The sequence below is a fragment of the Malania oleifera genome, chromosome 3 (assembly GCF_029873635.1).
Source record: "Malania oleifera isolate guangnan ecotype guangnan chromosome 3, ASM2987363v1, whole genome shotgun sequence".
Classification (NCBI taxonomy): domain Eukaryota; kingdom Viridiplantae; phylum Streptophyta; class Magnoliopsida; order Santalales; family Ximeniaceae; genus Malania; species Malania oleifera.
The window spans coordinates 41,917,794-41,989,882 of record NC_080419.1 but is presented as its reverse complement, the minus strand read 5'-3'; the positions used below and the strand labels follow the sequence as shown (position 1 = coordinate 41,989,882).

Sequence of the window (72,089 nt, the reverse complement as noted above, 5' to 3'; positions counted from 1 at the left end):
GTAACGTGCACCGGATAGACTTAGACTCAATTAAGAAAATCCCAGACTGGTTCAGATCCAGTTAGGAGAACTAGGTACACCATCCTATAAGGTGTGTAAAGGTTGGGGTCAACCCTATGAATGTGACCTTGGGTGTTCCTTGTCCAGTAAGGAGAGGAGGGTGTAATCGATGTCACTCCACCCGTTAAACAAGCAGTTAGTGAATCCTCTTACTTGTGAGTTTAAGATGGGGATGTAGGCAGTATTGACCAAACCCTGATAACAAATTTTGTGTCAACCCTTTATTTTATTACACTTTAAATTCTACACATGTATGTTATTATTTATTTCCTTGATTGCTTTTATATACATGTTTTAAATGATTGAGAAATATTGAGACTGATATATCTACTCAGTTGAATCGTATTGGGTCTTGCATTTGCTTAGATAGACCCTAGGTCACGAAATACTGTTTGTGGATTTGAATTTGACCAAGGAAATTTTTAATACCCAATTCACCCCCCCCCCTCTTAGGAATACACCAATTCCAACACCCTTATTCAAGAAACGATGATCTTCACCACTTGCATTGTCTGATGTGAATACTCCTGGATTGTCTCCCCAAAACTTGGCATGTTATCTGCCCTAGTCTACTTGCGACCAAGCTATTCAACTTGACCTATTCATATTAAGAATGTTGATTTTACCAATAATTTATTAAATTTTCCTAACAATGGCACTCCCTTAAGGACTGCACTTTTAATGTTTAAATTATTTTAAAGTTAAATAAATAAGTATGCAATCAGATAACACAATCTCATTAGGAATACAGATGAAATGCTCAAACTTGTTTATTTACCTAATTTTTGTGCTTATTTAACTAGAAGTGGCTTTACCCGTACTCTGATGTCGTGTAACCTTGATGTTATGTAAGAGAATCAAATCAATGGGCAAACAACTCTACTTTTTTTTTTTTTTTTGGTTTGTCTATTTTTTTCACCCCAGACCAATTTTTTTTTTTTACCCCATACTTGCTTTCTTTATGGGAAAAAGTAGAATCGATATTGACCATATGTTGCACCTACTTCTTCATTTTTCCATTTTAAATTTGATGTCAACTTCCAATGATACTTTCTTAATTTGTGTTCCATAGCCCATTTCAATCTTTCCATCTTGAATTACAATAAATGTCTTATCGGGTATTATCATCAGTATTACAATCTCATGGTGGACTTTAAGACACTGGACAAAACGTAGGCAAATGATATAGGTTTCTAGAAGAACATGGAAACTAAGGCTCAAAATCCCTTCCCCAAAATGACATTTATGCTCCTAGTGTTGCAAAAGGTTTACCGAACTTATTCTCTAAACAAGCTGTCAACGCACCTTATTAGGATCAGATCATAACATAGTTTAAACTCTAACAAGTTTGACAATTCATTTGAGGTATTGTCACATACCAATTAGGTAAGGACTTTCCTTTTGGATCGTAATGTTGGCTGGGGTTATTGGTTAAAGAAGAAAAAGATTTAACAAGACTCAAAGTCATGAATTTTGTCTGCGTAGCATTAGCTAAAGATCACCTAAGAAGTATGCCCCTAATCATTTTTTTTTCTTTTTTTGTACTTCCCTTCTTTTACCATATCCTTTGCTTTTCCTTTTGTGAGGGGATCTTGGTTTCCCTTTTTTATTTAGGATTCACTTGGGGCTTTATGTTAATCTTCTTGAAATTGCCTCAGTGTGGGGGGTTGATCCTTTGATGGTGTATTCAGGAAATAAAATTTTCAAACTCAATAGTGCTAGCAAGGGATTTCTTTTTTAATCTTATTTTGGGTAGTAAACAGAAGATCTGCCATCCTTTTGGCAGTAAACATTGCCTCAAAATAATTGTCAGATAATAGGGAACTAAAACTCAGGTTTAATTTTTGGTAAATTGACTTTAAGAAAAAATTGGTTTAAAAATTAAAACTCAAATAGGTTACCAAATGGTAAGTTAATGCATTGTTTGGCTCTTTTTTAGTATACTAACCGGCCAAAGATGGTCACCCATCATTTAATCAGAACATAATCATTTTACTCATAAAACACTAGCCAAAATTTAAAATAAAAAGTCAAGGAACCTTTCTTATTAATCTCATAAAAAAGGCACATATGCACCAAGCGAAATATGATAGATTGTGATTGGTCCTCCCCATCTATATCTACTAACAACAATATTTCTCCTAATAAAACTCTTTATAATCTGATATCCATTTCCTATAGGGATCCTTATGTATTGTCAGCATCTTTTTCCATACTAGTTCATCTCCTTAAAACTATCGAGGATGCACTGTTGAAGTGGGGTTCCTACTAAGTACCAGTCATAAGGGGTTTTTTTTTTTTTTCCTCACTTTTTCACTTTTTTTTTTCAATTTTTTAATTTTTTTTTTGTTCTTTTTCGACTTTTTTTTTCCTACCCTATTGAATGGATTCTCAAAACCAATTATTGGCTTCGGCTCTTCCATACTAGTAAAATCATTTCCTATATCCCTACATGAAACACGAGCAAAAATAGACAAATTTCGACAAAAGGTGATAGGCAAAGGATGAAGTAATGAGATGAGAATGAAATGCATTTTATTTCATTTAAATTCAAAATAATCTGAACAAAAAGAATTTATGGGGTGTATTCCTCTCTTATTGACAAAAGCGAAGAAATTCATAAACAATTCTATGATTTCATTGATTTCATCACCACTGAGTACTCAACCACATGTCATTTATATAATCCACTTTTGTGTCGGATTGATCCACTACTTAAGTTGACAACCAATCAATCTTCCAACCCAGCATAGAATTCTATTAAATGAGTATCCTTTCCTATTTGGCATCTCATCTATAAGGATGACTTGTTATTGCTTGCACCTCCCCATCTTTATTTCCGTCCATTCCTTCTTTCACAACTCCCTACCTTAATACTTAAGTTGATCATCCTTCCCATTTTAAATGCACATTCAATTCTTTCTTCGTTGATTACCAGATCAATGAGGAACCAATACTAGCAGACATCTACACATAATTGCTAGTAATTAGTAAGAGTGCAACATTGAAGGGCAGCAATGCATAATATCACTGATTGAGAGAGAATAGGCGGGCGTCAATGCATTATTACCGATAATCATGAATGACACATTAGTGGGCATCAATCCACATTATGCTGGTGTTTGGAAAATAAATTAACATTGATGGGCATCAATGCATAATGTCATTGACTAAAAGAGAATTGGCAGGCATCAATGCACAATTGCCAATAATCCAAAGGATGAATGAAACACTAGCAGGCATCAACACACATTACGCTAGAGTTCAGAAAAGAACTCAACATTGAGAAGAATCAACACATAATGTTAGCGATTGAGAGAGAACTTTTAGGCATCAATGCACAATTGCTAATAATCCAAGGAATGAATGACACACTAGCGGGCATCAACGCACATTATGCTAGTGTTTGGAAAAGAATGGAAATGAATGAAGTAGAGGATTAGACACTGACCTTTTTGAAGAATAAACCTTTGTGGATCAAGTGGAAGACACACTCATTTCAGATCACACCCCAAAACCTCTTTCAAGAGAAGAGAAGTGTGGTTTTGAAATTCCTCGAACCCTTAAACCCAGGCCCGGCGCGTTATACTTGATCATATCCCTGATAAATCATGATCCATAACATACACAGCGGAAAATATTAACAAAATCTCCATATAACATAATACCAAAGTTTACTAATTCTAACTATAAATCATAATAAATTATCAATCACCTGCTTTTCCATAATTACATATATCTCCAAAACAATTCAGTATTTTCACAATCATTCCTTACTCAATAGCCTTAAAACATAAAGACATAAAACTTAAATATTTACATTCCCCAAAATTAACATAGAAATATACCATTTTCTTTTTCTATTTCCTAATAATGCTATGAAAACCTTGAGCCCTCAAAGCTCGATCTCGAGGAAATCCTGAAAAAAAGATAAATTCATATTCGGGTGAGACACATCTCAGTAAGTGAAGAAACCATATATTAAAACAGTATGTGGCCAACATGAGTCTATATATAACATATTATTTAACATTTGAAAATCGTTAACATAATTTTTGAAATCATTTCCTAAACCTAATCAATCACATGCAAATGTTTAACCCACGAGATTACCTGAGAATAGGGGTGATTACCCGCCCATACAAGTAACACCCCTCTGCTCTGATACCTAGGCAACCCAAAGGTCGCAACTAAAGCGTACCAGGGAACTCACCTTACTCAGTAAGCCCTCAAGTGATAAATTGATCTCGTACTCACGCATTCAATAATAGTTTACTGGCAAAGGCCCTAAGGATAAGGAATTCTACCCACCCATACAAGTAGGTTCCCTCTGCCCTAGTAGGTTATGTGGCTACTGCCACATCTGTAGCTACTAGTGCACTCGCCTTACTCAGCAAGCCCTCAGGCGAAAGGTACGCCTCTCCCAATCGTAACATGTTCTACGTACATACATACTTCTATTATCATAATACATCATTCTTTTCTATCATTATACATTCATGCATATTCATTCATGTTCATAACTTAAATTTGCATTTCGTTTCACTTTAAGTGACTTTTTCCCATTTACATCATTTACCTTTGTGATTTCATTTCATTGCATAACATTTCATTTCATTATTTCATACTACAGCTTGTCTTTAGTCATCATCAGTTAGTCTACGTAGAAACGTGCTAGATCTGTTAACACAGCTCCTTTTAGCTGTCATCAGTTAGTCTACACAGAAGTGTGCTGGATCTGCTAACATGACTGGCTTTCAGCTGACTTACATTTACATGGTTGTATTTAACATACACAGGCAACATTGTCCATATCATATTTTATTCTCACTATTTTACTTACTTAGCCTGCATCTCATACATTTAACATATATTTGCGCAGATTCTCATGCCACACAATTTAACAGTAAAATTTATACATTGCCTGTAAAATAAACCAACCAACATTTAATGTTTATATACTAAAAATACCTTTCATGTCTTACATAAATATTCTAAAAATATTTTTCCCCTTTCATTAGTTCATTTTTACATATATATATATATATATATATATATATATATATATATATATCTAATAAACAACCCTAAACTCGAAAAAATATAATTTAAACAGTTGGCATTTTACCCATACCAAAACATATACACGTACATATAACACAATTTATTTTTTCATTAAATTCATAAAAATTCTAATTTAATATACATTTTTCCCCTTACCTGGTTTTTTGAACTACGCCAACAGGGATTCTGAAAAATACCTGCGGCGCTCACCTGGATCCTGAAATTAAATTCCTAGTTCCAATAAATTATTACTAAATAAAATATTAATTTAATACTTCCTAGAGCCATAATTCCTAAATAAATAATAATATCCTTAAATTTAGCCAAATTCTCAAATCTCACTCTCGCTTTAGAGTAGGGCCTAGAAAATCCCTATTGAAAAATTACCTACGTCAAAATGACGATGACGATGACTAGGACCCCGTGGTGGTGTCCGTTCGTCGATTTAACCACATATTAACGGTGAAATTGAGAAAATGAGGAAAAATTACCTTTCCCCAAGAGCAGTGCCTAAGCCGTTCCTATGAAAAATCTGCTCCAGTAAAAATGTCGGCAGCGGAACCAAGATTCTAATGGCACCTTTCGTTTCCCGATCCGTCGCAAACTCGCTGAGAAATTGAGAGAAGGAGAGAGACAGAGACGAACACTAGAAAATATTTACAGGGGGGGGCGGGCGGGCGTGTCTGCTTCTTCTTCTTCCTTCTTCCTTCTTTCTTCTTGTCTCTCCTGTCAGATACTTAACTTTACATATATATATATATATATATATATATATATATATATATATATATATATATTATTTAAATTATTATTATTTTTAAATCCAATACAATAATATTTAATTTAACAACTAGTTATTTAATTATTTAATTTATCTTAATTTAATTTAATTTCTTTAATTTTTATTTTATTTTCTTTTCTTTTCTTTTCTTTTTCCCACGTCATTCCTTTTATTTATTTATTTGTAATTTTATTTATTATTTATTTTTTTCCCAAATTATTTTAATCCTTTTAAATTTCCGGGTCTTTACATTCTCCCCTCCTTAAAAAAAATTTCGTCCTCGAAATTTGTTACCCTATCTTTCATTCCTATAATTCCATGATTTACCATATCTCACGCCATAATCTCAATAACACAATTATATACTTTAAATCCAATATACATCCAAGTTCTCCATATAAGGACCAGTCTCACGGCTAAGAAATATCGCCGTCGATGGATTTACCGTGGTTTTCATAAACTTTCGAATGAATCAGAAAATCACAGAAGTCCGCCAAGGGATTTCCGCCTCCAAGCTATAAGATAAAATCCTATACTTCCCTACACCATACCTACTTCTCAACACCTAACCTAACTCATCCATTTAGCATCCTTGTCGTAACTATTTCTTATACTCTGGTATAAATCATCTCTAACTTAATACTCTAACATTTCCATATCCAGGCGATGTGAAATTAATCACACTTCCGGTTGGACCTTGCTTTGATACCAAAAATATAACGCCCCGAACCCTTAATCCTAGGTCCGGCGCGTTATACCTAATCATATCCCTGATAAATCATGATCCATAATATACACAACGGAAAATATAAACAAAATCTTCATATAACATAATATCAGACTTTACTAATTCTAACTATAATCCATAATAAATTATCAATCACCTGCTTTTCCATAATTACATATATCTCTAAAACAATTCAGTATTTTCACAATCATTCCTTACTCAATAGCCTTAAAACATAAAGGCATAAAACTTAAATATTTACATTCCCCAAAATTAACATAGAAATATACCATTTTCTTTTTCTATTTCCCAATAATGCTATAAAAACCTCGAGCTTTCAAAGCTTGATCTCGAGAAAATCCTGAAAAAAAAAAAAAAAAGATAAATTCATATTCGGGTGAGACACATCTCAGTAAGTGAAGAAACCATATATTAAAATAGTGTGTGGCCAACATGAGTCTATATATAACATATTATTTAACATTTGAAAATCGTTAACATAATTTTTGAAATCATTTCCTGAACCTAATCAATCACATGCAAATGTTTAACCCACGAGATTACCTGAGGATAAGGGTAATTACCCGCCCATACAAGTAGCACCCCTCTGCTCTGATACCTAGGCAACCCAAAGGTCGCAGCTAAAGCGTACCAAGGCACTCACCTTACTCAGTAAGCCCTCAAGTGATAAATTGATCTCGTATTCACGCATTCAACAATATTTTACCAGCAAAGGCCCTAAGGATAAGGAATTCTACCCGCCCATACAAGTAGGTTCCCTCTGCCCTAGTAGGTTATGTGGCTACTGCTACATCTGTAGTTACTAGTGCACTCGCCTTACTCAGCAAGCCCTCAGGCGAAAGGTACGCCTCGCCCAATCGTAACATGTTCTACGTACACACATACTTCTATTATCATAATACATAATTCTTTTCTATCATTATATATTCATGCACATTCATTCATGTTCATAACTTAACTTTGCATTTTGTTTCACTTTAAGTTACTCTTTCCCATTTACATCATTTACCTTTGTCATTTCATTTCATTGCCATTTCATCGTCATTTCATTGCATAACATTTCATTTCATTATTTCATACTACAGCTTGTCTTTAGTCATCATCAGTTAGTCTACGTAGAAACGTGCTAGATCTGTTAACACAGCTTCTTTTAGCTGTCATCAGTTAGTCTACACAGAAGTGTGCTAGATCTGCTAACATGACTGGCTTTCAGCTGACTTACATTTACATGGTTGTATTTAACATACACAGGCAACATTGTTCATATCATATTTTATTCTCACTATTTTACTTACTTAGTCTGCATCTTATACATTTAACATATATTTGCACAGATTCTCATGCCATACAATTTAATAGTAAAATTCATACATTGCATGTAAAATAAGTCAACCAACATTTAATGTTTATATACTAAAAATACCTTTCATGTCTTACATAAATATTCTGAAAATATTTTTCCACTTTTATCAGTTCATTTTCGCATATACATATCTAATAAACAACCCTAAACTCAAAAAAATATAATTTAAACAGTTGACATTTTACCTATACCAAAACATATACACGTACATATAACACAATTTATTTTTCCATTAAATTCATAAAAATTCTAATTTAATATACATTTTTCCCCTCACCTGGTTTCTTGAATTACGCCAACAGGGACTCCGAAAAATACTTGCAGCGCTCACCCGGATCCTGAAATTAAATTCCTAGTTCCAATAAATTATTCCTGAATAAAATATTAATTTAATACTTCCTAGGGCCATAATTCCTAAATAAATAATAATATCCTTAAGTTTAGCCAAATTCTCAAATCCTACTCTCACTTTAGAGTAGGGCCTAGAAAATCTCTATTGAAAAATTACTTACGTCAAAATGATGATGACGACGACTAGGACCCCGTGGTGGTGTCCATTCGTCGATTTAACCACATATTAACGGCGAAATTGAGAAAATGGGAAAAAATTACCTTTCCCTAGGAACGGTGTCTAAACCGTTCCTATGAAAAATCTACTCCAGTAGAATTGTCGGCAGCGGAATCGGGATTCTAATGACCTATTCTGTTTCCCGATCCGTCGCAAACTCGCCAAGAAATTAAGAGAAGGAGAGAGATGGAGACGAGCACCAGAAAATATTTACAGGGGGGCGTGTTTGCTTCTTCTTCTTCCTTCTTCTTTCTTCTTATCTCTCATGTCAGATTCTTAACTTTACACACACACACACACACACACACCCACACACACACACAAACACACACACACACACATATATATATATATATATATATATATATATATATTATTTTAATTATTATTATTTTTAAATCCAATACAATAATATTTAATTTAACAACTAGTTATTTAATTATTTAATTTATCTTAATTTAATTTAATTTCTTTAATTTTATTTTATTTTAATTTAATTTTTTTTTCTTTTTCCCACGTCATTCCTTTTATTCATTTATTTGTTATTTTATTTATTATTTATTTTTTTTCCCAAATCATTTTAATCCTTTTAAATTTTCGGGTCTTTACAGATTTCTCTTTTGTTTCTTTCCTTTAAACAAAAATCCCTTTTGACCCTTCAAAAAACTCTAAAACGCTCACCTTATCTCCACTTGGACGTGTCCTAAACTCTTTGACAAGTGGTCCTTTATGGACCTCTCATGGAATGGAGGGAAAATTCATTTTGAATTTGAATTTTTGAAAATTTTTAATTCAAAAGTAACTACAAAAAACTACCAACAACCCATTGTCATTATTAAAAGTTGATAGGTGGCATAAAAAGGCACATGACAACCCCAAAGTCCCCAGCCCAATCAGAGGAGAACAACTTAAAAATTTAAATATTGGTGAGACTGATCGACTACTCGTAAAGGTCGATCGACCACTTGTGGGTGGCGCCAACAACTAGAATTGGAGGGAAGGCCAGTTGACTGGCGACTAAGGGCAATCAACCGATCGACTGCCTAGTGAAAGATTTTTTTTTTTCTCTTTACTTTTCTTTTAAATTTGATGTCTTCATTTGGGTAAAAATTTATTTAGTCAAAAAATGACTATCAACACCTTCTATTATTAAAAGCAAAGTAAAACTCTATTAAAGCATTTTTAAAAGAACAATTTTTATTAACCCTTAAGAACCATGTAGATTCTAACTTTCGCCAAAACTTGTTCAAACCCCAAATTTTCATTGTAATTTATGATTTTGAATTTTTTGATAGTTAAAAGCAACATATATATATTTTTTCTTTTATAATGCCTAGATAAAATGAGATCAAAATTCTCATTTGATTTCACTATGCATCTTATTTAAAATTTTATTTTACTTTTTTATTATATTCTATTCTGCAAACTAAACTTGCTGTGAAAGTTGATATTTTTTTCCTGGCTGAAATAAATTAACCTTAATTTACATTTAAATCCTAAAGCCTTTGTGGCCGAGTCTTGCCGGTAGAGGACATTTCGACAGCAGTGCATGTTGTCATGAGCTAAGCTTGTTCAAGGCATTATGCTTGCCTGTGACCGCTTATCTCGTGTGCTTAGGATGGGTTTCCATCATGTAAATATTGGTGTAGGGTTATTTTCTGCTAGTAGAGTCTTTGTAAGCCAAATAAGGCAGTATGACTCCTCGGTCACTTTGATGTTTCCTAGTGCCAGGATAATAATTACATAAAAACCTCTTTAGGGGAGGGTGAGTGTTCATCAGTCATTGTAAAACTCACTAGCAATTATCAACGTGCTTGGCTTACTTGCCTCCCTCGCTAAGTACAACATGTCAACGGAGGATTTGTTAATGAATTACATTTGCTTCAATGTTACTGCTTGCTTGCCACGACTTTCATGAATTGATTATTGTTTCCACTGCTATCTGAATGAATGTTAATGAAAGTGCTTCGTGGGTGAATGTTGGTAAACGATAGGTTGGCTAGTTGAGCAAGAGTGCTTTAGCTAGCGTCGCACGACCCCTCACAACGGTGTGAAAATAGTCGGACCGTGACCTTTGGTATTAGAGCCCAAGTCGGTGACACTTGGTGAGAGCCCAAGGTTGAGTTGCTACGTGAATTCAATTGCCTTAATTGTTGGATTTGGGAAGCTTTGGTAAGTGACCATTGCACCGAACACTGTTGAGAGGATCAGCGTGCTGGAAGCACAGGTTGAGACAACAACCATCACTTTGGCCGCGGAGGTGGCCTAGATGAGAGAACTTGTTGATGAGGTGATGGGATCACAAAAACATCAAATAGATTTGCTAGGCGACTTGTCAGAGGACTTTCGCCACACAGTGGAAGCTTTGCAGGCCTGGATGGCAGATCTGGATGCAAAGATGAATGTGATGGTTCTTGCTATGGGGAACTTTAACACTCTGGGAGTTAGCAAGACCAAGGTGCCAGAACCCAGGACGTATGGGGGTGCCCGAGATGCCAGGGAGTTAGAGAACTTTTTATTTGATGTGGAGCAGTACTTTCGCATTGTGAGGATGACCTCAGAACAGGCAAAGGTGGATACTGCAACCATGTACTTGGTTGGTGATGCCAAACTGTGGTGGCATACCAAGTACAGAGAAATTGAAAATGGAAGCTGTGTAATTGATAGTTGGGTAGACTTAAAGAGAGAGCTCAAGGCCCAATTCTTTCCGGAAAATGTTGAGTATAATGCAAGGAGAAAACTGAGAGATCTCAAGCATACGGGGTCAATCAGCGAATATGTGAAACAATTTTCTGCTTTAATGTTGGATATTCGGGATATGTCGGAGAAGGATAAGTTGTTCTATTTTCTAGAGGGGATGAAACCGTGGGCAAGAACTGAACTTCATAGGCAAAGAGTTCAAGACTTGTCAACTGCACAAGCGGCTGCAGAACGTTTGACTGACTACGTTGGTGATGATACCGCTTCGTCCAAACGGTTTGGCAGAGAGGGAAATAGTAGAAAGTCTTTCAAGAATGGCAAACCCAAGAGTGGGGGAGCCAACTCTAAATCATCAACCTCAAAGGAAGTTTCATCGTCTCAAGGGTTCAACACACCTAAGGGAAAGGGTAAACTTGAGTGTTTCTTGTGTCGAGGTCCTCATAGAGTTTTTGAGTGCCCTCACAAAGCATCACTTAATGCTTTACAGGCTTCCATTGCAAAACAGGCAATGGAAGACGATGGGGAAGAGGATGATGCCCCAAGGGTGGGTTCAGTGCGGTTGGTGAACGCATTGGAAAAGCAGGCAAAAACACTGAAAGTTACACGAGCAAAAGGGTTAATGTTTGTGGACTTGAAGATAAATGGGAAGAGTACTCGCGCTATGGTGGATACGGGGGCTACTCATAATTTTGTTTCGCAATTGGAAGCATGGAGACTCAACTTATCCTTAGAGAAGGATACATGACGCATGAAAGCAGTTAACTCTGTAGTCCAGCCTACTTTGGGAGTAGCCAAGCAAGTGGCTATAAAGCTTGGACAGTGGGAAGGTCATGCGAATTTCACAGCGTTGCCATTGGATGACTATCCAGTCATTCTAGGAATGGAGTTCCTAATGGGGACGAGGGCAGCGCTGATGCCTTCGGCTGGTTCCCTGTGTCTGATGGGAGATCACTCGTGCATGGTGCAAGTTGTTACAACGAAAAGAGACAACGAGAAGTCCCTTTCAGCCATACAACTTAATGAGGGATTGGGTCAAGGTGAGCAGACACGTCTAGCCACGGTGGTGGTAGACAAAGAAGTAGGCCAAGAGCTGAAGCCTACAACCATCCAAGCGGTGTTGGATGAGCATAAGGAAGTGTTGCCGGATAAGCTGCCTCACAATTTGCCTTCACGACGGACTATGGAGCATGAGATCGAGTTGTTATCAGGAGTGAAACCACCTACTAAAAAGCCATGTCGGATTGCGCCTTGAGAGATAGTAAAGTTAGGGAAGCAACTTGATGAATTGGAAGCAGGATGTGTTCGCCTTTCCAAAACACCTTTTGGAGCATCGGTGTTGTTTTAGAGGAAACATGAAGAGCATCTACAGAAGGTGTTTGACAGGCTGAGGGGAAACAGTCTGGATGTGAAGAAGGAGAATTTCTCTTTCACTCGGTGGAGCAACAAATTCCTTGGTCAAGTGGTTGAACAAGGTCATATCCGGAGGGGTATGGAGAAGGTAAGGATGATTCAAGAACGGAAGATCCCCACAACAGTGAAGGAGTTGCGTTCCTTTCTTGGCCTTACTAGATACTACAGGAAGTTCATTGAGGGGTATTCGCGGAGAATGACTCCAATGACAGGACTACTGGAAAGGTATTATTCGCCGCACACGTGGGATGATGTGGTTGATTATACCAAAACTTGTCTCACTTGCCAACAAGACAAGGGGGAGCAGAAGAAGTATGGTACTTTCATGGCCGCACCAAAGTACTATTTGGTAGAGGAGACGACACAATTATTCCTTGTGACTATTGTGAAACGTTGGGGTGTTCCCCAAGTTATTATTTGTGACCAAGATTTAATGTTCATTGACAACTTCTTAACAGAGTTTTTCAGGATATTCAGGTCACACCTTAACATCTCTTCGAGTTATCATCGACAGACAGACGGACGGATGAAGAGATTCAGAGAGCTGCTAGATGAGTACTTGTGCCATTTTGTCAACGACAACCAGAAGAATGGCATGCAACTACTTGATATGGCTTCGTTCTGTGGTAATGCCCAAAGGCGCTCAACAACCAACAAGAGCCCTTTTGAACTTGTTACAGGCCAGCTGCCACTGTTACCTCACACAGTGGGCGAGCCGTACAGACAAAAGAGTCCTAGGGTGTACATCTTCACCAGTAAAGGGAGACAGAATGCAAAGTTTGCCCAAGCCTATCTGGAGAAAGCTTCTGAGCAAATGAAGAAGTGGGCAAATCAGGAGAGACGACCGCAGTTTCATGTCAACTGCCTCAAGCCGTTCAACGCCAACACCAATAACCCGAGCGGAAGTCAATTCAACAGAGCAGAGTTGAAGATAGTGCAACCTGACAGACATGATGTTGAAGAGATCCTTGCAGACAGAAAGTTCATATCCTCAAGGAAGAAGCGGCAGAAGTTCCTAGTGAAATGGAAGTGCCTTGATGACAAAGAAATCGGCTGGATTTCAGCGGAAGATATTCAACCATTCATGGACAAATCTGAAGTGTACCTACCGCCAAAAGTCTACGAGGACGTCGACCACATAAGTGGGGGAGAATGTCACGAGTTAAGCTTGTTTAGGGCATTATGCTTGCCTGTGACTACTTATCTCGTGTGCTTAGGATGGGTTTCCATCATGTAAATACTGGTGTAGGGTTATTTTCTGCTAGTAGAGTCTTTGTAAGTCAAATAAGGCAGTATGACTCCTCGGTCACTTTGATGTTTCCTAGTGCCAAGATGATAATTACATAAAAACTTCTTTAGGGGAGGGTGAGTGTTCATTAGTCATTGTAAAACTCACTAGCAATTATCAACGTGCTTAGCCTACTTGCCTCCCTCGCTAAGTACAACATGTCAACGGAGGATTTGTTAATGAATTACGTTTACTTCAATGTTACTGCTTGCTCGCCACGACTTTCATGAATTGATTATTGTTTCCGCTGCTATCTGAATGAATGTTAATGAAAGTGTTTCGTGGATGAATGTTGGTAAACGATAGGCTGGCTAGTTAAGCAAGAGTGCTTTAGCTAGCGCCGCATGGTCTTTCACAATGGTGTGAAAATAGTTGGACCTTGACACATGTCTAGGCAGCCGATGGAGAGAGATGGTCGGGCTCATAAATAGGAGAAATGTTGGGGTCATTGAAATTAGGTGAAAATTCCGAGGCAGAATCAAACTCAAAAGTCAAACCCGCCCTTTGGTGAGAGAGATGAGTTTGTTAAATAATAAATGGCTGTGCCCGCTATGCAGTGTTGGTCATAAGTTGAAATATACGACGCAGACGAGAGCTGAAAGCCATTACTCACCTTTTCTCGTTGCCGCTTGCAGAGAGAGGACTTCTTCCAGCGCCTTGCTTTTGCAGGCAGTTAGAGAGACGGATCGGAGAAGAATTTCTTGCGCCATATTCAAGTAACCTCTTCTTCTTCTTTAAAAATTTCATCTTCAAGATGACTCTTCTGTCTGAATTTGAAGCGAGATCTTTTTTTTCTTCAGATTTTAAATTTTAAATTACTAACAGGGGTTGATAATGAATCATTGATCGAGGACGGGAATAAATGTGGTTAGACGTGAACGCGAATTTGAGATTATAGATTTGAAATAGCATGAATTTCAAAATAAAATAATATTATATAATTTTGTATTAGCATTTGTCCAAATTTCACTCAATTTGTAATTTGAAATCTCAAATCGTATTCTCAAGTTGGAGTTTTTTAACTTCAATTTCCATTTTTATATAAACTTCGACAAAATAGAATATGTATTCAATTTTTTTTTAAAAATAAAAATAAAATAAAATTGATGCTCAAGTATAATCTATGTTCAAATTAAGTTCACCAATTAGGTTCTTCTTTGGGGAATAAAAAAATTTTGAGTGTTAAATCTAAATTTGTATAAATTTAGATAGAAATTACTCGTAAAATTATACTAAATTTAGATCAATTTAAATAAATTTATATTTTGAACCATACATTGGTGTTTTCAAAGGTTTTGAAAATTTTAATTATGGGGCTTTTATATAAATTTATAAATATATAGTAGCTCTAAATTTTTGGTCTGTAGAGGAGTTGGAGTGGATTTTATGCCATAATTTACCAATTAGAAAACTCGCTGGCCAACAAAAGCAGAATTAAATAGTTATTTTGTACTTATGTCAAAAAGATAGTTAATTAAATATGATAAATTTTCTTTTCAAGAAAATGCAATTGATCGAGTGTGGTTTTTTTATTTTTTATTTTATCATAAGGTAAATAGAATTGATCAAAATGAGTATTTACAAGTACACTGGGCATACCCTGCCCAGTTAGAGGGGCCGGAAAAACCCCATCAAATTCCTAGAGCAAAAAGTCAACAATCAAAGTTACAGATAACCTGGGCATACCCAGTTGCCAATGGCCATCTTAACCTCCAACTACATCATTCCAAGACTCATATGACATAACATTCAAAGTTCAGAATCAGTTAACAGAATGTAAGCCATATCTATCAAAAATCACTCTATAAATATGTTTTTATATCATCACAATGAGCTCCTCCGTGGAGATAATTTTACCTTCAAATCTTCTCCTGTTTCTGGAGGGCCACAGGAAGTACACAGTGATAGCAAGCCCCACTCTCTTTCCCACATATTTAATCCCTGTGCCCCTGACCTCCCTGTGAAGCCATTTCACTGCAGCCTTTAAGGAAGACATTGCCCTGTTTAGACCAAATCATTCTCTAATGTAATTCCAAACTAGAGATCACTTGAAGAAGATGTGATCAATCGACTCAGTCTCCCTCTACAAAATACACAATTTAGATCACCATCTACTCCAATGAGTCTGTCACAAGTAAGAAGTTTCCTTTTCATTCCCAACCATAGAGTGAAAGCATGTTTCGGGGTACTTCCACTTTTTCACACCTCTTTGAACCAAGGGACTACATTTCCTTTATCCCTCCAGAAATTATAGCACCTGGAAGTACTGGACTAATCAAAATCCCATTCTTTCATAAGATTCAGAGCTGCGTCAGTTAGGTTAGCACAACTGAATAGAATCTGATTCTTTATATCAATCAGCTTCTTAAATAGTGGGGAGTCTTCATTTTTTGCAAAAGCCTTCCAAAGACAAGTACCTTTTAAGTAAAATTGATTAACCCACTTAGACCACAGAGAATCTTTTTTAGCATGAATATTCCATAGGGCTCTAGTAAGGAGAGTTTTATTCCAAGCTTTTAGCTCCCTCACCCCTAAGCCACCTTCAGATTTAGGAAGACATACTTCCTTCCAAGCAACCAACGGTTTCTTCCTCCCTCTCCAAAGGAAAGCCCTACACAATTTTACCACATGATCCAAAACATTATTAGGAATTGGAAAAATAGACAACCAGAAGCGTTCCCCTCCTTGAATGGCAGAGTTAATTAACTCTAGTTTCCCTGTATATGACAAGGTGAACCCAGGCCACCCTTTGAACAAATTAGCAATTCTATTGACCAAGGGTGAGTAATGGCTTGAGTTAAGTCTAGATGCAGCAAGAGGGATTCCCAGATAACGAAAGGGGAATTCCCCAACATTAAAACCAGTAATCTATTTGATGCCATCCAGGTCAAACTCCTTACTACCTGCATGGAAAAGATTAGATACAGTTGGTCATCAGACCAGAACACTCAGAGAATCCTTTTAGAGAGTCCACAAGCAATTTCACAAAAGCGTAGTCCCCTTTTGAGAAGAGAATCAGATCATCAGCAAAGGCTAAGTGTGAGATTTTTAACACTTCACACCTGGGATGGTACTTGAAATCTGGGTTATCCTCCAAGGTCATCAGCGTCCTTGATAGAAACTCAAAACAGATTACAAGGCAACAAGAGAGAGAGAGGGTCACCCTTCCTCCCTTTAATAAAACCATGCATGCCACCATTTAAAGAGATTGAGTAGGAAGTGGTGGTGACACATTCCATAATCCAATTTACCATGGTAGTAGGGAAATTTTAAGTGTGTTAGCATATCTTTAAGGAACCCCCATGAGACTGAGTCATAAGCCTTTTTGAGATCTATCTTCAACATGCATCTTGGGGAAACCATTTTCTTGGCATATTTGCTCACAAGTTCTTGAACAATATGAATATTTTCCACCATACTCCTTTGTTCCACAAATGCTGCCTGAGCTGGATTAACAATTCCTTCCAACCCAGGTTTGATTCTTGCTGCAATGATCTTAGCTATGGTTTTGTAGAACACATTGCAACAAGCAATCGGCCTATAATCCCCCACTGAAGAAGCATGGTTGGACTTTAGAATCAAAGCTATTACTATGGGGTTAACCTACTTTAACAGCTTCCCAGAGTTAAAGAATTCCTTCACTGCTAGGGTGAATTCATTCCTCACTGTAGACCATGACTTTTTAAAAAAGCAAGCAGAAAATCCTTTAGGACCTGGGGACTTACCATCTCCACAGCTGAACAAGGCCTTCTTAATCTCCTTATCAGTAATAGGAGCCAACATAAAATAATGCTGGGAATCCTTTATCAAAGGGCCCTTTAAAACAATCTGTCTGTCAATCTCAGTACAGTCTTCTTCCCTTCTCAGCAACAGGTTATAAAATGCCAGGAATTCCTCTATAACCTGGGCCTGAGATGTTTTCTGTTCCCCATTAAATTTTGTTACAGCAGTGATATGATTTCTGTTAATGCGCCTCCTCATCAAACCATGAAAGAAGGAAGTACCTATATCACTCTCCTTTAGGTATCTGCATTTCGCAACCTAGGACAGAAACATTCTATTAGCTTCAGCAAGTCTTGAAGCCTCACATCTCTTGCCACTCAGTTCTAACTGCAAGTCTGCATCTGAGGGGGAGTCATGTAGTCTCTGTTGTAACTCCAAAACATCATTATTAGCCTTCTCTGCTCTAGCCGAGATGTGAGAGAAATGGGTAGCATTTAAGGATTTTAAAGGTCTCTTAAGGAGCTGTAATTTCCTCACCAGCTTGAACTGTTCACAGCCCTGAACCTGAACTTCCCAACCCAATTTAATAACATCCTGGAAATTGTGGTGTAGAGTCAACATATTGAAAAATTTGAAAGACCTCCTACCCAGGCAGACCTCCTCAAACAGAGATACATGACAAACTGAATAGTCAGACAGAATACCAGGAAATTGAAAGTCAACATTAGTTCTCAGGCCATCCAGGTGCCATTTCTGATTCACAAGCACTCTATCCAATTTACTCCAAACCTTGCCATTAGTCCATGTAAGAAAACACCTAGAGGATCTCAAGCCTGATAGCCCTGAGTTAAAGAGACATTCACCAATATCTCTGGTATCATAATTAGAAACAGGGAGGCCATTCTCCTTTTCAGTTGCTGACAAGACAAGTTGATGACACTTGCATAGAGGAAAATACAAGAAAGGAGGACACGGTCGAGTCCCGTACGAGAATAGGTGGACCAACACTTAGGGTTGGTCATAGAAGACATGTGGACTAGCTACCAATTAGGGGTGAGCATTCGGTGAGTATTGTTAATTCAGTTAATTAATTGAATTAACCGAAAATTTCGGTTAAAGAATCTTGTTAACCAAATTGAATTGAACCGAAATTTTATATTAGCTGAACTCAAAACCAACCAAATTGAATTTTGGTTAAATTGGTTAGCCGATTTTAACCGATTTAATATTTTAATATATATAATATAAATAATATATAATAATTATAAAATTATAATCTATACTATATATAATTTTAGTGTATATGTAATATATATAGTGTTTTAATATATATAATACATAATTATTAATTATTAATATATACTATTTAGTTAATTCAGTTAATTGAATATATCAAACTCAAAAATCGAATCGAAAAACAAAAACCGAAATCCAATGAAAATGAAAATCAAACCCCACTGACTAAATTTTTAATTGAACTGAACTGATTGAATTTACTCAATTGATTCCATTTTGACTAAATTATGTTCACCCCTATTACTAATGGTTAGTTAGCACCTTAATACTTTCATTTAAGACACTAGCAAAACCCCCAAAAGGATTTAGCTAAACCTTAGAATCTGCTTGGTATCATTTCTATTTTCTGTTTTTGTTTCTTTAGAGTGAAGAAACAGATTATAAAAACGTACCTAAAGGGTTGTCAGGTATGGCACTAAAGGGACATAATGTGGCATTGCTTTTCTCGCATAGGGCATGCAACCTTTGGGTTGTTTTTTTTTTTTTTTTTTTTTTTTTTTATCATCGTCTCCTTACTCGTGCTCTTGTTCAACTTCTCAGCTACCCTACCACTTCAAAGAGTAGTCACCGCTTGAACCTGCTCATGACACGATGAGGGGCCCGTGTCCGATTCACATTCTACCCCGTATGGGCCTTTAGGGTGCACTGGAGGCTGCTTTGGCAATTTACTCTTATCTCACCGACTCAATTAAAGAAGTGGCAAGTTGGCCCATGGAGGCTTCTAACTTAGCGATAAGCTAAGATTGAAAGTGGAGTAATTGCCTATCGACGTGGTTATTAGCCTCAATACCCTTAAGGGTTCTCAACACCATCTCCTGGAAAGATTTGTCATATTGGGGTTAAGGAGGAAACTGATGTCGAGAGGATAAAGTTTCAATGGTAGAAATAGGAAGATTTTGAGAATTTTGGTGTGGGTGAGAAGGTGGAGCATTAGGCTTTGTTGAGGTCTTTGGGCTTTAAATCACAGAGCTTGTGGCTTCCAACAGAAGTTAGGATGTTGTCTCCCCCCAGGGTTGTTCGTATTAGAGTATGGGTTGTTTGACAGCCTATCGTTCCAATTATGGGTAGAGTTAACTTCTTCCTGCACAAGCTCAAGTTGGGATAGCGCATATGAGCAATTGTAGCTAGAATGGAACGGGTCGAAACAAATTGCACACACTTTTGCATAGGCCTTTGACTGATGTTGCCATCTTAAGGACAAGCACTGATCTAACTTTTAGGATATGGTGTACAGAGTGGGTGCTAGGTCATGGTCTGCGGTCAACTCATTAAATCACTTAAGTTTGGAGGTGGATGGGTTGGGGGGTTTATAAGCAGCAGCTATGTGCTGCTAAGAATTTTCAACTAGGTTTTCAAAGAGAACCCAGTCCTCATTCTCATGCTTTGTAAGGAAAGTACCTCTGCATGATGCATCAACCATCGACCTATCTCTCTCAGCTAACCCTTCATAAAAGGTTTGGACTAATTGTCACCTCGGGACCTGATGATGTGGGCATTTACGGAGTAAGTCCCTAAATCGCTCACAAGTCTTGAAAAAAAGTTCCTCATCTATCTGTGTGAAATTTTTGATGACCCTCCGAAGCTTGTTAGTTTTCCCTATTAGGAAGTACTACTTTAGGAATTCATATGGCATGGTGGCCTAGTTGGATACCGAGTTCGGCTCTAAGGACGTCGGTCAATATTTGGCTTTATCCTTTAGAGAGAATGGAAAGAACCTAAGGCGGAGAGCATCATCACTAAAATTGGGTATACGGATGGTGGAACAAATTTCCAAGAACTCATCTAGATGCTGTTAAGGATTTTCTGTAGAATTTCCATGAAAGGTGGGTAGCATCGACATGATAGAAGTCTTTATCTCGAATTGCATCACCTGAACATCCGGGAACCAGATGCAAAATGGTGAAGTGTATGCATTAGGTACAAAGTAGTCCCTAAAAGACCGAAGGGGTTGCTCTCCCACCACAGGTAGGTGGGAAGCTTGGTGTTCTGGGATTTGATCAGCGGGAACTGGTGGGTTTTGTTCGGCCATAACTTTTGGCTCAGAACACTCAACAAACTCAAGACTTGAGGTTGGCTTCTTGAGAGACCTACGGGATTTCTCAATCTTAAGGTCTATAAGAATCAGGTCTGGGTCCAAAGAATGCAACCCAAACATACACAATTTAAGCACAAGAATTCAAGGCTTCAATATATAAAGAAAAAACAACAACAAGAAGAAAAGAAAAGGACAAGAGTTGCTGATCAGTTATGAGGAAATAGAGCTTAGAGATACTTTAGCATATGAGGAAATACCAGTGTTGATTCTAGATAGAAAAGAACAAGAGTTGCATACCAAGAAAATTCCATTAGTAAAAGCCCTATGGAGGAATCATGCGGTGGAGGAAGCATTGTGGGAACTAGAGGAGGAAATACGATAGAGATATCCACATCTGTTCGGTGGGGATTAGCGTTAGTCAGAGAAATGTAAAGTAATAGCTCAAGTAAGGTAAGTATTGTTTTGTTTTTGTTTTTACAGTGCAGGATAATGTATATATATAAATTGTGTTTTGGTTTATAGGATATAGTGGGTTTTGGGAGAATTTTGGTTGGTTTTTGTAATCTCCCAAAACCGTATGTGTAAACACGGTATTCTTCCACTATAAGTAAGGGTAATTAATAAATAAGTAGTGAATTTTTCTCAGATGATGGTGTGCATGTATAGTCAGTAATTTCGACGACTTAATTTTTAAAAGGAGAGGAGAATGTAGAGACATGAAAAATATTATAATAAAAGAAATTGGAAATAATGATTTTTTGGTTGGAGAAGGAGAAAACCGATGATAGTTTTCTGGAGAGGGAAGAAAAGTAGCGACGGTTTTGGACATTTTAACATGGGACAAATAAAAGGTAAACAGTAAGTTATGGGCTGATTAATAAGAAAATCAGCGATGGTTTTCTGAGAAGTATAGAAAACCGACGACAGTTTTTGTTAGTAGTGCTGAAGATATAAAAGAACCGAGAGCCTTTTGAAAATTAAAAACAAAATCTCTCTTCTCTCTCTCATGTAAACCCACGAACCTCCTTCCAAATTATCTTCAATTCCGGCCCCGTTAGGCTCCATTTTGACGATCGGGAACCATCACGATGTTCCTGAGAAAATTCTCTACAATCTTGGTGGAGCGGAATTTCAGTTTGGGGTTCCAGGGCACAATCCCAAAACTGAGGTAAGGGTGTTAAATATTAGTTTTACAGTTTATTTGGAGTATTTAGAGCCTAAGAAATACTGAATGATAAATATTCTGGTGATTGAGTTAATTAATTTGGGAAACATATAATTTCAAGGATTTGAGTTTTGAACGCTGCAAGGGCATAGATTTAGCGCTTTAGCAGACTTCTCAGGAATCAAGTAAGGGAATAGATTAAGTCAAATTTTTTAAAAAATTTAACGTTTATTATAATTCAGTATATGTTTTAGAAATGATATGTATGATATAATTAGTTTTGGTAAATACTGATGTTGAATTAAGTAAAGCATGATTTTATATTTAATAATATTTTATCAATAAGTATGTTTTCCAACAGATAATATTATATAGAATTACTCACTCGTGTAGCATAAGTATAAATGGAATGTATTAACAGTATATCAGAATATGTTTATATTTCATGGAACAAACATGATTTTACAGTGATTTTAGAAAAATGATAATCAATACAGATATTCAAATACTTTTCAGTACATTATGATATGATAGCCAGCGTAGATGCCGAGATATGATAGCTGGCACAGATGTCGTGATCAGTATTATTATGATGTTATGATTCAGAAATTATAAAATAACAGTTTTATTCATAAATATGTAAAAGTTAGATTCTATTTCAAGAATATGAAAATGTTATTTATGAACAAAAGTATATATATTATGTGAAATGTATTATATAGTATCAGAAATAGGATGGTTACTTATGTTAAGAACATGGTACCATAGCTAACTAGTTAGATAGGTGCAGTAGGTATACCAACTGAGTGCGGACCCCAGTGGTTTTGATAGTGAGTAGGTTAGGCGGACCAGATTGGGTATAGCCGACAGTGCTGCCACACTAGTAAGGAAGTGTGGGTCGGTGGCTGATTTGCCCAGAAGTGTGACGGTTGTTAATTTAGGTGTAATCCCAAGAGGGGGGTGAATTGGGTATTTTTAAAAACCTTTAATATTATTTACCACTTAATCCCTATTTCTATATCTAACAAATTAATTACAGGGTTTGAAACTGATTCATATTATTATCTCAATGAATTCTATTTTACCCAATCAATTATCAAGTGCATGTGTGGTTATTCAACATACACACATATAAAAAAAAGTAATGAAATGCGTTGCGAAAATTAAAAGGAGTAAAGGAAGAGAGAAGACAAATACAGTTTTTATAAGGTTCAGCCAACCTGGCCTACGTCCTTACCTTGAGTAACTCATTCAAGGATTCTACTAAATCCCTACTCCTTTAACCGGGACGGAGCTTCCCTTACATCCGCTCCTTACAAGAGGCACAACTTTCGCCTCACTCGGTTCACAATTCGAACCGTGATTATAATATAAAATTTCAAATTTGCAAAACAATTCAATATTACTTCTAACAAAGTTAGTAAGTACAATAGAAAACCTAACACATATCCATATGATAAAACTTGAAGCTCAGTATGTATGTAATTATATAATTATTATATGAATGATATGCTTTACCAAATTTCCCTTTTATCAAATCTCCCAAAATAATTATATAAGTAAATGCTTTGGAGAAATTAGGGTTCTAGTTCAACTTACTACATGCACGAATAACAAATGTGATCTTATTAAAAGATTTGTCTTGAATATTATGAAGATTTAGATCAATAAGTTTTCTTCTAAATATCCAAACACAATATGATATTTGTAGTATGCAAATATGATATGATATGATTTCCAAAGATAAAAAAATCTAATATAATATTTTTCAGAAAATATCCCTCAAGAATATATATAGTTATGAGCTTTATGGATATTTAATCAAGTGGTTTTGTAATATCGAAAATATCAAGTTTTTAAATGAATACACACTTGAATAAAAAATATTTAACCAATTGCAAAAACTTTTCTCAAGTAGTGGTCTTATCAAAACAATCTAATATGTATATAAATACACTCAAGATCAGTCTCTCAAATAATATGCAATAATAGATTTTGAGATGAAATTTTTTTTTAGAACAAGTATTAACAAACAAATCGATTTACCAAACCTCAATACCAAGTTGAAAGCACAACAATCACAAGAATGCCTTTTGAAGATCCATGTAGCCTTAGCCCAGATTTTAAGTATAAGCTTTGAAATCCCAATCAAGAATTCAACAATGTGTTCTCCCAAGTCGTACTAATCGTACAATATGCTCAATCGTATGCCAAAGGTTGTTTTTCTTTTTGGGAGTACTAGGGTTTAGATGTTGATTATATAGGTAACCTTGCCCTTAGAATAATTTCTAACCGTTGGATCAACTTGATGTAGAAATAACTTGCATGTTCTCTCATTAAAGATTAAATTTTTAATCTTCCTGTAGGTATAAACGACTGAGGTGAAGAGCTCAGGCGACTGAAGTTCCTTAGACCTTCGAAAAATTAACCTGGACACAGGGTCAGACGTCTGAAGTTTAGGTTTAGACTTTTGAAGTTGCGGGTTCAGACGACTGAAGTCAGGGTTCAGTCTTCTGGTATCCTTCTGCCTGTTTCTGTGTTTCTCCAATAATTCTTTAGACGATTGAACTTAATTTTCGATCTTCTGAAGAAATTCTTCAAACGACTGAGCTTAAATTTCGATTTTCTGAAGTTGAATCTTCAGATGACTGAGCGTACACTTCAATCTTCTGAAGTTGACACTTCAGTCTTCTGGTCAGGGAGTTTAGTCTTCATGAACAGAACATTTTCTGGATTTTTATTTTTAGTTTCAAAAATCTATTTTTGCTCCCTTTCTTTACTCTTTTATAAAATATTTTTCAGGGTTTTAAAAAATCTCTAAGCCCATAAATATCCCCTAAAGATGTTTATGAGATACATAAATCCTAAGGTCAGTTTAGGGTATATTTTTAACTTCAAATTAAATCATATGAAATATGTAAATACATTCAGTTCTAAATACTCATTCCCATGACGATCTTGAGTTTGCCGCTTGAATCTTCATTCTTCAACTCTTTTAGTTCTATGGATTGTGTCAAGATGTATATACTTTAATTTTTATGACTTCCATAACTTTCTAGCCTTCTGTGCATACTAAATATTGTTCTTGTTCACAATCTCAATGCACATATCAAATACCAAGTGATTAGTCATTATCAAAACAGGATTGGACTCATAGAGTTAACGGTGTAGTAGGATACCCACTGTATTACTGACTCGTTAGAAGTGTGACGGTGTAGTAGGATGGGCAGGTCAGGTTGGGTGGGCAATCATGCATAGTTATTTTATGTTGACTTAACCTGGTAGGCCAATCAGGTTAGGTTCAACCTTTGGGCTGCACAACCCAGATCATGAGGGGTGGAGTCATGATACATAGACATCTAGGGTATAATTTCAGATTTATATAGACAACACGTGATTTAAATGTTATGTAAATTTATTATGATTATGTTTGTAAGTACATATTTCTATGTATTATCAGATACAACTTAAGTTATACTACAATTAAATTATTTTCAGTATAAGTTTATAATATGACAAACTCATGTTACCACAAACTGATATTAGTTTATTTCCCTTACTGAGAGGTGTCTTACCCTAACATTACAAATATTTCAGGAAATCTCAACAGATGAGTGGAGCGAGTTCCATGATAGAGGAGTACGTAGGTACTGCCCAATTGTAAGGTAAGTAGTTGGGTCAGACTCATGATGGATTTTTGGGATATATATGTGTATATGTAGAAATAGGGTGACTCTAGTATTCTATATATGTAAAGTGTATTTTGGTTCCGCTACTTACGTGATATGTATTTATAAACAGGTAAATCCCCGGTACCTATGGGTCCGAGTTGACTTTGACAATATATCATGGTATCAGAGTATTTTTAGAGTAATAATATTTTATGTAAGGAGAAAAATGGTTCTAAAATTAGGGCATTACAATGTGCAAGTATGTAAAGGGTATAAATTAGTGTTAATCATGGCCTAATCAACAGTGTTCACTAATAGTTTTTGAATTTTTCTTTTTTGTGCTAAAAAGTGCCATGCAGAATTGCCTACCCCCTACCCCCAACTTAAAACTTCAGTGTCCTCATTGAAGTGTGAAAGAAAGAACACAAAGGATAGGGAGGAAAACATAGTATGGCAATGGGAATCAATCAGTGTACCTGCATGAACTATATAGAAACCAGAGATGGCAAGCACAAGCATAGATATACCAAGGCCCAAAAGACATGTCAAAAGCACCATGTGTTTTTCATTACTAACAAAGATAGTACACTGTGAATAGAAACATTACAAGCACAAGTACAGTCAAACAAAAACACAGTGTAGTATGAGAAAAGAAAAGAAAGGAAAAGAAAAGCAATCAAAAGTGTGCCGCAGAAGCACAGTACATATGTTGATTGCACAAAAAGAAGTCAAGATGACCAGTCCTAGACTTATCCTAAGCATCCTCAGTTGACCTGCTGACATTGTCATCCAAATCGCTGCCTCCTGACTCACTTGATGCATCAGATGGAGTACCCTCCTTAGATTGGCGAGCCTCGTCAGAGGGGGTACACATAGCACCCTAATGCTCCTCGAAAGCATTGTTAGACACAGCTAAGGACTCTGGTGAAGAGGGGACAAAGGATGGTACCCTAATAGGAGCCTGCAGGGTTGGCATAGATGCTAGAAGGCGGTCCACTGCTTCGGTGTTGGGGAAGATGTGACGAAGGATCGTGATGATCATCCAAACACCTTGCTCAAATTTTACCTACAACTCATCCATTGACTGAAGAACTATGGAACGGAGGAGCTCAAGATCCTAGCGCAAGCGGCTAAGGTCATCCCCTTCCTGAGGCACTGAAGGTGATGGCGACGGGGGTGGAGTAGTAGAATGTGGAGAACGACCTTGCTCTGAAGCAGCACTAGGTGCTGATTGAGGAGGCATGGTAGGAAGAAGCCAAGTTGCCCCCAAATTGCCGAAGGTGTGGAGTTGGTGAAAGATGTCCAAGTGACTAGGCAAAGGGATGTGTGATGTTTGGAAACCAAAAGATAGGACAAAAATTGTTGGGCTCCGTGGGAGAGAAGGGTTTTAAATGTGAGCTTCGATAGCATTGACCAGGTCGCACCAGATTAGCGCTGGTCGCATTTAGTTTCTCTCCAACAACTTTAGGAAAAATCGGCTCGATCGACCCCAAATCACGTAAAAGAAGTAATGATCTCGCAACAGGTCAATCTTCTCGGCATCTCGAAAGCTCAAAAGACTAACATGTGCTAGTTGCTTCTTAATCGTACCCCCAACTATCCTAAAAAAATCTTCCTGATACCTCTAACCCCTATTTACACTATGATGCAAAATCTAAGGACACAAAAGAAACAAAAAATACAAGGGTTGCCTCCCAGAAGTGCTAAGTTTACCGTCTTCAATGAGACATGATGAATGCTCGAGGTGGGTATACCGGGTCACAAAGAAAAACTTTTTCAACAAGTCCCTTGGTGAGTCCCTCAACATATGGCTTCCGTCGTTGACCATTGACCTTAAAGAGTGTGTTCGTCATGGGATCCTTAATTTCAACTGCGCCATAAGGAAACACGTAGTTCACAACATATGGGCCATTCTAGTGGGATCATAGCTTTCCCGGAAATAATTTTAACCTCAAATTGAAAAGCCATATTTTTTAGTGAGGTTTGAAAGATTTCACAATGATATGCTTATCATAAAAGGCTTTCATCCTATCTTTATAGATCGTGGCATTCTCATATGGGGTATTACAAATCTCCTCTAACTTATTCAATGGAGGTGGTGATGATTTCCTACAGAAACCATATCGAAGTTGAGCCTCTTGATAGCCCAATATGTGTGGTGCTCTAACTCAACTAGAAGATGACAAGCCTTACCATAAACTACTCGATATTAGGACATACCGATAGGGGTCTTGTAGGCTGTCCTATATGCCCATAGAGCATCATCTAGCCGGGATGACCAATCCTTTCTGTCAGGTCTCACAGTTTTCTCAAGGATGGTTTTTATCTCACTGTTTGAAACTTTGACATGCCCATTAGAGGTGGTATGGTGTGGCGACTTTGTGGGTAATGGAGTACTGTTGAACAAGGGCTGCGAAGTGGCGATAGAGGAAGTGAGATCCCCCATCACTAATGATAGCTTAGGCAAAACTAAAGTGACTAAAAAGAGCTTTAAGGAAATGAACGACTACCTAATGGTCATAGGTCTTAGTAGCTACTGCCTCGACCTACTTTGAAACGTAATCCACAGCCACCAATATATACATATTCCCATAAGAAGGGATAAAAAGACCCATAAAATCAATCCCCCGAACGTCAAAAGGTTCTACTACTAAGATTGGGCTTAAAGGCATCATGTCACGCCTAGAGATATTTCCAGTCTGCTGACATCGTGAACATGATTAACAAAACTCATGAGCGTCTCGGAAGAGTGTTGGCCAAAAGAAACCACTTTGAAGTACTTTGGCTGTAGTTTTATTCCCACCAAAGTGACCACCACATTCTAAAGTATGACAAAACTCCAGGATGATGCGGTATTCACTTTTAGGGACACAATGATGAATGATTGAGTCTGGGCCTATTTTAAACAAATCTGGGTCTTCCCAAATGTATTGGCGCACTTGGGAGAGGAACCTGTCTTTTTCCCATCGTGTCCAGTTATGAGGGATGACTCCTATGGCTAAGTAGTTTGCAATTATAGCAAACCATGGGAGTTGGAAAGACACCGCAAAAAGTTGCTCATCAAGAAAGGAATCTTTAATTGGATATGGGTTAGTATACTCTTCAATTAAGATGCGGGATAAATGACCTACTACATGGTTCTCTGTCCCCAACATGTCCTAGATTTCATAGTGAAACTTTTGTAGGAGTAGTATCCACCTAATCAACCTAGGTTTGGTCTTTTTCTTGGTAAGAAGGTACCGTAACGCAGCATGGTCGGAGTACACAATGACCTTAGACCCTAGGAGATAAGAGCGAAATTTGTCAAGGGTGAAAACTACTGCTAGAAGCTCTTTCTTGGTAGTGGTACTGTTCAATTGTGCTCCTTGAAGAGTCTTACTAGCATAGTAGATCACATGGGGCAACTTGTCCACTAATTGTCCCAACATAGCACCTACAGCATAGTTTGATGCGTCGCATATGATTTCAAATGAAAAAGCCCAATTGAGTGGTTGCATTATAGGGCCAAAGGAGAGCAACATCCAGAGAGTTTCAAATGCAACGAGACAATGTTCATCAAACTCAAAGGGTGCATCCTTGAGTAAAAAGTTGGTCAAGGGCTGGGAAATTTTGCTGAAATCTTTAATGAACCACCAGTAAAAACCAGTGTGCCCAAGGAATGACCGCACTTGGTTGAAAGAAGTAGGAGGAGGAAACTTGGAGATCAACTCTATCTTAACCTTATCTACTTCAATCCCCCTGGTGGAGACGATGTGCCCCAACACAATGCCTTCTTGAATCATAAAATGACTCTTTTCCCATCTCAATACCAAATTCGTCTCAACACATCTCTCAAGGACCTTGGACAAGTTTTCAAGGCATGCATCAAAGGAGGGTCCAAACACAGAGAAATCATCCATAAATACCTCAAGGAATTTTTCAACCATGTCAAAAAAGATGGCTAGCATGCACCTTTGAAATGTCACTGGCACATTGCATAGCCCAAAGGGCATTCTCCTATATGCAAAGGTTTCGAATGGGCAGGTGAATGTGGTCTTCCCCTGATCGTTGGGATGGATTGCGACCTGATTATACCCTGAATACCCATCTAAGAAGCAGTACAAATTTTGTCCTGCGAATCTATCCAATATTTGATTGATGAATAGCAATGGGAAGTGGTCTTTCCAGGTGAGGTTGTTGAGTTCCTGATAATCAATACACACCTACCACCCACTAGTGACACGCGTGGGTATACCTTCACCCTTTTCGTTTTCAACAATGGTGATCCCAGATTTCTTGGGAACCACTTGCGTAGGCCTCACAAATTTGCTATTTGAGATTGGAAATATGATCCCTACATCTAATAGTTTAACCACTTCCTTCAAAACCACTTCCTTCATATTGGGGTTAAGCCTTCGCTGCATCCCGCATATAGGTTTAGCATTCGGCTCAAGATGAATTCGATGCATGCAGACAGATGGATCTATACCCTTTAGGTCTACCACCGACCACCCTATGGCTTTCATATGTATTTTCAAAGCGTGAATGAGCCTAGATTCCTGCGAACTGTCCAAGCTAGATGATATAATAACAGGCAGGGTCTCTCGGGGGCCTAAGAAAACATATTTGAGAGAAGCTAGCAGAGGCTTCAACTCAAGTGCTAGTGGGACCTCAATAGAAGGACGTGCAAGAATGCTAGTGAGAGTCAGAAGATTTTCGAACCAAGCCTTCTAAGGCCTTTTTCTCAGGTTAAAGGCCGATTCAATAATAGTAGAGATGTGTGCACATGGATCCTCTAATCCTGAAGTAGATGGCTGATCAATTGGAGGTGTATTCTTAGAGGAAGCATTCAAAAGAGTCCATAGGGCTTCCTTACTAACATCACCATCAATCATGTCTATATCCTCGAAGGAAGTCTCATCAGGTGGTTGTTGAGGGTTGTGGAACACATTTAGCCAGAGCTGCATGTTGCTGAAGGATATGTCCATAACACCAGTCCTACACTGAATGTTTGCATTAGTCGTGACTAAAAATGGTCTACCCAGAAGAACCGGACACGATTGCTGTGTCAAATCAGTAGGTTCCATATCTAAAACAAGGAAATCAACAGGGTATACAAATCTACAAATCTATCGACCTTTACTAGGACATCTTCTATAATACCTCGGGGCCTTTTGATGGATTGGTCGGCAAAATGCAAGGCGACCGCAGTAGGCTGCAGTTCTCCTAAACCAAATTTCTTGTGGACCGAGTAGGGAAGTATGTTCACACTCGCTCCCAAATCCAAGAGAGCCCTAACAATGATGCACTTGTCGATTACACACGAGATGGTGGCAGCGCCGAGGTCCGTAAGTTTGGGGGGAATAGAACATAGAAGAGTTGAGTTCATATTCTCAGTCTTTTTGACTCCTTTGTTAAGATGCACATTAGATTTATGCTTTTGGGTGCATAGATCCTTAAGAAACTTAGCGTAAGCAGACACTTGCTTAATGAAATCTAAGAGAGGAAGATTGATCTTCGATTGCCTAAGGGTGTCCAATGTGGATTCCTCAATTTCTTCCTTTTTAAGTTAGGAACGTGCTTGAAGGGCTACCGGGTATGGCATTAGAGGGACATAATGTGGCTTTGCTTTTCCTGCATAAGGCATGGAATCTTCAGGGGTTTTTTTTTTTTTTATCATCATCTCCTTACTCTTTCTCTTGTTCAACTTCTCCACTACCCTACCACTTCGAAGAGTGGTCACCATCTGAGCCTACTCATGACACAATGAAGGGCCCGTGTCCGATTCACATTCTACCCCGTATAGGCCTTTAGGGTGCATTGGAGGTTGCTTTGGCAATTTACTCTTATCCCACCAACTCAAAGAAGTGGCTACTGGCCCGTGAAGGCTTCTAGCTTAGCGATAGGTTGAGATTGAAAGTGGAGAAATTGCCTATCGACGTGGTTATTAGCCTCAATGCCCTTAAGGGTTCTCAACACCATCTTCTAGAAAGATTTGTCATATTGGGGTTGAGGAGGAAAATGATGTCGAGAAGATAAAGTTTCAGGGGCGAAAATAGGAAGATTTTAAGAATTTGGGTATGGGTGAGGAGGTGGAGCATTGGGCTTTGTTGAGGTCTTTGGGCTTTAAATCCTGGAGCTTGTGGCCTCGAGCAGAAGTTAGGATGTTGTCTCCACCTAGGGTTGTACATATTAGAGTATAGGTCGTTTGACGGCCTATCATACCAATTATAGGTAGAGTTAACTTCTTCCTACACAAGCTTAGGTTGGGATAGCGCATGTGGGCAATTGTAGCTAGAATGGAAGGGATCATAACAAATTGCACACACTTCTGCACAGGCCTTTGGGTGCTGTTGTTGCCTTAAGGATGAGAACTGGTGTACAGAGTGGGTGCTAGTTCATGGTCTGTGGTCAACTCATAAACTCTCTTAAGTTTGGAGGTGGATAGGTTAGGGGGTCTACGAGCAGCAGTTGTGTGCTGTTGAGAATTCTTAACTAGGTTCTCAAAGAGAGCCCAGGCCTTATTCTCGTGCTTTGTGAGGAAAGTACCTCCACACGATACATCAACCATTGACTTATCTCTCTCAGCTAACCCTTCATAAAAGGTTTGGACTAATTGCCACTACGAGACCTGATGATGTTGGCATTTACGGAGTAAGTCCCTAAAGCGCTCCCAAGTCTTAAAAAAGAGTTCTCTATCCATTTGTATGAAACTTGGGATGGCTCTCTGAAGCTCATTTTTCTCCCAAATTAGGAAGTACTTCTTTAAGAATTCGTGCTACATGGTGACCCATTTGGTCATCGAGTTCAGCTCTATGGATGTCAGCCAATATTTGGCTTTATCCTTCAGAGAGAACAAAAAGAACCTAAGACAGAAGAGCATCATCACTATAATTTGGTATACGGATGGTGGAACAAATTTCCAAAAACTCATCTAGATGCTGAAAATGATTTTCTGTAGAATTCTCATGAAAGATGGGTAGCATCGAGATGATATAAGTCTTTATCTTGAATTGGCCGCTTGAATATTCGGGAATTGGATGCGAAACAATAAAGTGTATGCATTAGGTACAAAGTATTCCCTAAGAGGTCGAAGGGGTTGCTCTCCCACCATAGGTAGGGGAGAGCTTGGTGTTTCGGGATTTGATCAGTGGGAACTGGTGGGTTTTGTTCAGCCATAACTTTTGGTTTGGACCACTCAGCAAACTCAGGACTCGAGGTTGGCTTCCTAAGGGACCTACGGGATTTATCAATCTCAAGGTCTATGGGAATCAGGTCTGGGTCCAAAGAATGCAAACCAAACATACACAATTTAAGCACAGAGATTCAAGACTTCAATATATAAACAAAAAAGAAAAACAAAAAATAACAATATAGTAGATGAGAAATTGGCTAAAACAACCATACCCTAGTCCCTAGCAATGACGCCAAAATTTGGTAGGTTTGCCAAGGCTTGGGTCCTTAACTATAAAAAATAATATTTATACTACCTAACAATCCCAAGTTCAGTAGAAAGTGGGGGAGTCGAGTGTCGATCCATAGGGACTAAACCAAGCAGTTATAAACCTTTTCTCAATTATTCTATTATTGTCTCGTGTAAAAGAAAGTGAAAAAGATGGTATTTTTCAATGGGGGTTTTCTAACAACTACTGCAAAGCATATAAAATCTATGTTAACCCTACTCCTACAAAACAATGCTTAGACTCGAATTAAACTTAACACGCCATGCCTCAGACTACGCTCAACCAAATATACATAAGAGTACTAACCCAAAAATCTCTGGTCAAGTGGGAGAGGCTCATTTGAGGGCATAGGGTAGTAAAGGTGCGCCAATCTCCGGAGCACAATCAGGAACCAGAGTATACCCTGTCTCAACAATCACACGAGCACCCCCGCGGTTCTGTAGCCAACTATTTCTATCTGGTTAAGATTGTAGTAGTGCTTATCCTATCATGCAAAACTTCATCAACATCAAAGAAGTAAATCAAACGGATTTACATGCTTTCAATTTAAGACTATAGTATTGACAGACAAATCTGTTTGCAATAGGATACCATTTTTCCGAGCTGGAGGGTCAACCTTTTAAGATGCCTTTGTGACTTTGGCCAGAATAAATTGATCTTCATATTAGCCAAGTAGTATGTTCTCTTGACCTTAGACAGATTTCACTTGTTTTAGATGGAGCTAGACAAGTACTAAGTCTCCGACATTGAAGTGCAATGGTCTTCTTTTTTTATCTGCCTAATTTTTCATCCTTTTAATGGCTTTATCCAAGTAGGCTTAGGCAATATCTATATTTTGTCTCCATTCTTTGGTGAAGATATAAGATTTTGGACTCTCCAACTATGAAACTTATACATTCTATGGGGTAATAGTGGTTGCTCACTATAACAAGTTCAAAAGGAATTTTATGAGAAATTAAGCACTTTTGAGTGGTAAGAAAAAATTGAGCCATAATGAGTAGCTACATCTAATTCTTCTTATTGGTATTACAAAATAGCATAAATACTCCTCTAGCCCATTAAATCTCTTTTTTTGGGCCATCATCGATCTACAAATGATAACCTAGTGAGATGTCTAGTTATGCTATGATACTTCTCTTATGAATTTGTAGTCTAGTTCAACGAGGAACCCCTAATACACTGCAATATGCTTGAAAAACAATTGTGGAGTCTCTTCTCTTGAGCAATACTTTGGTGTTGGGATAAAGTGTTGTACTTCAAAAACTATCTACAAGCACAAGTATAGACTTCATGCCTTCAACTCTAGAAATTTTATTAGAAATCAAAGAGAAATTTCTCTATGGTCTCATTAGCTGTAAAAAAAAAAAAAAAAAAAAGGCTCTAACAGTCCTACAATCTGTCTTATCTTCATAGTAGGCGAGGCAAGTTCATGTATACAAACCACTTCTTCACGCATGTGTGGCCAATAATATTGTTGCTTTAACAATGCCAAAGTTTGTTTCCATCCTAGGTGTCTTTCATAAATGGTATTCTTGGGGTTACTAACTCCAAGCTAAAGAGCCAATTTCCATTTGTTCATAGCATACCAACCTCCATACAACATTAGCAAGTTTCACCCCCTTCCACCAACTTGATAATGGCTTGAGCCAATTGATTTCTCATAAGGTTCTCCTTGATTCACTCCCAGATTGTTGTGGAAACCTTACTTGTAGATAAGTGTGCTACCATTTGTATAGCCTCTATCTTAACCATATTACTTAGTTCATTTGCATCTCGATTTATCTACACTACCCTATGTTTGAAAAAAGAAATCTTTTAGGAATTCCTACCAATAATCCCACTTAGGGGATAACTCGGATTGTAAAAAAAAAAAAGTGACTAATGACAAAGTCATCCAACTTTGCAACTTTGAACCAAACAAGTAATGCCATTACACTCGAAAGCAATGGATAACTATTAACATTTCCTTTTCTTCTTTTTTTAAGTTGTGAAATTCTATGCAAATTAACTAATCTTCTCACTTTTATATATGACAAGATTTTCCTCTAGCAACAAGACAACATCCAAAGGAAAATCGAATGCATTAATTTGTACCTCAAAAGGCTTATGATTTTAGAAAGAATAAGGGCATGATCCTTTATCATTGTTTCTTCAATCCATCAAAGGCTCCTAGCACTCTTGCAACCAGTTATCCTTTGGTCCTTCTTCAATAAATATGTCAGTAGGGTAGTCCCCCTTAAGTAATCCTTAACAAATTTCTTGTAGCAATTAATAATATTAAAAAATGAATGTAGTTCTTTCACTGGTTTTAGGATCTTCTAGTCTCATTTAGCCCTTACCTTCTTCATTTCCACTTCATATGCTTCTACATAAAGAAGCATTTTTAATTCTTTACATACAGGCTATCTTTCTTTAGCGTACAAAATTCCCTTTGCAGATGCTTTTGGTGCTCTTTTAGCATAGATTTATAGATAACAATTTCACTAAGATATACGATGACAAACTTATCGAGGTAGTCACAAAACACTTGCTTTATAAAGATGCAAAAAGTTGCTAGTTCACCCAAAGGACACCACAAAGAACTCAAAAGGTCCATTGCGCATCAAGAAAGTAGTCTCTAATCCTTTTTCTATTTGCACTTTATAGTAGTCTGACCATAAGTCAAGTTTGGTGAAGTACTTGGCATGATTGAGTTAATCAAACAATATGCAATTAGAGGGATGGATACATTTTACACTTGGTTACTTTGTTGAGAACTCATTAACCCACTTATATTAGCAGCTCTTATTATGTTTATTTTAGATGAACAGTGATACTTTGTACGATGCTTTAAGGGATCATACAAAACCTTCTTCCAACAATTCATCAAGTTGTTTTTATAGCTCTGCTTACTTAGGTGGCACATTTGATATGTACCTTTAACATAGGTTTCACCGTAAGTAACAACACAATCTTATGCTCAACACATCATCTTGGCCATAAGTTGTTTGAGACTTTATCTAGCTTCAAAGTTTGGAATGCTTTTAACAATTTTGAATCGCAAAGCAGGCACCAACACTTGTCTTACTTCTTCATTCACTATACATGACGCAAAATAATTTGGTTTACCAACTCTCAAATTCCTTGAGTTGCATGGAAAAGAGGAACGTTGCATCTTCTCCATTCTTCACTACGACTTAATTTATACATGGGTGATCACCTACTAAATAAATGGATCCAAGAAAAGGCATTGGGATAGCTGAAGTGTCTCATAAGAATTCGATCCTAGCAAATTTAGCAAGAACATGCTTAGCCATTGGCAGTGTTGATTGGATCTACATAATTTGTTGCTTATATGTGGTCTGAATTATTTTTGAGTTTCAACCGAGGTCTCAATTCTTTGCCTTATAAGATGAAGTTGTTGGTAGCCCTAGAGTCAACCATGGTAAGGAGGTTTTTCCATTGATTTTTAGATCCATGAACATTAGGTCCTTTAGCTGAAGTTCTCTTCAACTCTTTCATCTACCTTTTTATTGCATTAAGTAACTGCATTGCATCCATCTTTCATATCATGAGCTGAGCTGGTTCAAGGCATTATGGTTGCCTATAATTGCTTGTCATGTGTGAATAGGATAAGTAACCATTATATAAATAGTAGCATAGATTTTGCTCTTTGAGTGGTATAAGGTCTTAGTAAAAAAAAAATAGGATAATGGCAACTTAGTTAATTTGATTTTTCCTAATGTTCAAGCTAGAATAGCAAAGAAATATCTTTAAAGGAAGGGTGAAAGTTCATCAATTATTGTAAAATTCACTAGTTTTTGTAAACAATTTTAGCCTTCTTGCCTCCCTGGCTAAACATGTATTGCTAATGGAGATGTGAAAATAAATTGTGTTGTTTTACAATTTACTGTATGACTCTTGTTTGCTTTCATGATTATTTATTGTTTTCACTTAATTTGTATTTGATGATTGTGAATTTGTTCATGTGGTAAAACCACAGTACACTTTGAGTTAATTGGTTAGTGTCTTATAATTATTGTCACATGGCCCTTCTCAAGGTGTGAAGTGTTCAACCTATAATAATTGGTATTAGAACTTAAGTAATTGCTTCGTGATTTGGTTTCCTTCGGATTGTGGGATTATATGAAACATTGGTCAAGGAACCATACCACATACTAATACCAAGAAAATTGATGCACAAAAGGCATAGGTTGTGATAGCCAACACTATGGATGTAGAGCTAGCCCTTTAGTACATGTTGATTTATTCGAGGGATACCATAAACAATAGTAAGGTTCCACTGAGAAGTTATTAGAGAAATTTTGTGGTACAATGGAAGCAGATACAAAACTAGATGGTGAACTTACAACCAAAATGAACCTGACGGTTTGTGCTATTTAGAAGTACAATCTGCAAGGGTAGATTATAGAGAAGAGTTCCAAAACCTATAACATATGAGGTTACCCATAATGCTAAAGAGTTAGACAATTTCTTATTTGACATGGATAGAGAATTTCTCATTTGACGTGGAGCAACACTTTCGTGAGGTGACGATCAACCCGAAGTAGGCAAAAGTATCCATGGCAGCAATATACCTAAGTGGTGATGCTAAATATTGGTGATGTATCAAGTATGATGAAATTCAGAATGGGTTGTGTAATTCATAGTTGGGTAGACTTAAAGAGAGAGAGTTTAAGACCAAATTATTTCCTTTAAATGTTGTTTTCAAACAATTTTCTATTTGATGTTGGATATCTAGGACATGTCAGATAAAGACAAGTTGTTTTATTTTCTTCAAGGATTGAAAACATAGGAAAATGTTGAACTTCATAAAAAAATAAATATATAAGTAAGGCTTTCCAACTAAATAAGTTGTCATAGAATGCTTGACTAACTATGTTGGAGAGAGTTCCACAATGTCCAAGGAAAGCATCATGTCAAGTGGAACAACTATAAGTTTTCCAAGAATGGCAAACAAAAAAATTGGGTGAGTCGAAAGGCATCAAATTCAAAATGAAGTTTTTTCATCTCATTCTTTCATAGCATCCAAATAAGAGTAAGTTGGAATGCTTCTTCTGCTGAAGCCCTTGCAGAGTTACTAATTGCTCAAACAAATCACTTAATGCCTTGGGACACAAGGACAAGATATGCATAAGAACGAAATCCCAAGGATAGGTGTAATGCACTTACTCAATATATTGGAAAGGAAAATAAAAGAATTATAAGTTACCTTGGCTAAAAGGTTAATATTTGTGGATCTATGGATCAATGGGAAAAGCATTGGTGTTATAGTGGATACTAGGGGTAACAATAACATTGTCTCAAAGGGGGAAGTGCATAAACCCAACTTAAAGATGGAAAATGACTCAAGACATATGAAATCAATTAATTTTGTAGCTCAACCTACGTTAGGAGTATTCATGCAATTGACTATGAAGCTTAGATAATGGGTGAGTTATGCAAATTTCGAAGTAATTTTGATGGATGATTTCCAAGTGATACTTGGAATGGAATTCTTAAGAAGGTCTAAGGTGGTATCAATTTTGTTTTCTAGTTCTCGTTGTCTAATAGGAGAAAATCACCCTTGCATGGTGCAAACTACTATAAATAAAAGGGGATATCAAGAAGTTCCTCTTAATCATGTAGCTTAATAAGGTATTGAAAGGGGTAGGTCGACATATCTTGCCTTATTGGGAGCGTATAAAGACATAGGACAAGGTTGGACGCCTACTACTATTCAAGATGTGTTGGAAGAGCACAAAGTTGTACTGTCGAATAAGCTACTACACAACTTGCCTCCATGGCAAAGTGTGGAGCATGAAATCAAGTTGTTACCAAGGGTGTGAAGCCTTATGCTAAAGGTCATACAAAATGGCACTTTAAAACTAGCGAAGTTGAGTAAACAACTTGATGTGTTACTTGAAATGGGTTATATAGGTCCTTCCAAACACCATTTTAAGCACCACTGTTGTTTCAAGGAAACATGATGGGAGCATACAAATGTGTATAGACTTTCATATGCTCAACAGAGTAGTATTATGCAATAAGCATCCCACCATTTATTATTGATTTATTTAATGAACAAAGTCATGCCAAGTATTTCACCAAACTTGACTTGTGATTAGGCTACTATTAAGTGAGCATGGCATATAGTGATAAGCCAAAGATTACTTACACAATAAGGTATAGGCGTATGAATTCTTAATGATTCCTTTTAGGATGACAAATGCGCCAACTATTTTTTGCATGCTCATAAAAGCATTGTTTAATGTCTACCTCAAAAATTTTGTTATGATGTACTTGGATGACATTGTACTTTACAATTACACTTTAAAGGTATATAAAGAGCATCTCAAAAGGTGTTCAATTGGTTGAAGAAGAATAATCTTTATGTCAAGAAAGAGAAGTTCTCTTTTGCTCAAATATGTATCAAATTCCTTGGTCATATGCTTGAACAATGTCATATTCAAATGTATATGGAGGTGAAAGTTATTTAAGATTGGAAAATACAGACAATAGTCAAGCAGATGTTTTCCTTTCTTATACTCGCCAACTACTATCACAAGTTTGTGGACTAGTACTCAAGGAGGACTTTCTCATTAATTGAATTACTAAAGGAGGATCATATATAGGTGGAACTGGACAAAGGAGTGTCAGGGAAACTTTGACAACTTGAAGGAATCCATGAAGTGGTGTGATTAATTACTAGCTCTATTGAACATTATAAAAGCCTTCAAATTATAAACATATCCTTCAGCCTATAACCTTGGTGGATTCTTGGTACAAATTGGACATTCTATTACATACAAGAATCGTAAGCTTAATGAAACTAAGCCTAAGCTTAGCAAAAACATATTCTAAGAGAAGGAGATGTTAATGAAAATTCATTGTCTACACATGTGGCGACATGACCTACTTGGGTCTATATTTGTGGTGAAAACAAATAACTCAGTTGTCAGTCATTTCTTTATACAACCAAATTTAACCACCAAGAATTATACTAAGACGTGAGAATTCATGGTGCAATTTGATTTCTCTCTAGAGCACAAGGTTGGGTGAATGAATCAAGTCATAGATTCACTAAGTAGGAAGGCTAAGATTGTGGTGCCTTACAACTAGTAACACACTTGGTGGTAAGTAATATTACCATAACAATATGGAAGCGCATTAGGAGAATTTTGTCAAAGGTCCAATTGCCTAAAACCTCATAAAGTAAGTGGAAGAGGGTAGAACGTGCCAATTTTAGTTAGAAGATGAATTACTGTTGAAACATGGTAACTGGCTATGTCTACCTTGAGTTGGTAGCTAAGGAATATTGTTAAGTGTCATGACACCATGTAAGTAGGTCACCTAGGATGACATTGAACTTTGGAATTATTGAAAAACAAAGATATTACTGGTCATACATGTGGGTTAAGGTGGTTAATTATACCTAGACCTATCTCACCTGCCAACAACACAAAGGTCTAGTAGAAAAAGACTGCAAGGTTGTTAGAGCCTTTTCAAGTACCAATGAAAGTGGGGAAGCATGTCTTATTTAACTTCATCCGTAACCTACCAAGAGTTGGTGTTGTAGGGTCTATACTTGTACTATAGACAAGTTTTCAAAGTACAATACTTTTATACCAACACTGAAGTACTACTCAGCAGAGGAAATAAGAAAAATTATTCTTCAAGCATATTGTGAAGTGTTAGGGTATTTGTCAAGACTTCATTAATAACTGAGACACCAAATTCATAGGGTACTTCTAGACATAACTTTTAACAATCCTCAATTTAGAGCTTGACATCTATTTGAGTTACTTCCCACAAACAAATAGACAAATAGAGATATTCAATAGACTACTAGTAGAGTACTTACGCCATTTCATCATTGCCAACCAAAAGAATTGGGTGCAATTACTTGAGATGACTTAATTTTGTTTCAAGACCCAAAAGATAGGGGTAGCAAAATGAGTGAAATCCCACGGGTGACATGTTACCCACCCATTGAAACTAGGTTTGGGCTAAAGAGGGGTGACTCATTTATAAATGAGTCAACCTAATCCCAACCCAATTAATTAATAGGTTAGCCAAGCTTGGGTTGGGCACTTGCCAAGTGAACCATTTATTTTTTTTTAACCATCATATGTATACTACATTCCTTACTTATAAATTATGATAGTTGATGCATGTATTATGTATCATCCATGTTTTAAAAGAACAGAAGTAAGATACAAGAATAGTTTTAAGACCTAGATCAGTAACCAACCTAGAAAATCTATCGGGACGATTGGATTGGTCAAATCAATGGGTTAAACTAGCAGTCAAACTGACAACTTCAACATATATATATATATATATATATATATATATATATATATATATATTGTTGATGCCCATTTTTTATTAGTTCTTATAATTTGATTTTTCACAAAAAAAAAAAAAAGTCATATTAATTTGTGTTGTTGTGCTAGTGAAGTCTAATGCTTCTTTTGCATCAATTTTAGCTTTATTTCATTGATTTAGTAAATTAAAGACAAATTTTACATGATTTATTGGTTATTCCTAATATATATATATATATATATATATATATATTTGGTGATGCCCATTTTTTATTAGGTGTTCTTATTATTTGATTTTTCGCAAAAAGTCATATTAACTCATGTTGTTGTGATTGTGAAGTCTAAGGGTTCTTTTACGTCAATTTTAGCTTTATTTCATTGATTTAGTAAATTTAAGACAAACTTTAGATGATTTATTGGTTAGTCCTATCCCATTTTAAGCATTCCATATTAGTAGGATAGGTTCCAAACACCCTAGACGAGGAGGGAATTCTCCTTACCTCCAAGGGCATTCTTGGAAATAGGAGAACATTTTACCACAAATTTAGCCCTTTTTATTATAAATAAGAGACTAAGGGTTCAACAAGTAAGGGGACATAGGTCTAATTTTTACATTGAGGAGAGGCCAAGAGAACAAGCTCAAAGGAGAAAAAATGAGAGGCTTTCGTTGAACACAAAGAGGAGGCTTCGAAACTCACACTTACGAATAGAGAGAAAGAGGGTTCTACAAACAAGAGAGGAGGTGAGATAGTATACATTCATGAGGGAGTGGGTGCTTCTCTTACTCCTCGAGGATCAATCTTGGGTTTCTTTTACACTTGGAAATCAAGCTTGGACACTTCTCTTGCTTTCTTGGAATCAATAGTGGTATTTTCTATTGTTTTATTGGAGTCCGGATTTTGTCCAATATTCTTCTTGGGAGTCAAAGGCTTAGGTTCTTGCTTTTATGTGAAATAAACCTTGCGCAAGGTATGTATTGGATCTTAGAATGAGTTTCTTGATTTTTTGTTGGAACTAGTTTGAAGAATAGGGTTTTTATGATACCATGAAGCACACTTTTTTAAGGCCATGCATGTATGAATAGATAACTTAGAGCATGTCTTTTACATGAGGTTGCATGGTAAATATTGTGTCATCCTTGCTTTGATGATATTTCATGGCTTATATTTATAACGCACAAATTTGAACTTTGAACGTATGTATTGGGAAGTTGGCTTGGAAGCTTTAATATTTGGGTGTTTTAAACCATGGTGATTGAAGAATATATACATGAAAATTGATTAAAACTTGGTTGCTTGAATTTTTAAATAAATAAAATTGATTTTTTTTCTTTTTCTTTCAAAAATATATTTTTTCAATGTTTTCTTAATTGATCTGCTCGTTGGAAAACAAAAGAAATAAGAGAGAGGGAGGGAGATGGGTTCTCTGTTTTTTTTTTTTTTTTTGTTCTCAAGGGTAGTAGAGAGCCTGGGTTAACTTTGAGAATGGTAACACAATGATTTGAGGGGGCGAAGGGGCAATGTTTAAAAGCATTAGTTGCCCATACACAACTCTTGATGTCCTAAATTAGATTTAGAGTTATTATTACTCTATTTATTTCCTTGTAAATTTTAGGTTGGTTTCTAATCCTTTATTGTGTTTTTCATTTTGCAATTTTTTTGCATGGTTCTTTATGATGGGATGGTAAGAGTCATTATTACTATGTTTATTTCCTTGTAAATGTTTAGATGGTTTTTAATTATTTTTTTTTTAATTTCCTTTATTTTTATTTTTTTGTTTTGCACATTTTTGCATGGGTCTTTATGATGAGATGGTAAGAACATCGCATATTTTCTGAACATAAATTTGTTGTTGTTGTTGTTTTCTATTTGAAAAATGATAGAAAAAAAAATCAAGTGCGTAGGACTTCTTAGGATTGTGATTTCATTTTAGGTGCTAGTTAGGTTTTTTCCTCACATTTCCTTCTTTGACATTTCTCTTTCTTTTGTAGCCAATGATCTAACCCTAACTTAGAAAACTATATTTGATTTCCAAAGTCGAGAACCTCCTTTTCATTTTAAAAACAATGACACTTCTTTCATAAGGTGGTCGGAGCCCATATTCAAAAATTTTTCAAATCATATCTAAAATTTCCTTTTTGAAATCCAACACAATTTTTTTTCCAAATCATCTTTAACTTTCCTTTTATGTCAAATTTTAAATTCAAATTTTTAAACTACATTCCTGCCTTCTCTTTTAGGGATTCTAAGGCCAAGATTTCATTCCCTTTAAAAAAAAAATCTTGCATTCTTAAAATCCCAAATGGTTTCCATTGTATTTGTATGTGTGGCTTTTATACTTAAGGCTCAAAAACGAAAGATGAAAAGCATATGGGCTGAATTCCTGAAGAGTGCAGCAGTGACTCGTCGACAAGTGTCTTGTTCTCGCCGACGAGTGCATAATAGGGACTCGTCGACAAGTGCCCTGTACTCGTTGACGAATAGATACTAAGAGGCTGAGAATCACAAAGTTTCTGAGATACCGAGAGTAGGAAATCAAAAATGTGAAGACTCGTCGATGAGTCATCTTACTAGTCGACGAGAGGCTTTCTCTGTCTCATCGACGAGTGTCTTGTTCTCGTCAACGAGTGCATCTGGGCTGTGAGAAAGAATTTGAATTTTGAATTGGAACGTTGGGGTGGTTGGGTATTTGGAGGGAAACCTACGAGGGGTTGTTATATAGGCCCTTCTGGACATGTTTTGTATACAAAGAGATCATTGTGTGAAATGTTTTGTGTACTTCCATATTTCTTAGTGAAATTCTTGTGCCGATTGTTAGGAATATACGATCAAATTCCGAAACCTGTGAGAAACAAATAGAGAAAGAATAACGCCAAAGAAAAATTCAATCACACGCACAAGACAATATTTACGTGGTTCGGCAATTTTGCCTACGTCCACGGAGTTGCAGGGATTTCAATATTATCAGGAAGAAATCACAGAGAGTGTGGCGATACAATTCTCTCGCTCTCATTCTCTCTCGCGGATACAACCACCGAAACCCTAATCACCCGAAAGCACCCTTTTATATGTTGCGCCTAGGGTTCCGTTCCGAATGGGCTCCAAAAAATTTTCCCCGGGGGCGTTGCCCCCAGACCCCCACAAGTACAACTTGTATCGCTTAGTCCATGAGCGCTGTGTGACGCCCAAGCCTTCACTCCATGGACTAAGCCTTAGGATAGAAATCTCTAATTAAATAGAGATCGGGTCGTCATCCAAATCAAAACATAACTAGGCTCCACAAAAGCCCAACAAATCTCCCACTTGGAGACTAGTTCAATCACCAATATCAACTGCAATCCTCCTGAAAAACAATCCCCCATCCTTGCAACTCAAACCTCCTCTCCTTAAGCTAGAAGACCAACTGAAGCTGCACACAGCTTCAGTTTCTCAATAGTAACACCCTTAGTCAACATGTCTGCTGGGTTCTTAGATCCACATATCTTTTCAAGTATTACCACATTATCTTCAACAAGGTAACGGATAAAGTGGTATTTTGTTTGTATGTGTTTCGACTTTGAATGAAAAGCCGAATTTTTGGCAAGAAAAATTGCACTCTGACTATCACTGTGTAGAATGCCCGTCTTCTGCTTCTTACCCAGTTCCTCTAAGAAACCATGTAACCAAATCATCTCCTTTCCAACTTCAGTTGTTGCAACATACTCAGCTTCTGTAGTAGACAAAGTAACAATCTTTTGCAAATTAGAAGCCCAAGATATAGCTGTACCACCCAAAGTAAATACAAATCCAGTAGTACTCCTTCTACTATCATTATCACCAGCAAAATCAGAGTCTACATAACCCTGCAGTTTCAAACTTGCACCAGTGAAGCAAAGACATGTATCTGATGAACTCCTCAAATATCTCAGAATCCACTTTACTGCCTCCCAATGCTGCTTTCCTGGCCTACTCATGAATCTGCTCACGACTCCCACTGCATGTGCAATGTCTGGCCTTGTACACACCATAGCATACATCAAGCTGCCAATAGCTGAAGCATAGGGCACCTTGCTCATATGGTCCCTTTCTTCTTCTGTCTTCGGTGACTGTTCCTTGCTTAGTTTGAAATGACTCCCCAAGGGTGTGCTCACTGGTTTAGATTCATTCATGTTGAATCTGCTGAGAATTTTCTTCACATACTCTGACTGTGAAAGCTTCAATGTACCAGTAGCCTTGTCTCTAATAATTCTCATTCCAAGGATTTGCTTTGCAGCTCCCAAATCCTTCATTACAAACTGTTCTGACAATTGCTTCTTCAGATTATTAATCTCCTCAATGCTAGACCCTGCAATAAGTATATCATCTACATATAGCAGTAAAATGATATAAGAATTGTCAAAGAACTTAACATAACAACAGTGATCAGCTTCACATCTCTTGAACTCAATTTTATGCATAAAGCTATCAAACTTCTTATACCACTGTCTTGGAGCTTGTTTTAGACCATACAAGCTCTTTTTCAGTTTGCAGACTAAATTCTCTTGTCCCTGGACAATGAACCCTTCTGGCTGAATCATGTAGATGTCTTCCTCCAAGTCACCGTGAAGGAATGCCGTTTTCACATCTAACTGCTCAAGATGTAGATTTTCTGCAGCCACCATTCCCAGTACCAGTCTAATTGTTGATATCTTCACAACTGGAGAAAATATTTCTGTAAAGTCAATGCCTTCCTTTTGCTAAAACCCTTTGACAACTAATCTGGCTTTGTAGCGCTTGCTACCATCATTTTCGTTCTTTATTCTGTATACCCACTTGTTATGTAGAGCCTTCTTCCCTACTGGCAATTCAGTTAGTTCCCATGTCTGATTCCCCAACAAGGAGTCCATCTCATCCTTCATGGCTAACTCCCACTTGCTTGAACTCTTGTCCTGCAAGGCTTCATCATAACACTCTGGCTCACCACCATCAGTTAGCAGAAGATAATTTAAAGCAGGTGAATAACGCTGTGGAGGTCTAGTGGCCCTGGAAGATCTACGGACCGCAGCTACAGGTGTAATTTGAATTTCCTGCAATTCTACATTCTCCCTATTATCTTCACCCCTTTCCTGGACAGTATTTTCAGTCAACTCATCTAAGTTAATAAACTCAGAATTTTTCTTATCTATCGCTGTGACATCTGACACTACAGTTGACCTATCCTTGTATATAACCTGTTCGTTAAATATCACATTTCTACTTCTGATGATTTTCCTGTTTTGTTCATCCCAAAACCGATAGCCAAATTTCTCATCACCATAGCCAATGAAATAGCATATTTTGGACTTTGCATCAAGTTTACTACGAGCATCAGAATCAACATAAACATAAGAAACACAACCAAAAATTTTTAAGTAAGAAAAATTGACCTCTTTATCGCTCCAAACTTCTTCAGGAAGTCTAAACTCCATGGGAACTGAAGGTCCTCGGTTTATCAGATAAGCTGCAGTACTGACAACATCAGCCCAAAAAATTTTTGGTAATCCAGCATGTAGCCTCATACTCCTGGCACGCTCGTTGAGAGTTCTGTTCATGCGCTCGGCCACACCATTCTGCTGTGGTGTCCCAGGAATGGTCTTTTCCATTTTGATTCCATGTACAGCACAATACTCTTTGAACCCTCCATCTATGTACTCTCCTCCGTTGTCCAACCTCAAACACTTTACTTTCAAACCTGTCTCAGTCTCAACCATGGCCTTCCATTTCTTAAAAGTTTCAAATACATCATATTTATTTCTGAGAAAATAAACCCATACCTTTCTGGTTGAGTCATCAATGAAAGTAACGTAGTACCTTGAACCCACAAGGGATGCAACAGGAGAAGGACCCCATAAATCTGTGTGCACTAACTCCATTTTTCAGCCTTCGGTGTTCTGCCACTTTTCAAGAAACTCACCCTTTTCTGCTTTCCTAAGATGCAGCTTTCACACAATTCAAAATCAACAGACTTCAATTCCGGCAGTTTCCCTCTTGACAACAGCATCTTCATCCCCTTCTCACTCATGTGACCAAGTCTACGGTGCCATAAGCTTGTATCAGTATTTGCTTCAGCAACTGCAATTGTATCTCTTGGACTTGACGTCATGTATAAAGTACCAGATTTCTTTCCACGAGCCAATACTCTGGCTCCCTTTGTAACCTTCCAAGTGCCACCAGCAAATAACATCGCATGCCCTTCATCATCAAGCTGTCCGACAGAAATCAAATTCCTTCTCAGGTCAGGAATATGTCGTACCTTCTCTAGTAGCCAAACAGACCCATTTGGCAGTGACATCCGGACGTTTCCCATACCCACAACATCCAAGGCTGTACCATCAGCCAAATATACCTTTCCAAAATCTCCTGCTACATAATTCTGTATGATTTCATGGTGTGAAGTAGTATGAAATGAAGCTCCTGAGTCCAAAACCCAATCATCAAGTGGACTGTCTACTGCAAGAAGTAGTGCATCCTGTACCTCTTCTGTTACAGCATTAGCGGAATCATCCTCACTCTTCTTCTTAAGACTTTTGCATTGTCTCCTAAAGTGACCTGTTTTCCCGCAGTTCCAGCATTGTCCCTTTTGGCCAGGTCTGGACTTACTTCTGTTTTGATTATAGTTTCTGGATTTTGATATACCCCGATCTGAATTTCGGTCATTACCTCTGCCTCTAGTCTCAAGATTTAGGGCAGAGCCGGATCCTGAGGTTTCACCTGCATCTCTTCTGCGAATCTCCTCAGCCAGAATTAAATCCCGTATATCATTATACTTCAGTTTTTCCTTTCCAGTAGAATTGCTTACTGCCATCCTCATTGCCTCCCAACTGTTTGGTAACGAAGCCAAAATGATCAGTACACGAATCTCATCGTCAAAATCAATTTCTACCGACGATAATTGATTTGTGATAGTATTGAACTCATTCAGATGTTGTGCTACAGATGCGTTTTCTGTCATCTTTAAATTAAATAATTTCTTCATCAGATGTACCTTGTTATTTGCTGATGGTTTTTCATACATACCAGATAGAGCCTTCATCAAATCTGCTGTAGTTTTCTCCTTCACGACGTTGTGTGCAACAGACCTGGACAGAGTTAATCTTATAACTCCCAGTACCTGTCTGTCAAGGAGTGTCCATTCCTCGTCCTTCATAGTAGCAGGTTTTTCTCCTAGAAGCGGTAGATGTAACTTCTTCCCATAAAAATAATCCTCGATCTGCATCCTCCAGAATCCAAAGTCTGTGCCGTCAAACTTTTCTATTCCAGACGCCCTTCCTACTTCCTCTGCCATTGCTCCCACTCGAACCTAAACCTAGGCTCTGATACCAGTTGTTAGGAATATACGATCAAATTCTGAAACCTGTGAGAAACAAATAGAGAAAGAATAACGCCAAAGAAAAATTCAATCACACGCACAAGACAATATTTACGTAGTTCAGCAATTTTGCCTACGTCCACGGAGTTGCAGGGATTTCAATATTATCAGGAAGAAATCACAGAGAGTGTGGCGATACAATTCTCTCGCTCTTGTTCTCTCTCGCGGATACAACCACCGAAACCCTAATCACCCGAAAGCACCCTTTTATATGTTGCGCCTCACGGCCCAAGCCTTCGCTCCATGGACTAAGCCTTAGGATAGAAATCTCTAATTAAATAGAGGTCGGGTCGTCATCCAAATCAAAACATAATTAGGCTCCACAAAAGCCCAACACCGATTGCTCCCGTGGATGTAAGTTTTGCCGAACCACGTATATTGTCGCATTGTTCTCTTTATTTTCTTTTTGAATTCTGATTGTGTATGCATTGTGTCTTGTGGCGCTTTATCATTTGCTGCAAGTTTAATTATTTTGTTGTGCATTCTATCTGGATTTCCATAACAAATTGGTATTAGAGAGTTGTTATCATGGCGTTGGTTACATCTTCTTCAAGATTCGATGTCGTCAAATTTGATGGAACCAAAAATTTTAGTTTGCGGCATAGGAGAGTTAAGGATATACTTGTACAACAAGGGATGGTGAAGGCTCTACATGGTGTTCAACCGAATAATATGGATGAGGCAACTTGGACAGAATTGGAAGCAAAGGCCATATCTACAATACGCTTGTATTTGGCTGAAGAAGTGCTCAATCATGTGATGGAGGAGGATTCTCCAGCGACTGTGTGGCGAAAGTTAGAAAGTCAATACATGTCCAAATCACTCTCAAATACAATTTTTCTTAAGCAGCGTCTATATTGGCTTAAGATGGTTGAAGGTTCGAACTTAAATCAACATATCAATGCATTTAATCAAAATCATAAGTGATTTGATGCATGTTGATGTTAAGTTTGATGAAGATGATAAGACTTTGATGTTCCTAAACTCCTTGGCTGCGACTCATACTTATAAGAATTTAGTTACCACTCTTACATGGGGAAAAGAGTCTCTTAATCTAGAAGAGGTGACAAATGTCAAGACCCGAACCCTGAAATGGGACCCAGGGGTGAAAATGTAATCTAACATGTCCCTGTATCATACAAATCACCACAGATACAGTACAAAGGATGAGGCCATGGGGTTCCTAGGCACCATAAACACATCCAAACACAATCATATACGAAGCAGAAAAAGGTCATCTATATACATATGCAGTACCATACCAGAGTCTATACAAGAGCAGACACAATGCTCTATCAAAAACGTACAAACGGGTGCCCAACACATCCCAAAATGGCAACCCACCAAAATTACAGTCCTAGCACTTACCTAGCGCTAAATGCGGTACACCGGCCACTATGCTCCCTACACCAGGACGCTAGTTCCGGTTACCCGAAGGATCTGTAAAAATGTACGTACAATAGGGATGAGACACCTCTCAGTAAGAAAGAACACAGGTTATATCGGTGTGTGGCATTTGAGCGTTATCATGATACAACATACAAGCAATTGAATGCAATCCAGTACTCATACACACAATGCATATACGCACGCATACGGCGGCCATTTATACGTAGCCCCGTCACAATACACACACATGATCAGTACACAGTGTCGTCACACTCATCGGTCCGAAGCCGGTCTGCGACAATCCAGCGTTGGCTCGAAGCCATCTGCGAAGCACGGCACCACCGGCACATGGCTAGTCCTCGACTCCCATGGCATCGTACCGGCGCTAACTGGTGGATCCATACCCTTCGGCCTGATTTGCCGGAAAAGGTTCACGCCCTCGGATATAGAGTCGGTCACTCTTGCCTACGTGGCAGGCGATAAACACACGCCCTCGGATATAAAGCCAGACACTCTCAGTACCTGGAATTATTTTAGAATCGCGGTCCAATCAGCAATTCTGGAACCGCGCTCCTATCAGCAGTTCCGCATATCACACACACATGCATGCTCATATAACCAAACAAACCACACTCATTTGGTAATCAAAAACATGGTTTTCCAAGCAAATATAGTTTAAACAAAGTCAAGGCACGATCATCCCAATATCACAGTATAAATCACAAATATACTCGATTTTCAACAAAACCCGGGATTCAGCCCGTCGCCCCCTTTTTCCCAAAAACTGCAATAATGAAAAACCCATAGTTTTTCCCGTTAAATCCCCCCAAATGAGTAGCCAAAACACACACAGAACCGTGGACCACAGTTCCACCGAGTCCGATTTCAAAAAATAACCAATATAACACAGTTTCCCCTTACCTTAACCCCGTAAGCAAATCCCGAACTCTAAGGTCCCTAAACAGCGAACCGAGTTTCAAAACTTACAAATCACAGTACAGAATATACTCACAAAACTGATACCTACAAAACTACCGGATCAGAATTAAAAACTGAGCCTTACCTTGATTTTACGTCGAAACCTGAAAATCTCCGAAACAAGATTCTGATCCGTAGAAGTTGTAGAGAATCCTTCCATGATCCTCGTGGTAGCTTCCGTTTTCCGATTTCGTCAACGATCGGCGAAGAATTCTAGAGAGAATGAGAGAGTAGATAGAGTTTAGAGAGAGAGAGAGAGAGATAGGATTGAGTTTACTTAATGAATAAGTAATAGAAATTTCCCTTGACCTGAAAATTTTCAATTTTGCCGCTCTCTTAATATTTAAACCCATTTTTCATATTTTGGGTTCTTACAATCTCCCCTCCTTACAAAAATTTCGTCCTCAAAATTTGTCATCTCTTATTCCCAGATTCATACATACAATCAAATACATAGACACAACTCAAGAGCGAACTGGTGATCATCACAGCACAGTCCCATCATATACATACACATACATACCCTCAATTATGGCGGAGGAATACCGTGGTTACATATATAACAGTCTCAGGAGTTCACAATACTCACATTCCCGACGACTAACCACCTATCCCAACCCACAGTAGGATCATGTACAAGTGCTCAAAATAATTGTGGATACTTTCGACGTATTTCCGTTTCCAGTTCCCAAGAAGCTTCCTCAACCTCGTGGTTTCGCCACAATACCTTCACTAACGATATCTCTCTGGTACGAAGCTTCTGAACTTTACGGTTCAGAACCTGAACGGGTATCTCCTCATACGCTAAAGTATCCCCAATTTCCAACTCACCATAACTAATCACATGTGAAGGATCCAACACGTACCTCCTCAACATGGAGACGTGAAACACAGCATAGACCCTCAAAAGTGTTGGAGGTAATGCAACTCTGTAGGCTACCAGACCCACTCGCTCAAGTACCTCGAATGGTCCGATATACCTCAGGCTAAGCATGCCCTTCCTGCTAATCTCATCACTCCTTTCATTGGAGCAATACGCAAAAATACCTTACCTCCCACTTCAAACTTTAACTCACAGCAGCGAACATCTGCATAATTCTTCTGCCGACTCTGAGCCAATTTAATCCTCTCCCAGATAAAACCCACCTTCTCAAACGCCTGCTACACAAGTTCAAGTCCTAACACCTGACGTTCACCAACCTTATCCCAACACAAAGGAGATCGATACCTCTGACCATACAAAGCCTCGAACAGTGTCATCTCGATACTAGATTGGAAGCTGTTGTTATAAGCAAACTCCACAAGTGGCATAAACTGTATCCAGCTACCACCGAAGTCTAACACACAAGCTCGCAACATATCTTCCAAAATCTGTATCGTCCTCTCTGACTATCCATCAGTCTGGGGGTGGAACGCTGTACTGAAAGTAAGCTTCGTCCCCAATGCCTCCTGCAAGCTCATCCATAATCGAGAAGTAAACCTCGGATCTCGATCTGACACAATGGACACCGGTACCCCGTGCATTCTCACAATCTCCTGCACGTACATATTTGCTAGCCTACCCAAAGGATAGCTAACTTTCATCGGTATGAAATGAGTAGATTTTGTCAATCTATCCACAATCACCCAAATAGCATTCTGCCCATGAAGCGCTAGTGGCAAATCGGTCACAAAATCCATGAAAATATGCTCCCATTTCCACACCGGAATAGGCAAAGGCTGCAACAGCCCTGCCGGCCTCTGATGTTCAGCTTTCACCTGCTGACACGTCAGACACTGCTCCACGAACTGAGCAATCTGCCTCTTCATACCAAACCACCAGAAGGTCTCACGCAAGTCCCGATACATCTTCGTACTACCAGGATGTACCGTAAACATAGAACAATGCGCCTCCTCTAGAATCGTCCTTCTGATCTCATCATCGTTCGGAACACACAGTCTGGTCCCAAACCTCAGCACACTTCCCTCAGAGATGTTAAACTCTGTGGTCAGTCCTTGTTATACGTTTTCCATAACCTCTGCCAACTCTGCATCACTAGCCTGTGCAGCTTTTATACGCTCAAACAAAGTCGATTGTACTACCAAACTAGCAAGATAAGCTTGATGATCAACAACCACCAACTCTATACCTGATCTTTCCAAATCTTGTCTGATGTGACACCGAGTTACAACCGCAGATACAGCCGTAGGCTTCGACTTCCGACTCAACGCATCAGCTACCACATTAGCCTTCCCCAGGTGATAACTGATCGTGCAATCGTAGTCCTTAATCAACTCTAACCACCGCCTCTGCCTCATGTTCAACTCCTTCTGCGTAAAGAAATACCTGAAGCTCTTATGGTCAGTGAAGATCTCACACTGCACACCGTACAGATAATGTTGCCAGATCTTCAGTGTATATACAACAGCAGCCAACTCCAGATCATTCGTAGGGTAATTCTTCTTATACTCTTTCAATTGCCAAGAAGCATACGCCACAACCTTACCCTGCTGCATAAGCACACATCCTAAGCTCTTTAGAGACGCATCACTATAAATCACAAATCCACCATCTCCCGAAGGAATGGTCAGCACTGGAGCAGTAACCAGCCGGTGCTTCAACTCCTAAAATCACTGCTCACAATCATTGGTCCACTCAAACTGGACTCCCTTCCTGGTCAATCTTGTTAGAGGTCCAGATAGTTTAGAGAAACCCTCTACGAACCGATGATAGTAACCCGCTAATCCCAGAAAACTTCGAACCTCTTTGCACATTCTTCGACCTTACCCAGTCGACCACAACTTTAATCTTGCTAGGGTCAACTAATATACAATCCCCAGTAACCACATGGCCTAAAAATGCAATCTAACTCAACCAGAATTCACACTTCTTCAGCTTAGCATACAGCTTCTTCTCCCACAAAATCTGTAGCACTAACCTCAAATGTTCCGCATGCTCTTCCGTACTCCTCGAGTACACCAGAATATCATCAATGAATACCACTACGAATCGATCTAGGTACTTAAGGAAAACCTTGTTCATCAGATCCATGAACACCGCCGGAGCATTCGTCAACCCAAAAGGCATGACCAAACACTCGTAGTGGCCATATCTGGTTCGGAAAGCCATCTTCGCTACATCCTCTGCTCTAACCCTCACCTGATGATATCCTGACCGCAAATCAATCTTTGAAAAGACCCGCATCCCCTGTAATTGGTCAAAGAGATCATCTATACGAGGTAAAGGATAACGATTCTTCATAGTTACCTTGTTAATCTCACGGTAATCAATGCATATCCGCATCAACCCATCCTTCTTCTTTACAAACAGTACTGGAGCTCCCTAGGGCGAAACACTAGGTCGAATGAATCCCTTATCCAGTAATTCCTGCAGCTGCTCCTTTAACTCCTGAAGTTCTGCTGGAGCCATCCGGTACGGAGCTTTAGAGATCAGTGTCTTACCAGGCAACAACTCTATCGCAAACTCCACCTCACGATCTGGAGGCAAACCGGTTAAATCATCTAGGAACACATCCGCGAATTCGCTGACTACCTGAATGTCCTCGAGTCTTAACTCATCCCGCGGCGGTTCCTCCACACAAGCTAAGTACCCTTGACATCCGTCCAAGAATAGCCTCCTCGCCTGTAATGCCGATAGAATCTGTGGCGTTGAATGCACACATGATCCCACGAATTCGTACTCCTGCTCTCTAGGAGGTCTGAAAACTACCACCTTCCTACGACAATTGATCACAGCATAACTAGAGAACAACCAATCCATCCCCAGAATGATATCAAACCTTAAGATGTCGTATACCACAAGATTCGCCGGTAGCAGCTTTCCCTAAATTTCCACTAAGCAATCTACCAACATCTTCCTACAGAAGGATACATTCCTAGATGGTGTAGTAACAGATAACACCTCATTCATATCTCGAGTCTCAACCCCACACCATCCCACAAAATTCATAGACACAAAGGAATGGGTTGCACCCGAATCAAACAAAACAGAAGCTTTATTCGAAAGCAATAATAAGGTACCTGTCACCACGTTACCTGCATGCTCAGCGTTCGATAGAGTAAGAGAGTATACTCTTGCCGGAGCTATATTCGTTTGAGCGATTCCCCGAGGTATCTGATTACCCCCTCGGTCCCCACTAACTGCAGGCACGTCTGGCCTCGGTGCTCGACAATCACGAGACATGTGGCCTGGCCTGGCTGGCCACAGTTGTAACAACTACCCCCAAATAACTGGCACTCTCCCTCGTGCCACCTGTGACATCTAGTACAACGACCACCAATCTGGCTCGTCTGAGAGTCCTAGCACTCGGTATTCTGGTGGTAACCCGGGCCCTTGATCCTCTTCTTCCATGATCCCTAACGAGATCCTGTCTAAGAACCAGAAGGTACTGTCCTCTTGCTCGATTCCTGATCCACCTCATCCTCTCGAATACCAGTCTCAATCACGGTGGCCTTATCCACCAATACTGAGAACTCACGGATCTGAAGCATACCCACCAGTCTACGGATGTCCTTCCTCAAACCCTTCTCGAACTTTCGAGCCTTCTCATACTCGCTCGAGATCATACATGGTGCAAAACGGGACAGCTCTACGTACCGTGCCGCGTATCCCTGCACCGTCATACCCCCCTGAGTCAATGCAGAAAACTCATCTGCCTTCGCATCGCGTACTGAAGCTGGGAAGTATCTGTTAAAGAACACTTCCTTGAAACGGCTCCATGTCGTCTCCTCAGGACCAGCTCCCTGCCTCTCCAGCAGATTCACTGCAGTCCACCATCAACCCGCCTCCCCAGACAATTGGAAGGTAGAATAAAGAACTCACTGCCTATCCGTGCAGTGCAGGACCTCTAAGATCCTCTCAGTCTTCTCCACCCAATCCTCTGCTATCGTCGGGTCAGGTCCTCAAGAGAACGTTGGAGGATGTATGCGTGTGAACCTCTCAATGGTGCACCCCGTAGCGGTAGGAGAGCGCTCGCATCTCCTCACACTCCGCCCGATCTCCCGTAATACTTGCCTTGTCAAACCTCGAGGCACAGAAGGAGACTCATCACTCGCAGTCTCCTCAGAGCCACTTCCTAGGTTATTATCCTTGAGCTCCATTTTGCAACAAAATAGGAATCTATCAGCATCCCTAAAACACATACAGTTAACACAATGATCTATACTAATCGTGTTAACCACTCCTTGTCAGGTCTAGGTCTGTCCTATCACACCGACACGAAAGTCATCAATGATCTGCCCTACTTTTACTATAATCGTCATCCAAGGAAAAATACGGAATACCATCGGCAATTCCCAGTCTAGCAACCAAACAACCCTCAACCAACTCTACCCATATCCATATCCTATACTCTGGTATGTACTCATAACTAAGCCTAACCAAGTCTACAAAATCTAGTAACCTGGTTAGCTCTAATACCAAGCTGTCACGCCCCGAACCCTGAAATGGGACCCAGGGGTGAAAATGTAATCTAACATGTCCCTGTATCATACAAATCACCACAGATACAGCACAAAGGATGAGGGTCCCACCCCGTGGGGTTCCTAGGCACCCTAAACACATCCAAACACAATCATATACGCAACGGAAAAAGGTCATCTATATACATATGCAGTACCATACCAGAGTCTATACAAGAGCAGACACAATGCTCTATCAAAAACGTACAAACGGGTGCCCAACACATCCCAAAATGGCAACCCACCAAAATTACAGTCCTAGCACTTACCTAGCGCTAAACGCGGTACACTGGCCACTACGCTCCCTACACCAGGACGCTAGTTCCGGTTACCCGAAGGACCTGTAAAAATGTACGTACAGTAGGGGTGAGACACCTCTCAGTAAGAAAGAACACAGGTTATATTGGTGTGTGGCATTTGAGTGTTATCATGATACAACATACAAGCAGTTGAATGCAATCCAGTACTTATACACACAATGCATATACGCACGCATACGGCGGCTATTTATACGTAGCCCCGTCACAATACACACACATGATCAGTACACAGTGTCGTCACACTCATCGGCCCAAAGCCGGTCCGCGACAATCCAGTGTTGGCCCAAAGCCATCCGCGAAGTACGGCGCCACCGGCACATGGCTAGTCCTCGACTCCCATGGCATCGTACCGGCGCTAACTGGTGGATCCACACCCTTCGGCTTGATTTGCCGGAAAAGGCTCACGCCTTCGGATATAGAGTCGGTCACTCTTGCCTACGTGGCAGGCGATAAACACACGCCCTCGAATATAAAGCCAGACACTCTCAGTACCTGGAATCATTTTAGAATCGCAGTCCAATCAGCAATTCCGGAACCGCGCTCCTATCAGCAGTTTCGCATATCACACACACATGCATGCTCATATAACCAAACAAACCACACTCATTTGGTAATCGAAAACATGGTTTTCCAAGCAAATACAGTTTAAACAAAGTCAAGGCAGGACCATCCCAATATCACAGTATAAATCACAAATATACTCTATTTTCAACAAAACCCGGGATTCAACCCGTCGCCCCCTTTTTCCCAAAAACTGCAATAATGAAAAACCCATAGTTTTCCCCGTTAGATCCCCCCAAATGAGTAGCCAAAACACACACAGGACCATGGACCATAGTTCCACCGAGTCCGATTTCAAAAAATAATCAATATAACACAGTTTCCCCTTACCTAAACCCCGTAAGCAAATTCTGAACTCCAAGGTCCCTAAACAGCGAACCGAGTTTCAAAACCTACAAATCACAGTACAGAATATACTCACAAGACTGATACTTACAAAACTACCAGATCAGAATTAAAAATCGAGCCTTACCTCGATTTTACGCCGAAACCCAAAAATCTCCGAAACGAGATTCCAATCCATAGAAGTTGTAGAGAATTCTTCCACGATCCTCGTGGTAGCTTCCGTTTTTCGATTCCGTCAACGATCAGCGAAGAATTCTAGAGAGAAGGAGAGAGTAGAGAGAGTTTAGAGAGAGAGAGAGAGAGAGAGAGAGAGAGAGAGAGAGAGAGAGATAGGATTGAGTTTACTTAACGAATAAGCAATAGAAATTTCCTTTTATAGCCCTTAATCCGAAAATTTCCAATTTTGCCCCTCTCTTAATATTTAAACCCATTTTTCATATTTTGGGTTCTTACAACAAATGCCTTACTAAATTTTCATCAAAGGTTGAAATTATGTTATAAAGGAGAAGGACTTGTGGTGAAAGCTAACAATGATCGTGGCAAAGGAAAATTAAAATATGGATCAAGTCAGAAATCTCGTACTCAATCCAAGAAGAAAAAAGATATTCGGTGTTATAAATGCAGTAAAAATGGGCATGTTAAACTGGAGTATCTAGATTGGAAGAAAGGAAAAATTGAAAGGAATGTGGTTACTTCAAAATCCGAAAATGTGGTTCAAGAAGGAGATTCAATTTGCAATGATGGTGATGTTCTTTCAGTTTCGTCGGGGTTGGATAACCTTACGGACTCATGGATACTTGACTCGGCATGTTCTTACCATATGAATCCAAACAAAGAGTGGTTCAACACCTACAGGTTGGTAAACTCAGGTTCAGTTCTTATGGGTAATGATGCTTCTTGTAAGATCATTGGCATAGGAAACGTTAAGATAAAAATGTTTGACGGTGTTGTGAGAACCTTGAGTAATGTGAGACACATACCGGAGTTAAGAAAGAGTTTGATTTCACTTGGCACCATGGATTGTAATGGTTTCAATTACAAGTCCGAAGGTGGGATTATAAAAGTATGGAAAGGAAATCTGACAGTGATGAAAAGGCAAAAGGTAGATGGGATATCTACATATTGCAGGGAACTATTGATGTAGGTGGAGTTGCAGTCGTAGATGTTGAATCTGATGAAATAGTCTTGTGGCATATGCGTCTTGGGCATATGAGGTTACATGGTATGAAGGAACTAAACAAGAGGAAACTCTTGAAAGGTGTAAAATCATGTTAGATGGACTTTTGTACGATTTTTGTTCTTGGAAAACAAAATAGGGCAAAATCCAAGTCAGTTGTTCACAAGACAAAAGGTATTCTTGATTATGTGCATTCTGATGTTTGGGGCCCGGTTAGAGCAGCATCAAGGGATGGAGATATGTATTATGTTATTTTTGTTGATGATTACTCATTGAAAGTCTGAGTATACTTCATGCGACAAAAGTCTGATATGTTTGCCATGTTCAAGTTGTGGAAGGCTAAAGTGGAAAACTAGATAGGGAGGATAATCAAATATCTAAGATCGGACAATGGGATCGAGTATGCTGATTCTTGGTTTATGGAGTTTTGTGAGCAGCAGGGCATTAAGAGACACTTTACTATTCATTGGACACCTCAACAAAATAGTGTCGCTGAAAGGATGAACCGAACTCTGGCTAAAAGATTTCAGTGTCTCAAGCTTAATGCAGGGCTATCAAAGAACTCCTGGGCCGAGGTAGTTAGTATGGCTTATTTTCTAATAAACCGATCACCAAGGGCATCACTAGAGGGTAAAGTGGAAAAAGAGGTATGGACGGGAAATGCAGTAGACTACTCCAAATTGAAGATATTCGGGTGTTTAACATATGTTTACGTGTCTAGTGAAGAGAGGTCTAAGCTTGATTTAAATTCTCAACGTTGCATCTTTTTGGGATATCAAAAGGGTGTCAAAGGGTACAAGTTATGGAATCTAGTGGCAAACAAAGTGGTGATCAGTACAGATGTAATCTTTGATGAGAAGACTATGGTGAAGCGTACTCAAGATTGTGATGAAAAAAAACAAGAGCTAGAAAACTGGGGCAAAGATGAACATGTTGTATAGGTGGAGTTGGAAGCTCAGAGCAACGACAATGATCATGGTCCTTTGGTTGCAGGGAGTTCTAGCTCGGGAAACCAACAAGTTGACAATCTTCTTAGACAGATATTCAAATGCACTATCAGACCACTGTTAGGAATATACGAACAAATTCTGAAACCTGTGAGAAACAAATAGAGAAAGAATAACGCCAAAGAAAAATTCAATCACACGCACAAGACAATATTTACGTGGTTCGGCAATTTTGCCTACGTCCACGGAGTTGCAGGGATTTCAATATTATCAGGAAGAAATCACAGAGAGTGTGGCGATACAATTCTCTCGCTCTCGTTCTCTCTTGCGGATACAACCACCGAAACCCTAATCACCCGAAAGCACCCTTTTATATGTTGCACCTAGGGTTCCGTTCCGAATGGGCTCCAAAAAATTTTCCCCGGGGGCGTTGCCCCTGGACCCCCACAAGTACAACTTGTACCACTTAGTCCATGAGCGCTGCGTGAGGCCCAAGCCTTCGCTCCATGGACTAAGCCTTAGGATAGAAATCTCTAATTAAATAGAGGTCGGGTCGTCATCCAAATCAAAACATAATTAGGCTCCACAAAAGCCCAACAACCACCACCAAGGTATAGATTTGAAGAGTTAGTGTCTTATGTTTTTCTAACCAATTACAACAATCCAACTACATTTCAAGAAGCAGTGCATGACTAGGAGAAAGGTAGATGGATGGGTGCAATTATTAAGGAGATGGAATCACTACATAAGAATTAAACTTGGGATTTGGTGGAGCTTCGAGATGGGAAGAGACCGATAGGTTACAAATGGGTATATAGGAAGAAGGAAGCAATTTCAGAAAAGGAAGGAGAAAAATTTAAGGCACAGTTAGTGGCAAAAGGGTACTCATAGAAGAAAGGAATAGACTATGATGAGATCTTTTCACCTGTGGTCCGACACACTTCTATCAGGATTATATTGGAGTTAGTAGCCCATTATGATCTTCATTTGGAAAAAATGGATGTTAAAACGGTGTTTCTTCACGGTGACTTGGAGGAACAAATTTATATGGTACAGTCGGTGGGATTTAGTGAATTAAGGAAAGAAAACTTTGTTTGCAAGTTGAAAAAATCTCTTTACGGGTTGAAACATTCTCCAAGGCATTGGTACAAAAGATTTGATTCCTATATAATGAAGATTGGCTACAAAATATGTGAGTATGACTACTGCATGTATGTGAACAAGTTTGATGATGGTTCTCTTATTTTCTTGTTATTATATGTCGGTGACATGTTGATAGCCGCAAAAGATTTCACTGAAGTAAATCAGTTAAAGGAATTTTTGCAATAAAGAGTTTGACATGAAATATCTTAGTCTAGCCAAGAAGATACTTGGGATGGCGATTCGCCACGACAGAACTATAGGGAGGTTATGGTTATATCAGGGCGGTTATGTACAGAAGGTGTTGGAGAGGCTTAGAATGGATGATGCAAAACCGGTGTGTACACCTCTAGAGAGTCATTTTAAGTTGTCTACTACAGATTGCCCAAGTACAGATGAGGATATTCGGGATATGTCAAAGTTCCCCTATGCAAGCGTCGTGGGGAGTTTAATGTATGCCATGGTGTGTACGAGGCCAGACTTGGCACATGCTGTGGGTATGGTGAGTAAGTTTCTATCTAATCTAGGAAGACAACATTGGGAAGCCGTCAAAGGGATCTTTGGATACTTATAGGGTACATCGGGATATGGCATCATGTTCTGCAAGCAATAAAGTAATCCTTCAGTTATGGGGTTTGTAGATGCTGATTACGTAGGGGATAAGGATGACAAAAAGTCTACAACGGGTTATGTTTTTACCCTTGTAGGAGGACCTATATGTTGGAGATTCATGGTTCAATCTCTGGTGACATTATCCACAACTAAAGCTAAATATATGGTAGTTGCTGAAGTTACAAAAGAAGCCTTATGGCTTACTGGTTTGGTCAAAGAGTTGGGCTTATAGCAAGAAGGGGTTGTGTTGCATTGTGATAGTTAGAGTGATATTTACTAAGCGAAGAATCAAGTGTATCATGCTAGAACCAAGCATATTAATGTGAGGTTCCATAGGGTTTGGGAATTAATTACTTCAAGTGAGCTTGTATTGGAGAAGGTTCACATGTCTGAAAACACAGCAAATATTTTGACAAAACCGGTTACTAGCAAAAGGTCCAAACTTTGCTTGAGCTTACTCCATGTCTCCAAGGGATAGAAGGGAGACAAACCTAACTGAGTGGTCTAAGTTCAAGGTGAAGTAGTCAGATATATTTTTCGGATTCTCCTAATGGGCGTATAAACACCAAGCTTGGTGGAGATTGTTGTATTTGTATGTGTGGCTCTTATACTTAGGGCTCATAAACAAAAGATGAAAAGCATATGGGTTGAATTCTTGAAGAGTGCAGCAGTGACTCATCGATGAGTGTTTTGTTCTCGTTGACGAGTGCACAACAGGGACTCGTCCACGAGTGCCTTGTACTCGTCGACGAATAGATACTGAGAGGTTAGGAACCCTAGAGTTTCTGAGATATCGAGAGCAGAAAATTGAAAATGTGAAGACTCATCGATGAGTGATCTTACTAGTCGACGAGTGGCTTTCTCTATTGTTCTCATCAACGAGTGCATTTGGGCTGTGAGAAAGAATTTGAATTTTGAATTGGAACGTTGGGGTGATTGGTATTTGGAGGGAAACCTCCGAAGGGTTGTTATATAGGCCCTTCTGGACATGTTCTGTATATGGAGAGATCATTATGTGAAGTGTATTGTGTACTTCCATATCTCTTAGTGAAATTCTTGTGCCGATTGCTTTTATGGATGTAGGCTTTGCCAAACTATGTATATTGTCACGTTGTTCTCTTTATTTGTTTTTAGAATTCTAGTTGTGTATGAATTGTGTCTTGTGGTGCTTTATCATTTGCTGCAAGTTTAATTATTCCGTTGTACATCCTATACTCGATTTCCAAAACAGTTTCATAAAATTATGAGTTGTCCTTTTCACTCGAATCACATCACCATTGATGTTTGATTTGGGTGGTCATAGGAAAACATACCCTTTTTGTCGCTTTTTGAATTATTTCCATTTTAAGCCTTTAGCATAACACCCTCTGCTATATAAAAACCACACCATCATTGGTGCTCAGTATGGGCGCACAAGGGGGATATTTTGTCTCTCCATACTTTTGCTTTCTCCTTATTTAGCAATATAGGACAAACATTCTATCAATGGTAGAAATCTTTCTTAGAACAAATGTCGTAAGGTGTCTAACCACTTTCCTTATGCATAACCGAACCCCCAAACTCTTCTCTTAGTTCATAGATCATTAAGGTTTTGTCCATAGATCATTAGGGTTTCCCTCATTTTATCCCTTTCTTAAAAGATGAGGTGACGACTTCTTTTTGTCACATCTTATCCCTTCATCCCATCTGTGCCATGTTACACGACGGACAAAAATTGACGTCGACATAAATATATATATATATATATATATATATATATATATATGGAAAATAAACTAACTATATATTTTTATATAAATTATTAAAACATAAAAAAATAAATCATTAACATATTATATAGTATTATTTTTATATTTAGACTACTGTTTTAATACTTACACATTTTTGCTCATAGAAAGTCCAAAAGAGAAAAAAAAAAAATACAAGAATATAATAACAACAACAACAATAACAAGCCTTTAAGTCCCACTATCTGGGGTTGGCTATATGAATAGTTTTTCACCAATTTACATGCGCGAGGGCCTTTTCTTTTACTAACTTAAGAGTTATTATACCATCCCCCGCTATCTCAATTCAAGTCACTTTATGTCTACCACTTCCTCTTCTAGTACCTTCTATAGTGACCAGCTTGCCCTCCTGATTAGTGAGTATTTAGCCTATGTTTCAAATATACAAAAGAGATTAAAAAACAATGGTTAAGTCACATTTCCCTTTCCCTCTTTTAGTATTAAAAAAAAAAACATTTTCCTTACTCTAAATAATCATGCAAGGGAAACACTACCAAGCAACAATTATTATGAAAGTTTGTCTTTATTTAAATAAAGCATGATATAAGGTTGTGATTGGGAGCATGGATTTAAGGCCCTTGATTTAGATTGTATGAATTTAGATAGAACTTAATGTGATTTTGAACTATATTTGTCCAAAATATACAATGAAAATTTTAGGACTTGAAATCTAAGCTCCAAAACACATAGTAAGGGTAAAATAAAAAGTCATTGTTCACTAGTCTTCCTTCTTCATCTTCCATAACCTTTTCAAACTTAATTTATAGGGTTCTTTTGGAGCTTACCTTCAACCATTGTGTGTTCCTGATATACAAGTGTTACACATTTTTTTTTTTTTTTTAAATCAAATTGAGATAAGCACCAATGCTAGAATTGCTAGGAAAGGAAAATTCTAGAAGTTATTTAAAAAATAATAATCTTTCACTTTAGAGACCTTTTACACATTAAATTTAAACTAGCAAGTCCAATACTTAGATATTTGTTAAGGTCCTCCCTTTTTACACCGTGGCAAGAAATAAAAACGTGTCCTCAAACAACATCCATTCAAAGACTAGTTCATATTTCGCTACCAATTTTTAACTCTGATTTCTTCAAGTGTTTAATAAATTCCATCCTTAATCAAAACACATGCAACTGAACAACATTACATGGGTACAAAATTAAATAGAATCCAATTTTAAAATTTTTAGAAATTATGTATTTTTAAAATTTTTTAATAGATTCAACGGTATTCCTCCGCCAAAAGTGAGGGTTTATTAATAAATAAATAGAGGTGCCGCCTTCTTTTAGTAAGAAAAAAAAAAGCATAGAAATGTTATTGGAAGTTTCAATGTTTTTAAACATTTATTTTCAAAATTAATAATTTACCCTTCTAAATCTTTAGTTTGAATAATAATGAAATTTTGAAATATAATGATACTGAAAATGAATGTAAAATGTCTAAATTTCTCTTGGATAGTCAATTTTAGTTTTATTGAATCTTTAAAACATTTGTTTTGTTGGGAATAAAGAACAAATTCCCGAAACCTGTGGGAACAAAATAGAGAAAAAATAACGCCAAAGAAAATCAATCTCGAGCACAAGACAATATTTACGTGGTTTGGAAATTTTGCCTACGTCCACGGAGTTGCAGGGATTTCAATATTACCAGGAAGAAAACACAGAGAGTGCGGCGATACAATGCTCTCCCTCTCGCTCTCTCACAGGTACAATGACGCCAACCCTAATCACCCGAAAGCAATCCTTTTTATATGTTGCGCCTAGGGTTCCGTTCTAAATGGGCTCCAAAAATTTTCCCAGGGGTGTTGCCCCCGGACCCCCACAAGTACGGCTTGTGCCACTTAGTCCATGAGCACTACGACTTCGGCCACTTCGCTCCATAGACTAAGCCTTAAGATAGAAATCTCTAATTAAATAAAGGTCGGATCGTCATCCAAATTAAAACACAACTAGGCTCCACAAAAAGCCCAACATGTTTGAATCAAACACATCCCAAGTCTCCTTCATGTTATATGGCAATATAGCCTTTTTATTAAACAAGAGATGAAAGCATATGCTTAAAACTGTTTTGTCGCCTTGTATTTTTGTCCTTTTAGAGTTACTTAAAAAGATGGAGGGAGCACTATTGGCCCTCTAATTGACCACCACACTTCATTTTTTATACTAGAAAATGACAAATGTGCTCCTTTTGTGTCTTTTCACTTGTAAGATAAAAATTACGAGGTAAAGTTATTATTTGGTGCATTAAAAATTTTGTGTTTTTGTGTGTGTGTGTGTGTGTGAGAGAGAGAGAGAGAGAGAGAGAGAGAGAGAGAGAGAGAGAGAGGATTTGAAACACATCCACTAAAATTGAAAATTTTGAGCTATTGACAGGGATTGCTTTCCTAAACCTCACTCTGATGCAGATGGAGGAAGTGAAGCTATTGGGATTCTGGGCTAGTCCATTTAGCCACAGGATCACATGGGCTCTCAAATTAAAAGGTGTAAACTACGAGTACATAGAAGAGGACATATTCAACAAGAGCCTATTGCTTTTGCAGTACAACCCAGTTCACGAGAAGATCCCAGTGCTTCTTCATGCAGGAAAACCCATTGCAGAGTCTGGCGTCATCCTTGAATACATTGAAGAAACATGGCTAGACAAGTGTCCCTTGCTCCCAAAAGATCCTTATGAAAGAGCCATGGCTCGATTTTGGATCAAATTTGCAGATGACAAGGTAATAATATTCTTTCTCAAATTAAGAACTACTTTTTCATAGTTAATTACACCACAAGTCCTTGAAGCTTCACGTCATTTTCTAAATTTTTAGTTATTATGGTTTGATTCTTAAAGTTTCACTTTTTTTCTTAATGAGATCCTTGAACAATGAAAAGAGGCTTGAACTAAAATAAACGGGAACCTTAAAATATCAAATATTTCAAGGAGTAAAGTGCAATTCAGTAAAACAATATCCATTTTTATTATATGTTTGTTTTAGGGAATAGAATTTGGCAGGAATGGAATGAATGTTTGAATGAAGAATTCGCAAAACTTAAGTGATAAATTCGATTTTATTCCATCTAATTCCATTTCATTCCTATGTATAAAAAATATAGTAATTCTAAATTATAGTATACAAGTCATTGGACAAGTATTTATTATTTATTTCATTCAGACGTGTGTGTTTTTTTTTTTTTTTTTTTTCCAAAAGTGATATATGAACTTCTAGTCATTTTTTATAGGCAATTTAAATAAAAATTTTTTATAAATGGGTGAACTACAAACTTTCACTAAATTGCACTTTACAAGAACTACTCAAACTGTACCATTAAATTTTCAATTCTAGTTTTGATGAGACCTCTTATAGGGAGCTTCTACAAATAATTAAACTAGTAGTTTTACTATTTATAGATTTTTGGTATGTTTGTTCATCAGTATATGGACTTCTATTCCTTTTTCGGAATCAATGAAAGAAGTATGGAGGATCAAGAAATGGCTGTAAAAGAAGCAGTGAAAGTGCTAAAGGTGTTGGAAGAGCAATGCCTAGGGGACAAGAAGTTCTTTGGGGGAAATGCTATTGGATTGGTGGATATAGCATATGGATGGTTAGGTCACTGGCTAGGAGGCTTGGAGGAAGTGATGGGTGTTAAACTATTGGAGCCAACTAATTTCCCTCGCCTATGTGCGTGGGTTAAGAATTTTGGGGACGTTCCTGTGATCAAAGAAAATCTCCCTAATCGTGAAAGAATGTTGGTTTACTTCCAAGAGCTTAGGGAGAAATCTGTTGCTGAAATTGGTGGTCATATTTAACCAATCAATGTCGATCTACCTATCTACATTTGTTGTCTCATTGTTTTTCTTATAACAATTCTAAAGTTTTAAAATTTTAAGTTGTAAAATGTGCTCCAACTCGTTCTATTTGATTATATGTTCTTTCATGTCTATTTTACTTTTTATTTATACTAGTTGATGTATGTGCATTACTCCTAAATAAATCAATTTATGTTGTAAATGAAATAAAAGAGGAAAAAAATTTTGGAATTATAAAAATTCAACAGTTTAGTTTTTCAGGAACTAGAGGTTACTAATAATCTTATTATCTCATTTTGTTGTAAAGCATGTTCTTATATAAGCAAATACATTGGCATCCCAAAGGTTAACCACATAATGAACCATTATGTGGGCATACCAAAGGTTGTAACCTATTATCTAGATAATCATTCACATAAATATACATGTTTTACAACAATTCCCCTCGGATGAATATACACTATGAATATGTTTCATTAAAACCTTCGCTAAAGAAAATCCTATGGGACAAAATCTTAACGAAGGAAAAAGAGTACAATATTCATACTTCCCCTTAAAAATACAATCAATTAAGAAATGTCCTTAAGTTGTCGCATTCCAATGTTATGTACATGCTTTTTGAAAATTGAAGTTGGCAATGCTTTTGTGAATAAATCTACTGAATTGTCACTTAAACAAATTTTACAAATGTCAACATCTAATTTCTTCAGAAGTTCCCGAGTGTAAAAGAACTTTGGTGAAATATATTTAGTTTTATCACCTTTTATGCACCCACCTTTGATTTGTGCAATACATGCTACATTGTCCTCGTACAATATTGTTGGCGTGTCATTCTCCAGTGATAATCCACTTGCTCCTTTAATGTGTTGGATTATGATTCTTAACCATACACATTCACGACTTGCTTCGTGAACTGTCAATATTTCTGAATGGTTTGAAGAGGTACTAGTGATCGTTTGCTTTACAGATTGCCATGAGATAGCCATATCACCACATGTAAAAATATAGTTTGTTTGTGATCAAGCTTTATAAGAATCAAAAAGATATCCAACATCAACATATCCTTTCAATACAAACTTTACTCCCTTTGGGTAAAACAAATCCATATCAGATGTGCCGCGAAGATAACGAAGAACATGTTTTACTCTATTCCAATGTCTCTGAGTTGGTGTACAGCTAAACCTTGCCAACAAATTTTCCGCAAAAGTTATATCTAGTCTAGTGCAATTTGTAAGATACAAAAGTGCTCCTATTGCACTCAGATAGGGTATTTCAGGACCAAGGATTTCTTCATCATCTTCTCGAGGACAAAAAAATTCTTTTTTCACATCAAGTGAACAAACAAACATCGGGGAGCTTAATGGATAAGATTTATCCATATAAAATTGTTTCAAGATTTTTTCTATATAAGATGACTGATGAATAAGAATTCCACTTGTTAAATGTTCAACTTGAAAACCAAGACAAAATTTTGTCTTCCCAAGATCCTTCATTTCAAATTTTTTCATTAAGTAGTCAATAGTCATTGAGATCTCTTCTGGAGTTCCTACTATGTTTATGTCATCAACATAAACTGCGACTATAGCAAATCCAAAATTTATCTTCTTAATGAAAACACAAGGACAAATAAGATTATTTCATATCAAATTTTCAACAAATATTCACTTAGATGATTGTGCCACATTCGTCCAAATTGCTTCAATCCATATAAGGATCTTTGTAATTTAACAAAATACATTTGTCGTTGTTTTGGATTATATGCTTTAGGTATTTTAATTCATTCATGGATTTTCATATATATGTCATTCTCTAATGAGTCATACAAGTAAGTTGTTACTAGGTCCATGAGACATACGTCAAGTCCTTCAAAAACAGTTAAACTAATTAAAAATCTGAAAGTAACTGCATCCATAACAGGGGAATAAGTCTCATTATAATCTATACCAGACCTTTGGGAGAAACCTTATGCTACAAGATGTGCCTTGTATCTCACAATTTCATTCATTTCATTTCTTTTACGTACAAAAACCCATTTATACCCAACAGGTTTGACATTCTCAGGTGTTTGGACTACTGGTCCATATACTTTACGTTTGGCTAATGAGTCTAGTTCAGCTTGTATTGCTTCTTTCCATTTTGGCCAATCATTTCAATATCGACATTCTTCTACATTTTAAGGCTCAAGCTCATTATCATTAATAATTTCTGAAGCAATCACATATGCAAACACATTATTAACAACAACTTCATTTCTTCTCCGCATATTTCCGAATTTTAATGAGATCTCATAATTTTTCGGTACCGGAACCACTTTTGGTGTTGCTTCTGTGGAAATATGGGATTGCTAATCTATATTTCTTTTAACCTCTTCTTGAGTGTTAATGAACTCTTTTGGAGTGTCACTTTTATTCATTTCCTTTTTCTTTCGAGGAAAAATATCCTTTGCACCAATTGGTCTACCACACTTCTGGCGCACTTTAGATTCATTAGCTGCTATTCCCATTGGGTGTTCTTCAAGAACAATCAATCTAGTAGGAATATTTGCGGTCGAAACATGTGATTAAGAGACCCTTTTGGTGTCTGTAAAAACATCTGACAATTGATTTGCAGCATTTTGCAAATGAATTATTCTTTGAACATCAAGTTCACATTGATTTGTGCGTGAATCAAGATTAGACAAAGTTGGTGTGTTCCAAAAAATTTCTTATGTTTTTAATCCTTTATCTTTTCCTTCTCCTAATGATGGGAAAATTGATTCATCAAATTGACAATGTAGAAATCTTGCTCTAAAAGATCACTTGTTAGTGATTCAAGGTATCTAATGATAGAAGGAGAATCAAAACCAACATAGATACCAAGCCGACGTTGTGGTCCCATCTTAGTTTGTTGTGTAGGTGCAATAGGAACATATACAGCGCAACCAAAAATTCTAAGATCAGATATATTAGGTTGGTGGTTAAATACAAGCTGTGAAGGTGAAAACTTGTGATATGCAGTTGGTCTAATTCAAATGAAAGACGCAGCATGCACTATAGCATGATCTCAAGAAGATGCAGGAAACTTTGATCGCATAAGCATAGGTCTAACAATAAATTGTAAACGCTTAATGAAGGATTCCGCTAAACCATTTTGTGTATGAACATGTGCAATAGAATGTTCAACACTTACTCCTATTGACATGGAATAGTCATAAAATGCTTTTGAAGAAAGTTCACCTACATTATCTAAACGGACAATTTAAATGGGATGATTAGGAAAACTTGATCTTAACTTTATTATTTGAGCAAGAAATTTACCAAAAGCAACATTACGAGTTGAAAGTAGACAAACATGTGACCATCGAGTGGAAGCATCAATTAAAACCATGAAATATCAAAATGGTCCGTAAGATGGATGGATTGGACCACAACTATCTCCTTGTATTCTTTGCAGAAAATATAGAGACTCTAAAAATAATTTAGATGGAGAAGGTCTAACAAGTAGTTTTCCTTGAGCACAAGAAATACAAAAATAATCATTAGGTAAAAGAACTTTCTGATCCCTTAATGGATGTCCATGTGTATTGACATTAATTTCAGGCTCGGAACACTTCCGGTGCATAAAATTTGATTTAATCATCCTTATTTTTTTGAAATATAGCCGAGATGAAACTTAAAAATTTTTCTAATATGATCCTCTGGTTTGAAACTGTAGATGTAACAAAAAGATATTTCATATCTCCTTCATTTTTGGTTTCAACATGATATCCATTGCGACGTATATCTTTAAAACCTAGTAGATTTCTTCGATATCTACTAGAATATAATGTATCATCAAAATACAATTTTGTCTCATTTGGAAACATAATGTGAACTTTTCTAGAACCCTCTATTACATTTGCAGAGTCAGATATTGTATTGACATAAATTTTAGTTAATGTTAATTGTGAGAAATATTTTTTAACACGAAGAATTGTGGGAGTCGTGCCACTGTCCACCAAACACATGTCATCCTCCATTTTATCAAGTTTATTTTGTATGATCTAATAAATGAAAAGTAAAATTTAAAAACTAGGAAATATAACAAAATATTACATAAGTTACTTTTTCAAAATAACATAAACATGAAGATAATTTAATAGTAGACATTTCCATCCCCAATCAAATGATCAATTTTGCCACTAGGATCCTCAAAAAAAAAATTAGAAACATCAAAATCAACATCCAAAGGAGGACTCATACTTAGCATCAATGGATTCAGACAAATTCACTTCAGTATTTTTCCATTTTCCTTTTGACGATGCTTTGTAAAGATCAACTAGATATTTAGGAGTGCGACATATTCGAGACCAATGACCTTTTGTTCCACACCTATAGTAAATATTGTCATTATTTTGCATTTTATTATTTTATTCAGAGCTTTCTTTATTCTTTTTCTATTTCCTTTGAGTCTTTTCAGCACCTTTACTTTCAAACTTTGAAGGATGATTATCACGGGTCCAACAATTTTTCCTACCACAACCTTTTACCACCACGACCTCATCCACGACCTTGAGAAAAAGTTACATTTACTTCAGGGAATGGTGTTGAGCTAGTTGGACAAGATTGATGATTTTT

General features: G+C 37.8%; 2 protein-coding genes and 1 non-coding gene across 6 annotated transcripts; 2 read left to right on the top strand and 1 right to left on the bottom strand.

Annotated features, from left to right (window-relative positions):
- Positions 1 to 14,495: 14,495 nt before the first annotated feature.
- Positions 14,496 to 67,628, top strand: LOC131152176 (probable glutathione S-transferase). Of its 4 annotated transcripts, none has more exons than XM_058103886.1 (4): positions 14,538 to 14,698; positions 25,799 to 25,866; positions 66,110 to 66,421; positions 67,120 to 67,628. In XM_058103886.1, the coding sequence occupies exons 3-4, from the start codon at positions 66,110 to 66,112 to the stop codon at positions 67,492 to 67,494; spliced, it is 687 nt and encodes a 228-aa protein (XP_057959869.1). In that variant the 5' UTR covers positions 14,538 to 14,698; positions 25,799 to 25,866; the 3' UTR covers positions 67,495 to 67,628. The 4 variants fall into 4 exon arrangements, with proteins under 4 accessions (XP_057959868.1, XP_057959869.1, XP_057959867.1 ...); XM_058103884.1 differs by having other exon boundaries at positions 66,078 to 66,421; XM_058103885.1 differs by lacking the exon at positions 25,799 to 25,866 and having other exon boundaries at positions 14,496 to 14,698.
- Positions 18,024 to 28,318, bottom strand: LOC131151285 (uncharacterized). The gene is made up of 2 exons (XM_058102540.1): positions 28,093 to 28,318; positions 18,024 to 18,622 (listed from the first exon to the last, which is right to left on the bottom strand). Exons 1-2 carry the CDS (start codon positions 28,316 to 28,318, stop codon positions 18,024 to 18,026), a joined length of 825 nt encoding a protein of 274 aa, XP_057958523.1.
- On the top strand, positions 32,481 to 32,586 carry LOC131152562 (small nucleolar RNA R71). Its single transcript, XR_009136054.1, has one exon. It is a non-coding gene; the product is annotated as a small nucleolar RNA R71 (small nucleolar RNA).
- Positions 67,629 to 72,089: the final 4,461 nt, after the last annotated feature.

Bases quoted from the DNA above. Each gene is read 5' to 3' on its own strand.
- LOC131152176 (XM_058103887.1), top strand. From the start codon at position 66,104: ATGCAGATGGAGGAAGTGAAGCTATTGGGATTCTGGGCTAGTCCATTT. The intron at 66,422-67,119 runs GTAATAATATTC...TTTGTTCATCAG, and splicing joins TCAAATTTGCAGATGACAAG to TATATGGACTTCTATTCCTT.
- LOC131151285 (XM_058102540.1), bottom strand. From the start codon at position 28,318: ATGGGGGATCTCACTTCCTCTATCGCCACTTCGCAGCCCTTGTTCAAC. The intron at 18,623-28,092 runs GTATGTCCTAAT...TTGTCTTGTCAG, and splicing joins AGCCTACAAGACCCCTATCG to CAACTGAAAAGGAGAATGGC.